Genomic DNA, 72,089 nt, shown 5'->3' on the forward strand with positions numbered 1-72,089 from the left:
CCCTCAGGAAGCCCGGGCCCGGGTAAACAGTACCCGCTCCCCCCCCTCTCAGCGCCCCTGCTTTCATGGTGTGTCTTGTGTTCATTTTAATATTTCTTTTCCAGGTGAACTAGAGGTACCATCGGGCCTTAATGCACTGCATGCTGGTACTTGTGGTTCTCCAAGTACCAGTATGCGGAGGAGGCTTGCTGGGACCTGTAGTTCTCCAGCAAAAGACAATATGAATACATCTATTTTTTACACAATCAACCCGGCACCCACCGGCCAGGGGTGTCAGGAATAGCCCAGGGCTATCAACCCAGGCCTGGGGTGCCCTATGGGGGGGAGCCCTTTATTGAGGAGCCCTCATCTCCCCAGGGATCCTCGGCCTTGGCTGACTAGCAGTCAGGTTTAGTGCTTTGGCCGGGGGACCGGCTCGCTGAGCCCAGTGCTGGTTGTGCAAAATACGGGGGACCCCTATGTCTTTTGTCCCCCCATATTTTCACAACCAGGACCGGCTCAGAAAAACCTGGTGTTGGTTGTGCTTTTAGGGTGGGACCCCACATTATTTTTTTTTTAACAACCTTTACAACCTTTTTACACACAGAAACATGCACAGATCTAAGTGATCTGTGCATGCATCTGTGTAATTCATACCTGCTCATGTTAAAATCTCCAGCATGAAACAGGTCTTTTACTTTGGGGATTTGAAGTTTGATTTGAAATTCGATTTGGTGTTCCTTTTCATATTGAATATTAGTAAATGTGGGATTTCTATGTTGGTCTATCTAAAAGTACCGATGTTTTGCTGATGATCGATTTTGAGTGGGATGTGAGTGGGTTTCGGTTTTATGTTAAATTTGACATTCAGTTTTGCCTTTAGTAAATCTCCAAAGGCAAAATCGAATGCAAATTGAATGTAAAATCACTCAAAAATCTAAATCAAACATTAGTATATATGCAACCATTGGTTAAATGTAATAAAATATTCACACAGTGGGCACTACAAATAAGAAAATATAATTTATTTCTTACAGTGAGTTGTAAATTTGCACAATCTGGTCTAGCTGCCCCCACAATGTGGATCTGGAATCTCCACTGAACATATATAACTTAGCAAACTTAGCAGAAATAAATGGGCACACTCAGACACAGCTGCTGGTTAAAAATCTATTTTTTACTTAAATTAAATCAATATTAAAATCACATAAGCAACATAGGTCCACAGGTGGAATGTAATCAATCATCAATTGTAAACTATAACAGTATTGCACATATGAATGTGCAATGAATATGACCTCTGCTCCTGCGGCTTCAATAATCCCCGTTGTAAACAAGGAGACCAGTGCATGCTGCTGTACATGTGCTTGTGACTTCCAGAGTCGGGACTTCCGGCTTCTGGAAAAAGCGTTCCAGGGGTAGCTGGTCCTGACGCGTTTCTCCACCCTAAAGTGCAGAGGTTTCACAGAGGGATGTTCCATAGCTATTGAAACCTCAATTTATACCCCACATAAGGGCCGCTAATTGGTTGATGATGTTAATAGTCAATTAACTCCTTCCAAGTCCCAAATACAGCTCCTTATGGTACATTATGGATTCAATATAGTTACATTAAAACAACTCCACTGAACAGAAAAATATATATAAAAAATATATATCTACAAAACTATATATATATATATATATATATATATATATATATATATAGGGAATGATGCTGCGGCACTCACGGGTCTTGTATAGAAAGAATAACTCCAACTCAGGGGACGTTCGTTCAACATTTCAGTCTATCGACTTTTATCAAGAAGTTCTTGATAAAAGTCGATAGACTGAAACGTTGAACGAACGTCCCCTAAGTTTGAGTTATTCTTTCTTTACAAGACCCGTGAGTGCCGCAGCATCATTCCCTATAACATAAGTATTCACTTACTTCTGATGGCACCTGGGCATTTTTGAGGTTTGTGTGGAGTGCTAGCCCTAATTGTTTTTTATATATATATATATATATATATATATATATATGTATTATCTTACATTGAGGTGCTTAATGTGGGCAAATAGATGTAGGGAATTACATATACATATAGGCCCATGGACTAAATCCAATAGAACTGATCCCACTAACCGATGATTTAGGAAAATATGTATTTCATCTAATAATCCATATTTGGAAATTTAGATATACATATAATCTAATATACATCTGATAAAGAGTAATATTAAGTCATACTCATACTAATCATGTTAATAACTGCTAATGTATAATTAAATACATATACTCCGTAATTGTCAAAAACAACTGTTGAAGTAATAAGAATTAGGGTGCGAGATTTTAGTGCGGGACAAACCTTCTTGCACATTTGAAAGGTGCGAGTTTGTCTAGAAACTCACAAATGTAATAGGGTGCGAGTTTCATTACAAGGTGCGAGCTACACAGAAGCCTTCTCAGATCAATGAGATCCATGAAGCTGTAAAAAATAAAATAAAATGACGTGCTCCCTCTAAAATCACAACCAGTACAGTTTTGAGCTGGCCCTAGTTTTGAAAATACGGTGGAAAAAAACATAGGGGTTCCTCGGATTTTCATCAGCCAGCACCAGGCTCAGTGAGCCAGTCCTGTTTGTGGAAATACGGGGGGACAAAATGAATAGGGGGTCACACTTATATTCCACAACCAGGATCATACTCTTTCTAGTGGGGGTGTAATGCCACAATCGTGGGACCCACTTCATAGGGTCCCCCAACCAAAGCATTATCATTCCATGCTGGTCAGCCCAGGTTGGGGATCCCTGGGGAGGTGAGGACTCCCTCAATAAAGGCATTCCCCCTCTCCAGGACACTCCAGGGCTGGGCTGATAGACCAGGGCTATCCCGGCCCCCTTGTCACTGGGTGCCGTGTTGATTGTGTAAAAAATAGATTAAACAATATTGTCTTTTACAGTAGAACTTGAGGTCCCAGCAATCGTCCGCTGCATGCTGGTACTTGGAGAACCACAAGTACCAGCATGCGGGGCATTAAGGGCCCATTAGTACTTCAAGTTCACCTGCAAATGAAATATTAAAATAAATACAGGGGACACACACCGTGAATATACAACTTTATTACACTCACACATACCCTCCTTGTCCCTAGTGTATTTCATGTCCCCTTGTCCAGAATAAACCATATTATTACCTGTAAAAAAAATCCATACCTACCCCTTGGTTTCGGTCCTCTTTGGTTCTTGAAGGCATCCACTGTCTTCTGAAAGCAACAAACCGAAAATACTCGGACCCACGGACAGTACTGTCCTCTAAGGATGGTACTTCACAAATGACAGCTCAGACGCAGCATTTCAAATAGAAATGCAAAGGCTGAACATCTCTCTCAGTCAATGAGTGGTTCCCACTATTGACTTTAATGGTGGGAACCGCTAAGTAACAACAGTAAAAAACTGCTAGGTATGAATGACATACACATGTGGACCTAAAAAAGGTGTTGTTTGCCACAAAGTGGGCACAGCTTCATTAGAAAGTATGTATAGTTGTGTTAGTTGGGATTGTGGTTTGGGTGGACAGGGGCGGTTCAGGGGGAAGGCTGGCAGGACTATTTCCTGGCGTGCTGCAGCCTATGGGTGCAGTAGCCACATTTACCATGCCAGCGCCGTGCCGTCACTCGTCTAGCATCATCTCTCTGCTAGCGCCCCCGCCGTCTTTGACTCCTGGCTGCCGATAGCCACTGGGCAATAAGACTCAGCAGCTCTCCACAGAGCGCATCTCCTGACATGTGCGGCTCACTGCCGCATCTCTCGTCCATGCTGCACTGCTGAGGAAGAGGAGCAGGCAGTTCATTCGAGAAGAAGATAATTTGAAGGAGCTAAGGAGGTGGTTGGTGTGACAGGTGGCAGGAGGCCTGAGTGACATGGGGTTAGGATCTTGAGAGATGGGCAGGAGACTGGAGTGACAGGGGGTAGGAGGTGAAGTAATGAGGGGCATGAGGATGGACTGTAGGAGGCTGGAGTGACAGGAGACTGGGGTAATGGGGCAGGAGTCTGGAGTGACTGGGAGCTGGAGAATGGAGTGATGGGACTGAAGTGATAGGGGGCAGGAGGCTCGAGTGATTGGGCAGAAGACTGGAGTGACAAGAGGCTGGAGTGACAAAAGGCAGGAGGCTGGAGGGGACACAGGACAGGAGGTGAAGTGGGGAATAAGTCTGGTTGAACCTCTGTTGTATGATGATAACATTGGTTGCACCAAATGACAAAGCCCACATCAAATAAGGAGCAACAAATCCCGGTTGTTGCTCCTTATTTGATGTAGCCTTTGTCCTGCGTAAGGCAAGATTATGGGCAAAACGTTGACTGCAATGTGATGTTTTACATCTTTTTAAGAATAAAGTCTGTTTATAAAAGTTTCTGGTGAATGCGCTCTATTACTTTCATTGGATTATGTTTGGGAGTATGCCAAAGTGTTGTGACTGTTACAACATATTTGTGAAAAATAATTCTGCAATAAATAGTATAGCATTGTTTCACTTTTACAGGCATGTGCTTTCCAAAGACAGACCAAAAGTTTGCACACTGCACTGCAAATAGCATAATGTTGGTCTGCCTCTGTACCCATGACAAACGAATAAGCATACTTTTCTATTGAAACTTCTACATTCAGTGTTTTCAATCATAACTAAATACTGTGCTCTTTTATTTGTAGTGCTGTGATAAGCATGAATGTCATGTAAAATGTAAAATTATTAGAGCAATTATTAGCACAGATCTGATTTATGTGAATTATAACAAGGAAATGTGTAATCGGTATGGTCAAAGACAAAATGTTGCATTTCCTAAAAAATGGGAGTTTGAGGCTGACTCCTCTGATTGGGACAATGCTTGATTGAAGATGACCCAGATTGCTGATTGCAATTTTATTTAGTGTTCTTCAGTCAATTATGGCAGAGAATCGGTTTCTCCAGTGCATGCATGCCAGGGTCTAATGAGGCTGTATCTAACTGCCCAGAACTGTCAATCAGTGACTGTCTGGCTGCTATATTGATGGGCAATTGAATAACTTACAAATATACAGTGTGTGTATATATGCATATTAACAGTGGGTTGCTAAAGTATTCAACACCCTAAAAGTAAAGTCACCTAATTTGTCAGTATTGCAATTGACATTTACACAGATTGTTTCATACACTAGTTTTATTTCTAACCAGTAGCCTCTTAAAATTCTAGATGCCTTTGAGCAGGGGCGGGCTGAGGGCATCTACATGGAGTCGGCGGCTGCTCGCTCAGCGCATAGGGAAGCCAGCAGAGATGCAGCCAGCGAAAGAGACTCCCTGGCTGCTCTGATTGTGACCTACACACAATAAGAGCAGCCAGGCAGCATTCTCTACCTACCTCCCAGCCTGCAGCCATCCACAGAGCTGGATTAAGGGGGAGCACAGAAGCACACCCCCTCTCTCTCAGTGGACCCTCATACTTTAATCACAGCTGCAGTGCAGAGCAGGATCTACACTGCAAGCTAGAGAAGAGAAGAGTCCGTAACCCTCGCTTTACATATTTTATTTAAACATTGATTTTGTTAAAAGTGCCAATAGATTTAAAGATTTATTTTATAGACTACTTACATTTTTTTTCCTGTGAATGGGTGGGTAGGGGCCCCAGTGCATTGCTTTGCCCAGGGCCTACAGTGCTCTTAAAATGCTCTGGCTAGAAAGAAGCCATTACTGAAGAAAAACCACATCAAATCCCTTCTGGCCAGAAAACATCAGTGACCCAGCTAAAATGTAGGAAAAGGTTTTGTGGCCAGATGAGACAAAAATAGAGCCTTTTGGCCCCAATTCAGCATGCTATGTGGGGTGCAAATCTAATGCTGGGTAGACACTGACAGATACATTGGTCGATCAATTGATTGGCCAATATATCTGCTGCCAGTCGGCCAGTGTGTATCCGCGATATGTTGGTGAACGTCGGCGTTCACCGACATATCGCATTGGCTGTGCTGCACAGCCGATGGACAGATATGTCTGCAGACATATCTGTCCATCGGCAAGTGTGTACAGGTGGTCTGCAGACCGCCCGTACACACACACCGGCAGCCGCGGGGAGGGGGGCGGGACATGCCCCTTGCCCGGGACATGCCCCCTGGCTGCCAGGACCCGCAGCCAGACACAGATGATGGCCGTTCAGTGTGTATGAACAACCATCATCTGCAGATATATCTGTATAATGTGTACCCACCTTAACACTGCCGAATTCTCAGCAAACACCATCCCAACAATGAAGTTTGGAAGCGGCAGGATCATGGTGTTGGGATTCTCTTCCTCAACAGGGAGTGGGAGTCTTGTTAAAATCAAAGCACAGATGGATGGCGCAAAATACTGCAAAATAACCTGATTCAGTGTGGAGAAAAATAGACAGGATAAGAGAGGGGGAGAAAGGAAAAGAGACAGAAGGAAAAGGGGGAGGCAGATGGCTGGGAAGGGTGAGATAGGGAAAAGACGGGACACAAAAGCTAGCGACACAACTAACAACAAACCCTCAATGTGCTAAATAGTATAACAATGGATGAATAATTGGGTGAAAGGTAGCTCGTCCTGTATGATCATTACCAGCAGTGGATCTAAGAATCAAACATAAAACAACAGGATAGGAAGGGGATCATAGTGTAGTAAATAAAATACCAATATCTGGCTATTATAGGTAAATATAAAGCATAATGGAAAGTATGTGAAAATAAACATACAGTTCTCCTATAGAACACATTTTGCACAATTTCTAATGGTCTCCTGGAGTGAAGTCCAGCACCAAACACATAAAAAGACCTCATACACTGCACACTATCTAAACTGCAGGTTGGGTACAGAATCCCAAAACCGGGATCCCAACAGGGTTATGATACCGACACCTGTTGGTAAATATCCTACCCCTATAACTAACCCTCCCTACCCACAGCTTAAACCTAACCTACCCATGCAGCTTAACCCTAACCCCCCCACAGCCTAACCCTCCCCCTAGTGACTAACCCTAACCATCCTCCTAGTGTCACCGAGGTCTGGTAACACCTGGTGCGCACTCCGTTACACCTTCGCACTGCTCCACCATGCACACCCAAAATGGCGGCGTGACCTAATAAAAATGAGACGCCACCTCACATGAAATTCCTCCGGGGGCCCCCGAGGACTAGTTCTTTTCTTTGATAGAAGCCGAGTGCTGCAGGAGAATGTCACACTGTAGTACCCGGCTCCTGTCACTGAGGAGGAGCCAGAATTTTGGTGTTACTGAGGGTGACACCTGGTGTGTCCTGCCAGGGGAGTAACTAGAACTTTGTGGGCCACATAGCAAAATGTTTAAGGGCCCCCCCACCGACTCTACACCTACACTAGTGTGGGTAAGGCTAGTGCTGGGTGCAACTGGCTATTGGAGGTGGAGAGGAGCTGCAGGCAGGAGGAAGTGAAGGGGTAGGCAGGGAAAATAAAAGGGGCTGGGTACCACCGGGTATTAGAGGTAGATGGGATGCAGGGATTAGAGACAGAAATTCCGAGATTGCTGAGGCCAGGCACGCTGCGGTACATTACTTCCTCATTCACATCAGGTGCTGAGACTGAATGGCCATGGCCGCGTTGTCCTCAGAAAGCAGACAGAGGAGAGGGGGGTGGGGCCTCACATCTGCACTGTCCTTCTGGCAGTGGACCAGCCAGCTGGGCATCTGTCACTCTGCTCCCAGCCCACAACACACTACACCAACCCCCAAATGCGGCGCTACCCACTTTACACTTGCCTGTCCCAGGGAGTGCAGCCTCACATGCAGTGTCTTGCCTTGTTCGCGGAGTTTTCTGTATACAGGGTGCCGGGTGCCATCTTCAACCTGGGTGCCGGGCTGCAGTCTTCATGCCGGGGCTGTCCACTCATGCTGAGTGAGCAGCTGCATCAAGGGGAGCTTAACGGCTGACTCCACCTCCTATTTGATGTCTTCCCTTCATCTGCAGCTGGGCCAAAGGAAACATCAATCATGTAACCGGGGATTGGATGGCAGGGGAGCGCATCCCTGGGGAACCACCCATTCTGAAAAAGTGAGTCCCCGGTCCTCATTTGTGGTCACTGTCTACCGCCCCCCAGTTTTAATAAACAGTGAGGGGGAGGCTCGCTGCACTGTTCAGTGGGTTGCTTGCTGGTCCAGAGGGCCCCCTAAGTTGCCAGGCCCCGTAGCAAGTGCACCCCTTGCACCCTCCATAGTTATGACACTGCGTCCCACACCCCTTACATCCCCACAGCAATGCCACTGCCCTACCCCTAACCCTAGACCTCCCCCTAACCCAATACTTATCATCGAGATGCCGGTGGTCGGGATGCTGGCGCCGGGATACTGACTGGTGTCGGCATCGGCATTCTGAGCGCTGGCATCCCGACAGCTGGGATATCAACTACATCTCTACACTGCTACTCATTTTATTGCATTTCTATTGCCGCCAATCCTTTAAGTTTACGATCAGGTGGTAGAGCTACTCCCAATGCCAGATGTACCATTCAATGCCCTTGTTCAGCAAAATAGCTCCCTGAATATAATAAATAATAACAACAACAATATATATATATATATATATATATATATACATACACACAGTATATGTATGTATATATATATGTATGTATATACCGTGTATATAAATATATATAATATATATATATATATATATATATATAGTTTTTCTATACTTCTCCTTTTAGTTTAATTCTAAAAAGTACAAAAATTTACATAACAGTTTTTGAGACAGATTTCTCGATATTACTTTAATACAACAATCCTGTTAACAATAATCTGACATATGATGCAGCTGCAGTACAGAGAGTACATTGGCATAAAACCCAGTGTCTTCATACAATCTTGAGCTAATGATGCAGTATAGTGAAATCCATACACTGTCAGTCTTTCAATATCTGCCTTTAAAGCCTCATTAAGAGAACGCTACCCATAAACTAGAGAACTGTTAGCGGATGTCACTTATTCATTGCTACTCTTTCAGATTCTGTATGTGGGTGGTTCCTGAATGTGTGGTATTCAATTATTTTGCCCATCTTTTATGCAAATCTCTCAAATGTAAACGTTACATAATGGCAGTTTTTATTTCTTTGCACAATTTAATTAAATTTGACGGGGAGAATTGATACTTACTCTTTAGAATTGCCAATTACTTATCCACATAATTTTAATGTATTTATATATTTGCTGAAATGTCACACAGCAGAACATGACAAACACTGTGATATCTGAATGTTTCCTTTGCTCCTGAATTCTACAGCATGGTATTAAGGCCTCAGATCTGGTTTAAAGATATGATGAAGTGACATGTGTTTTACGTGTACACTATATTAGACAGATATTGTCATTTTCAAGCATTATTAGCACTGGCAATAATGTAAATCAATTTAGACTTTTAAAATAGTTATTTTTTTCAATTAATTTTAATTATTTATTTGCCTCTAGCGCCTAAAAAACATGTTACCTGTGACAGGAGTGCATGCACAAGGCAGCTTAGCGGCTCCTGTATGGGCATGGGAACTGAGGGGGTCATTCAGACCCGGTCGTTAGCGCCGATGCGCTCGGACCGGGTCGATGGCCCCCCACAGAGCATGCGCACGACAGCGCCGGTCGTAGCGGGTCTCGATCCAAAAGGGTCGAGTTGTCGATGTTGATTGACAGCTCGCCCCATTTGGAAGGCGGGCCGGGGGGGGTGGCAGCCCAAATGGGGGCGTTCCCATTCCACTAGTGATGTCAGTGGAGAGCTTCCGGCTCAGACAGAGCCGAAAGCTCTCCGGGGCTTACGACAAGGGAGACCCTACCCTAGGGTCTCGTCGTAAGCCCCGATGGTCGCGATGGTCTTGACCCACAGCCTTACCACCGCAAAGGAGGACATCTTGAAAATTCAAGAGGTCCTCCCCTCATTCAGAACGACAGCATGCTCTGTGCGACCGGCTCTGAATGAGGTCCTGAATACTTGGTCCACTTTAAGCCTTTTGTGCATTAAAATAAATATGTTTCATTTTATAACTTGGTAGGTACAAGTGGAAAGTACTGTGGTGGTTGCAATGCGATTAGTGCCAAACTCCCTGCTTTGCCCACCTACTAAAGAGGGGAGGAGTCCAAGAGGGTGATATTCTCTACTAGGAGCCCCAGAGGACTCCTCAAATTCGGCAGCCTCCTGGACATGCATAAAGAGTGGGCAAGTTTGGTACTATGATTCCATCCTTAAATTAACTATCTTCTTCTTTGCTTTTCAGATTATGGGAAAGATGTATTAATGATCGCATTTATTATATGACCATTAGCAAACATCTTTGCATACTTACCTGCAGGATAATCCACTGGCATTTGTTATCTTCTTGCCGGGACAGCACTGTGATATATCATATACAGCTGTATCAGCGATGACTTGACTTTCAGGTTCCTTAAGGGACGTGTGATGGAAAATTATCATTTTGGATCCCTCTCTGTGGATTGTTGGGAAAACAAGCCCATATGATTCTATAACTAGTGCTATCTATTGATGCCTGTGGCTAGCGGGCACGACAAGTTACGCTTTCTAGAATAGATGCATATCTAGAATAGATGCATGTCGGTAAATTTTCAAAATGCCCATGTGCAAATTTAAACCCTTTCTCTGGAAATGTTCTTAACTTGTAGGAGAACTGTTGATTCAAAGATAAAGATCACCTTTGCTTAGATGTAATCCTGACAGAGGAAGAGGAGGTGTAATGGACCCATGATGGTACTGCAGACACTACCAGGAATGGTACTGCATAAGTCAGTATTATTGGATTCTTTTTAACTCTTAGGGGAGGGGACTGTGCTTTTGGGTAGATGAAACTATTGCCTGGATTATAGTTCAGTAGGGTATCTTTAGCAGTAACAACCAAATGTGGTATCTCCTGCTCAAGACGTTACTGGAGTTCCTTCAAGAGGTGCCTATAAAAAGCACTACTGGTTAGTAATTTGGAGCAAAGAGGCAGGACTTTGGTGAAAGGCCTACAATCTCCTTCTATGTACTTATGTCCCAAGTGTTTTACTTCTTAACTTCTGATATGTAAGAATAATTACTATAGCAAATTACCTTTTTGACTGAAAACACCTCCAGGAATGCTGCATAATGTGAAAGGAGACCTCTAACTTCCTGGAACGAAGTCATAGAATACCTTAGGTCACTTATGTGCAACAGTAAGTCCTGGAATACTTAGATCACTTATGTGCAACAGTAAGTCCTGGAATACCTTTGGTCACTTATGTGCAACAGTAAGTCCTAGAATGCCTAAGGGTCACTTATGTGCAACAGTAAGTCCCGGAATGCCTTAGATCACTTATGTGCAACAGTAAGTCCCGGAATGCCTTAGATCACTTATGTGCAACAGTAAGTCCTGGAATGCCTAAGGGTCACTTATGTGCAACAGTAAGTCCTGGAATGCCTTAGATCACTTATGTGCAACAGTAAGTCCTGGAATGCCTTAGGTCACTTATGTGCAACAGTAAGTCCTGAAATGCCTAAGGGTCACTTATGTGCAACAGTATGTCCTGGAATGCCTAAGGGTCATTTATGTGCAACAGTAAGTCCTGGAATGCCTTAGGTCACTTATGTGCAATAGTAAGTCCTGGAATGCCTAAGGGTCACTTATGTGCAACAGTATGTCCTGGAATGCCTAAGGGTCACTTATGTGCAACAGTAAGTCCTGGAACACCTTAGGTCACTTATGTGCAACAGTAAGTCCTGGAATGCCTAAGGGTCACTTATGTGCAACAGTAGAGTATAAAATTGATCGCTGTGTCCACTATTGAGGGAGACGATTGTTACCAGGAAACAGCACGCGGATGGGTAGGTTGTGTAGTGTGGGGAATCATACAGCCCACCAAGAATCTGTGCATTCTGGCTGGACCAAAATGCAATATATAGCACCTATCCTTATGTATCAATGCCTATTTCCCTATAGATTGTAAGCTTGCGAGCAGGGCCTTCCTACCTATTAATAACCTGTCTGTTATTACCCAGTTTTGTTCTATTAATGCTTACAATTGTAAAGCGCTACGGAATATGCTGTGCTATATAAGAAACTGTTAATAAAATAAATAAATAAATAAAAATCTGTTTTTGGAAATAATGATGACGATACATACATATTACTATGTGTTAATAATATAAACATTTCCAAACTTCAATTTTGGTTAGCAATAGAATTTTCTCCCTACATTATCTATACATTATTTTTCGTGCCCATGTCCATCCTACATTATGCATAGAATAAGATCTTATGGATCTGTGATCCATTATGAGTCTTCCCAGTGTCTCTCCTCCTTCTAGTGTACGGTATATAGGGTCTGATTCAGAGTTGTACGCTATGCCAATGTTTTCACAGGTGAGCGATTATCGGCCATCTGCGCATGAGTCGCACTGCGCGTGTGTCAAGGTACATAACCGTAGTCGTTCGCAGCGAGTATTTAGTCACAGTGTGATTGACAGTCATGGAGCGTTTCTGGGAGGTTACAGGGAGTGAGCAAGCGTGTCATGACCATTTTGGGAGCATGTCTACAAATGCGAGCTCATATGCAAGGAATATGGATCCGGCGTCTCAATTCCCATATTCATTCTGCTGGACCATAGACTCTGCAACAGATGTTGCAACATTTTACGCAAATGCTTGGCAGCTCAATTCATCTTCCGGTAGAGGTGACATTTGCATGTTCTCTCATTGCAGCTGCACGCACATATACAGCAGCGGTTGTGGCATTAGCATACAGCTCTGATACAGGTCTATGGCGGAGTAAGAGAGCCCTTGCACACAAAGGGGTATATTTCCCAGAGGACAAAAAGTTATATTACAGGGTGAAGTTTGGTATCTTTGCTGGCGATAGGGATTTTGTGTGCATATGTCAAAAGGTTAACCCTTGCCAATGGTAAGATTTGCCAAGATTGTGGCAATACTCTCAGAATGGTGATAATCACTTAATACATTTGTCAATGTTTAACATTTTTGAAATATTTTTATTTGTCAGATGTGGGGTTTTGGACCCACTGTACATATGGTTCTTCTCATGCATATGCTTATTCACAGAGACTGGCCTGGTTAAGTGGTCAGTAAACCCTTGGATCCAGGCACTTCAGTGTTGCTGTGCTACCTGGCAAGATTTTCTTGGTAAAATGCTCCAATGTTTTTTCACTGCCATGATAACCATAATCACTGTACTTTGTATTTTGATAAGTAGGACTCAAAGGCTCATATACAAAGATGATGCCCACAGAGGAAATGATGACTTGAGACACCACATGACTAGTTGGGATGTAGTTGGCATCCCAATGGTCAGGATACCAGTGGTCATAATCCCGACGCTGGAATCCCGATAGCAGTTAGAATCTTGGCTCCAAAATCTCGACCAATGACATCTCTATGGTGAGTATTAGGGTTAGGGTTAGGGGTTAAGGTTAGGCACTAGGGGGGGGTTAGGGTTAGGCTGCGGGAAATGAGGGTTAAGGTTAGGGGGAGGGTTAGGGTAAGGGTTACTTTCCAAATTCTGTTGGGATTCTGACTGATGGATCCCGTACCGTACCAGACTACTTTTGCTTAAATGCCTACATAAAATTGCAGAAGGTGTAATGTGTCACGATGGCTGTAGCTCTAGTGTTGAAAGTTTTGTTCCCATGAGTATAATTAGATACATGTAGGTCCTATAACAACATTTTTTAAAAGCCCCAAAGGGCCCAGGTAAAAAACAAAATACATATACCCATGGTGCTTTGACAGGAGAGATGGATCCTGCACCACCTAGAACGGGCAGATAGGGGCATTCCTTCTGAATGCAAAATGTGATTTTCCGAACAGTGATATTTTAATGGGTTTTAAAAGAAAGGAGATTGTGTCCCCGGCTCAGCCAATGGATGCAGAGACTTTTTTTCACCGCAAAATAATCTAACTGTTGGGAAAGTGCATTTTTCTCAAAGCAATCTCCAATGTAATAATAATACTCAAATGTACACTAATGATGCATAAAATGCAGATACTCCTGATGATTCCGAGCACTTAAATTGTTTTGATTAATTTAGTGAATGGCAATAAATCAATAGTAAGCATGTGTATGTGGGAGTTTATTTTATTTTCCACTATGTCCTTTCTAATCTAAGCCTGCAGTCCCATAAATATCTATGTGGAATAAAACAAAAGAGTAAAAGAGCGCTCTTTATGCATCTATGTATACTATAAACCAGTAGGAATAACATATGATAATTACACACATTACAGGCTGAATATTCTACTGTTGGTACATGAGTCTTTGATGTTTAAAATAAACAAATAACAAAGGGTCCACAAATCCAACCACTTTATTTGCTGATGTCATTTATTTCACTAAAATGTAAACTGATAATCAAGTCAAATGTAAATTTCTCTTATTTCAGCTATACCGGGAATTATTTTAAATAAAATATAGTAACCAACCTGCATCAAGAAGGAAAATATAGGCTATTGAAAAATTTTAATATATTAGATGAAACACAATTAATCCCTCAGGTTAGGCTTTATAGCAAGCAATATTCAATTGGGTGTTTAACACTCATTTATACATAAAGCTTAAGGTTATACTGGCATTAATGGAAGGATCATATTAAAAGTTAATGTACTAATAAATGTGACATCCAGAACTGCATTCAATGTCATTATTATAATATATGACATCACAGTCCTTTCCTAACAAACAATCATTCTCTGTGGTTCTGCAGAATTATGGAAACATTCTCAAATCTCCATAGTGAACTGAACAAGGAATAAGTCATTCTATACAGAAAACCATAAACACATAATTACATTTGCTGATATTGCTCAAAGATGGCGTATTGTGCACTTAGCTAATATAACCTAAAAAATCATCAGGACTTCAAAGGATCAGGGAAGAATTATTGTAAATAATGTAGCATAGAGACAAATGGTTTCATATTCTCATGGCACACAACACACAAGAGCAAGATCAGCTCTAGGAAAAGGTCTCCCATAAGAACACTTTCTACTGGTTGCTGAACTGCATCTTCTATGATGTCTGTCTAGTTCCTGAAATACATTAACAGCTGGAACTGTAGATCTTTTATTCCCCAGGGACATGTGTAGATTTTAGTGAGTTGATATGTTGCATTCTCTTGGAGATCATGGCTGCCTTCATTAGACTTTATTCACAAGGCACACTGGATAGACAGGGCAAAACATCTTGGTTTAGCAATGGTGCTCCTCCACGTCTACTCTGCGTATATTGGCATCATGTCTACCCTCTGCTCTCACAAACATCTAATGAGGAACACTGTGCAATAGTATTACATATCACACCAACAGCTTAACCTCCCATAACTTTAGAACCACTTATGTCATTAAATAATATATTTCTGTTTTTCTCCTGGCTTAAACTAATCAGAAGTGAGAGAGGACATCAGAACCGGCTTTATTACATGTTTCACATTTCCGTGTTTGAAGCTTCTGCCTTGAATGGAGCATTGGTAATAGCAAAAACTATGCCATTGAAAGTACAGGTTGAGAAACCATCTCCACCAGCTGAGAGTTGTTCCAAAGATGAAGTCCTGTTGCAGAGATTAAATGACCATGCACCCCTCTGCATAACAAGGACTTAAAAATCTCATGTGCACCACTCTGTATAACTAGGCACGTTGGTGCACCTATTCTGTACTTAGCACTAACATTAACTCCGCTGACCTCCTACTGGGCAGTGCAAACTTCTGTCCCTAAGCACAAACACTGCTACAGTATTTTGCTCTGTAAACCCATTGGTGCAAATCTTGGCACATATTAGGAGTCCACCACCATCCCTTATGACTGTGTGCTGTGCCTCAGCTATTTCTGACTGTCTCTTTGCCATTTCATCTTGGATGTCATCTCGCCACCTCAAACTTAATATATCCAAACCCAAATGAATTATATTTCCACCGGCCAATAGTAGTTACCAACCGGATATCTCTATCACTGTTGACAACTCGACAATCAACCCCACCCCACAAACTCGCTGCCTAAGTGTCATCCTAGGTGACATCTCCGCTCTGCACAAGATCTGCGTCTCTCATCCCCTTACTTGTTCCCATGCACGGTTACAGGACTTTTTTCGGGCTGCACCCACCCTGTGGAATGCCTTACCACGCACAATAAGACTTTCCACTAGTTTCCAAACATTCAAGCGTTCTCTGAAAACTCACCTCTTCAGACAAGCTTATCAGATTCCAGAACCGCCCACCTAACCTTTTATAGCTTCCCTATCTAACTCTCTTCTCATAGTAAACACCTATCACATCTTCTCTTTCTTCAATTTAACATCCTCCTAACCCCAGGCGAACTTACCAGTGTGATTGGATCATACAGCCTACCAAGAACATCTGCAATTGGGCTGGACCAATTTGTAATATGTAGCTCCTATCCTTGTGTATCAACACCTATTTCCCTATAGATTGTAAGCTTGCGAGCAGGGCCCTCTTACTCTTATGTATGTCTTTTATGTATGTCTTGTATGTATGTATGTATGTCTTTTACAACCCAGTAAAATGTTAATGTTGATTCAAATTGTAAAGCGCAACGGAATTTGCTGCGCTATATAAGAAACTGTTGATAAATAAATACATTTCTGGACGCACCACTTCACTCTACAAATGGAATGGGACTTGGCACCAGATTTCAGCTGGCGGAGATCGATTCTAACCATACAAACATCCTATACTTTGAATGATGTGCATTTTGTGCCTTCCAGTGGTACGTTGGCAGAGAAACACCCTCTGCCCAAAATAAAAATCATAAAACATACAAAAAAACAAACAAGTCTCTGCACTCTCATAATCTTAATTTACAGCTTGAGGCTAAACTGAGTAATATTTTAGGGAAAAAAAACAAAAAGTCTATTATATTAAATGGGTGACTGTAAGTGGTAGGAAGTTGGTTTTCTAATCATCATCTGAGATATTTCTGCCACCAGGCATACTCAGACACACCACCAAGAGCGTAAAGTAGACGTGCATTTTGCAGGGTGCATAAGTGTACTTCACAAAATGAGGTTTGGTTTTACACACACAAACACACACACACATGGCCAAGACCCAAACTAAACACTCATGCTTGATGTGACAAACTCAGATTGGAGTTAATGTATCCAATGTAATCTGTCCAATCCTGTTAAATAATGCGATTGCATTTTTAATGCACCAGGTGGTCCAGGCTCGTTATTATGAGATTCAGAGAGAAGTCAGCACTGTCTCTTTCATAGAACAATAATAATCTTCACGTAGTTAATTAGGTGCAGGGAGGCAGCAGAATATGATATTTAAGAGGAATGAAGTGACAAAGACCAGCACTGTGCCATCTCAGACCAGCATCATGTATTGTCATACCTTTGTGCACTGTAGTAGCATCGGCTTTTGCTAGATGTGTTAAATGCCTCATTATAATATACCTTTTTATTTGTCTAATGCTCATTGTCGGTTGTTTTTAATCTCATAATTGTTATTCTTATATCACCTCTTTGTATGAGATTCCAAAACCATAAAAAGTGGGATTTCTTTTATTACCGTTATCTCCAACCTGGCAACTCCTGGATCTCTCCATTCCCAACTGAATCCCAAGACCTAGAATGCACAGAGCTGATGGATATAAAACACAAGGTATAGACAGATGTCTTTGCGTGACTTGGAGCCAGTTTGGCAATACTGCATAGGACAGAGTGTTTTGTTCTCCATAGAATTTATTAGCAGAATGAGAGCTTTTTTTCCCCCACTGAGCTTCCAAACCATCCTGGTTATTGAGGCAGAGGAATATCCAGCAACTCGGCCAATGTCACAGGGAGCTGCCATTTGGGCTGTGTTGAATGGCACTTTTGTTTTTCTGAGCTTCTGTCCTTGTGATGTGGAGATATAATGGGAACTGGTTACTTTCCTTATCTACATTGGTGTAATTGCACAATATCACATGTTTTGTTTCACAAAAAGAACAAAAAGCAGCTGATGTTCTGCTAAACTCACTCATCTTCTGAAACATTGACTCGTTATCCCTAGGTAGTCAGCCACTCAAAGACCACTGTGTGTGTAATGCTACACTGAGCGCCATGGCAAGGAAGCCTAACAATATCAGTCTGTTGGACATGCCGTCTGGCCTGTCATGTTTAATTTGCGCATGACCTCTTGGCCAAAAAATGGGAGTGAAGTGGCAGAATGTGGGACTGAAAGCTCATATCATTGCTTTGACAGTTTCACTCATCTAGAAGTAATGCAAAATGCAATTTATATTTATACTCTCTGACCTTCGTACAGTGAGTGAAACTAGCTAATGATGCTGCAAGGTAGAAGAAGACGACACAGATCTCTATAGAGATGGGGGGAGGAAGTTATCTACATGTTTGATTTTCAAACATTCAATTAGAATAGAAGAGAAGCAGATGACAAGCGAAGAGTGAACAGGTTTGGAAGTGACAGAATTATTCTTCCAGTGACTGTTTTTTTGGCCCCTGCATTTTGGTTTAGTCTTTTGGAAGAAGCCTTGTTCCCCTAGATACGGATCACCTGCAGGTTACTTCTAGCAGGGTGTAGAGGGACAATAACCTCTCTCTTTGTAGGTGTGTCATTACATCCTTCAAGGAGGAAAAATAGACACCGCTGACTCAGTAGCATAGTCTCACTAAACACTTGGATTTTCTAAAGAGCGCCTGACACTTTAATCCTATTAGTGGTCATGAATAAGCGCAGGCCTAGTTGTAACCACTGCATTTCCCAGCTTAGCTAAAAAAAATGTCTGTCTGAATATATCACATTCTTTTTAGAGAACGCAATGTTTACTTCTTTGCAGCCAGGACTTTGGCTAAAACAGATTAAAGTTAACATAATATCCAAGAGATTATAAAGAAGAGGGAATTCTTAAAATAAACAGTGGTTCCTTTGAAAATCTTATAAAGGCAAGGATGAGATGATATTACAGTCACTGGATCATTCCACGGGAAGCAGACAACACAGTGAGCGGTTTACAGGGGTTTGATGGGTGTCAAATATGGGAAGGGGGAGCCACTGCAAAAATATGGCTCGTTAGACATAATTACAGTTATATATTAAGACTCCTATGTAATTAAGTTGTGATTTGTTCGAACTGTTGTACATGGAACACATGAGAGGAAATGAACGGTTGAACTTGTGAACTTGCAGAACTAAACACAAAGTGACATTTTTATATTTATCCTTGTCCCTGCGTAAGGCCTCATACAAATGAGTTTTAATGTTAATTGTTTAATGAACATTCTTTGATGCTTATAAGCAAATGGACCTGTACATGAACTTTCTAACAAGTGTTCGGCTTCACCTTGCTTTGCGTCAGTTTTAATGTTACCTTGGTAAAGAACAATGGAACTCTATGGGAAGGAATAATCTTTGATTGCATTGATAACTATGCTGTGAGGAAGGCTTGAGTCTCATTAATGGATGTGCTTCTATTGGTCTATTATAGTATGTACAAAGGTAAAAGTTTTAACCAGCATTGTTTTCCAACGCCCGGTTATGCGGGCCCTAAATGTAAGTGCTGGGGCGATGTATTAAGCCTTCTAAGAGGACAGGTGGAGGTGTTGCCCAATAGGATACTAGGGGTAAATTTACTAAGAATCGAGTTTGGGTGAGTTTGGGTGAGTTTGCAGTCATGCGGGTTTAGCCTGTTTTTCAAACTCGCAAATTTACTAAGAGCAAACAGGTGTGAGTTTGGAAGTGAGTTTTCTTTTCTTACTGTTAAAACTCATGTGAGTTTGCAAACTCGACTAAACTCACTATCGGCCAAATTAGGAAGTACTTTACATGAAAAAGTTGCAACTCACTGATAAATTGATGTTTCAAATAGACTACCTCCTGAGCTATGAGTTTGGTAGAAACATACACAGATCAATGTGATTTGTGTGTTTCTGCCTGAATACCTAATATAAAGTGTTTTATTATTTAGAAAAATGACGTAGGGTCCCAGAATGATTTTGAGGGAGGGGTTTGTGGTTTGATTGTTGCTGCAAGGATACTTTCCTTTTTATCTTCCTTTTACACTATCTTTTCTTATTTCCATTTCCTTTATTTCTTATTTCTTCTGGCTTGTCTGCTTACCATCTCATCAAATAACTTCATAATGTTATAATTTTTTTTATACTCCCATCTGAATTGTTAACGCGGTTACCATGGTAACCTGCGAACAGGCCAAATGTGTATTGTGAACTGGTCCTTTTGCTCCATTGAATACTAAAGACACAGAGCTATCCACCTCCATATTGGATTCTGCACCTATTCCCTCTATTGATATTTGTTTTTTGAATATACTACACTATAAGACTCTTTTCTGTTTTTTATGGTATGGTGGAGAGAACAACCTCGGAGAATCTATAAAGACTTGGACATTTTGGATCCCATTTGGAAGTAGGAGGGTAACCAATATACATCCTGTATTTATATCCCCCCAGTGGAGCGTGATTTCATTTTATATTATATTGCTTCATTTTGGCCAGTTTTTTATAACACTGGTTAGAATATCAGCTGCTCCTTTCTTGCGCTAAGGTTTTGACTATATTTTTAGCTTGTTATATAAAAAGTACTGTCCCAGAGACTGTAGGATTATGGGGACTTTTCCCGCACTCCCAAGAGAGTAGGTCAGTCTCCTTGTTGCCACTAACTTCCCCAGTGAATTAGTCAGTTTGGGAGCATGATGGTGCATTTAATAATGAATAGCAAAATCATGACCCCACCCTTGGGTGGGAGCTATGATGACATGACTCAAGGTACCCTACCCCTAGGTCCTCTACAGGATGTCTCAGACAGTACAATTTAAATGTAGGTAAGACACACGCATATGCGCATACACACACACGCACACATACATAATACATGCTCAATGCTAGTAACTGAATATAATATGTATATTTGTATATTTTCTTGGGATTCCTACTGATTTTATGCACCTTTCACCCCATATTCTTCTACCTCATGGGAAATCCCAGCCTTCATCAGCAAAAGATACAGAGATGCAGACAGATACAGAAAACATTCCCTGTCCTGGCAATGAGAACTTACATTGTGCAGTATATTTCCCTGGAAGAAAGTATAGAGCTGTACTTTAAACATGACATAAAAGACAGATATCTCATCGTGAGAAAGGCAGACATCAAATTACATTTTGATCTGGTGCCACTGAAAGGGGTCGGTAATTGAAATGGGATGCTAAAGTTGTTGAAATGTCATCTTTATCAGCATTATGGCACAGACTGTCCTGAATATCTGCTTTAAATGAGGGGAATGAGAAATGAGAAAGCAAAGGTACCCTGATGAAGTCATGGCGGCAGCCGCTGGAAGTTCTCCTCAGTAATTGAAGTGATAGAGGGCATTACATTTCTCATCCCCTGCTTTTCTCTCACTAAAGAGGCCAGACAGTTAAATGTTCTACAATGTGCTAAACACTCTGCTTGCCAAAGAGGCATCTACATGATGAATGAGTAATTACTCACACATTCATAACACAGTATAGTGTGTGCATGTGATTCTATCTATCTATCTATCTATCTATCTATCTATCTATCTATCTATCTATCTATCTATCTATCTATCTATCTATCTATCTATCTATCTGTCTGTCTGTCTGTCTGTCTGTCTGTCTGTCTGTCTAATTATCCATCCATCCATCCATCCATCCATCCATCCATCCATCCATCCATCCATCCATCCATCCAGGGGTGGCCAGATTCTATTACGACTTGTAAGCAGCTCACTGAGTACCCATCCTGGTGTTTCACTTGCTCATTGGTGTGCTGTTTACGAGGGGAAGAGGAGTCTGTGTGAAGGAAGAGCCCCAGCCCTGGAATCCTTCCTCTGAGTCATGTGTGCTGGGCTAGGACTGGGCTGCATCATACAGAGATTGTCTTGCTCCTGGCTGTGCCCTCTGCAGGCTGGCACCCTACACTCCAGTGTAAATGGAAGTGGATGGCGGGCCAGCACTGATGCTTTACTGCTGGTCATCTATGATTTTAAAACACGAAAAATGTCTGAGAATTAAGGGTAGAACAGTGATGTTTTACTGTATGTGCCAGATATGTGTATTATAACCATTTGATTGTAAAATGCTGGTACTCCAAGGATGGATCACTTAGGGTGCTCACCTTGAGAACTTTTGCTTCCACGCGGTGATCGTCCAGTGGGATGACACAAATCACTACAAGAGCCGAGACATTTCTCCTAGAAATAACAGAAAGGAGAGTATGTTTACTTCCATTGCTCTCTGTTCACGGAATCGGTATGAAACACCGCCGGCCGCAAGGCCGACGGTTTGATTCCCGGCAGCAGCAGCCAGACACTGGAACAGATCCCAGCAGCGGCAGCCCGACAGCACTGGAAATCCCGATCATCGTAAGGTAAGTAATGACTAACCTAACCCCCCTATCCCTAACCCTCCTTAGGGGTGCCTAACCCTAACCTTCCCCCCAAGTGTCTAAAGCTAATCCCCCCTGTAAGTGCCTAACCCTAACCCCCCCTTCCCCACTGCCTAAACCTAAGCCTCCCCGGGGGGGGTGCCTAACCCTAAGTCACCCCAGGGGGAGCCTAACCCTAACCCTCCCTCACCCTAGCCTAACCCTCCCGGGGGGTGGCTAACCCTATTTCCCCCCCGGGTGCGCTAAACCTAACCCTCCCCCCCGCGGCTGTCCGCTCGCGACACCCGGCATCCCTTCGATCGGAATGCCGGGCGCAGGTCTCCCGGCATCGGTGAAATGAGCAGCGTCTACATCTAGACGCCGGGCATTTCACCCTTGCCGGGATATGACAGTCGGGAAGCCGGCTGTCGGTATAATGTCAGCCGGCTTCCCGTTTGCATCCCCTGTTCACAGCTGGGCTCCATAGTGAGACAGCTCTTCTCGGGGTAGAATGGAAGATCATTCCTGGCGTCAGATCCCGAGTTTCACATATAATGATATGCACACTAGGTGATACTGCAACCCTACACCAAAATGTAAGGTCCACTGGCATCTGGAAGTTAGCAAGGAAATACTCTACATGGAACACATTCACCGCTTCTAGTCCTGTCACCCGTTTTATGCGCTCATGCCAATAGTTATAGGTTTCATTCTATGCTGAATATTTCCATTGCACCCCTGCATCAGTGGCGGTGTTGAGATTTGAAGTGCTAATTGTTACTTGTACACTGTATTGTACTGTACTGTTTTACCCTGTACTGTCTTATTGTTTTGCCCTCTGTACGGTGCTGCGGACCATGTGTGGTGCCCTATAAATAATGTTTATTAATAATAATAATAATAATAATAATAATAACCTTGAGTGACGTCTGTTGCAGTGACCTGCAAGAAAGGAGAGGACACACCTCCCTCACAAACTGTTTACATCTTACTGGTCCTAATGGAGTAAAATAGTTTTTTGTTAAAAACACTATGTTACCGTGTTAATAACATGGTGTATAAAAGTGTCTAGAATAATGGTAACTGGAAATAGAGATAACTAACAAGAAACAAATGACAATAAAACTAAAAATAAGACATATATAAATAAAAATAAATGGCAACAAAAACTGAAAGATGAAAAAAAAATTAAAATATATATAATTGAAATGAAGGTAAAATAGAATAAAGTAATAATAATAATAATAATAATAATAATAATAATAATAATAATAATAATAAAATAAAAGATAAATCAAACAAAGCTGTCAAAACATGGAAAACAGCCCTTTTGTTGAAAAAGTATAGGATTCACAGTGTAGAGAAAATCAGCAGGTATGGACATAAAGCTTTCCCTACCTTACCCTAATGCTGATGCTGGGGCTCCATGCCTCCGATGGTGTTAATTCTCAGGTGGTCCGGTCACTCTCCAGGGGTCTCTGTCCTAATGAAGTACTAACCCAACTAATATCTACGTCTACAACACCTAACTCAACTCGCATAGTGTAACAACAGACTAAAGCTAACTACAGGTGTGGTGTACTAAGTGGCCTTTCTCTATAAATAGGTATTAACCCCACTAACTATAAACAAAACACAACAAATGATCACAAGAAAATCACAGTGATGAAGAAGGTACAGTCCTTTCTTACAATTAACAGCACACAATGACACAATACTGAAAATTAGGACCACTAGCATAGTATACGCCAGGGAAGTTCCTTCTTATCTGTGCCAGCTGGCCTCTAGTTCCTAAGTGTGAAAGTTCAGGGCACATGGGAGCCAGTTAGCAGTACACACAAGAGAAATGGTATGAGATAAGTGAGAGCCGGGCAGTCGCTTTACACTCTGCAAACCCAGAAACGTTAGATTTACCTACAGACTTATCTATTATATGTGCCTAGTGTCCAAACTAATAAGGCCTTTAGATGGCACGGGTCTAATGCCCAAACTAAAGGGGGCCATTTGGTGATGCTGGTCTAACGCCCAAACTAGTGTGACCTTTAGATGGCAAAGGTCTAATTCCAGAGGGTTCCTTTTGCTGGTGCGGGCCTAATGCCTGATCTAATGGGAGCCTAGGGAGGCCTTACAAAAAAGGTAGTGATGGCCCAGAGCCGCCTACACAGATTGATGGGAGAGGCTGCAGTGGGGTGCTTTGTAAAGCTGATTTGCATTTGACTACTGCATTCCTCTCCGGTCCACAGCTTCGGCACTTACTCCAATCATCTGCCACTGGGCTAGCTTCTTTTGTTGCGCTCGGCATCTTCTGGTGTTTTCCCGTGTTGCTGGAACTCTCCTCTATCATTGCAGCCACCGGACAAACTGATTCCACTTAGCGGTGTCTAATATAAGGGTGGAGCTATGACACAGTGAGCCCAATTGACTTGCCACAGCCTACACCGATTGGTTGCTTGGCTCGTGAATGGTACCAAATTCAAAGTGTCTCAGCCCCTTTGGACGAGCCTGAATCTTTGCAGATTCAGGCTTGTCTGCATCAGCACCACACTGATGTTCTATAGCACTCCTTGGGAGGAAGATGGCTTTCCCCACAGGACCACCTGTTTACAGGGACAGGTGAGCGGACCCCATTTCTGTCCCCACCACTGGGCACTCACATTATTACATTGCTTCTCAGGGTACACATCTGACAGTGGGTCATAATGCATGTAAATCTCACTGCCAGAACAGGTGCAAGCATTTAGTCTGCTTGAGCTCTAATACACCTGTTCATATGGAGAGCACACTTGATCAACTCCCCCATTTAAACTACATTTACATTCTATTTAGCACCTTTGTATGATGACAGGCAAAATACTTCCACACTGCTGGTAACATCTACTAGCTTTATACATTACTGCAAATCTTTATTTCTGTTCATAAACACCTTTCAAATAAACCATATTGAACCACAAGCTACAGATGTCTTCAGGTGCATGTATTTTTCATGATAAATAAATAAAAGACAAATCATGTCTCTCTCTACCCACAGATCTTAAATACAATCCTAGATACAAAATCCCAACACCAGCACCCTGACAGAGTTAGGATACCGACACCTGTCATTAGGTATCCTAACCCTCCCCCCTCCCTACCCTAACCCTCCCTCACCGGTGCCTAAACCTAACCTGCCCCTCTAGTGCCTAAACCTAACCTCTTTCTAAGCACTGGCATCCCCTGCTCTGGGATACTAAACATATCCCGTCCGTAACGTAGTTGATGTTTAACCAATGTGTATGTTTATAAGTGATATTTAATTCTTTTATTTTTCAAGAGAACAAAATTAAAAATAAAAGTTTTGGATACATGGAACTATGTTGTCCAAAATGTTGGTAATAATTTCTAATACATTTTAAGGAGGGCCTCTTAGATCCCCTTTATTATAAATCCCCAACATCCTTTGATACAGGTGAGGTTTAGGCCGCTACTAACCTGCTTCCTTGGCTCCCTGTAAATGCATCATTGCCTGATGTCCTCTTAATGACACCAGCACCAGAAGAATTAATATTCACGAACCCTTGGTGCTTGCGTCATTTTCCCTATTATTATGTTCTGCATGTCCCTATCTCTTACAAGCAGAATATGAGAAGAGATACTGCTCCCAGGTGGGTCTGTTTTTGGCTGTTTTTAAAAACTTTTTATCAATTTAAAGAATTTTTTTAGAAGATTCCTGATCCAAAATCAAAACCAAAACATGTGAGGGTGGTTTGGCAAAACCAAAACACAAAGATGAATCCAAAACCAATTCACAGGGGTCAGTGCACATCTCTAATTTTACATGTTAAGTGTGTGGTTAATGTCTGTGGTGTATGCATGATGTCTATGTGCTGTTAGATTATTGTTGAGTTGATCACTGTATGTGATCTGTGTATTATATGTGTACGTGTATATTTTAGATGGGCAGTGATATTGGTTATAGTGATGGAGGTTTGCTGTGATCTGGGTGTTGTTAGAGGCCCCATGTCATGCCTGACTCCATGGAATCCCCTACTGAAAGCTGTGGTCCTGGGTTGAGGGAGAAATCGGAGGCGAGGGGCCTGGATGTACGTTCTCCTCATCCACAAGTATCGGACATTGACGAGACATGACCAAGGGTGCAGAGTCTAACCTGCTGGGAGGTGTTCACCAGTGACCCCTCCAAATGGGATATGGGTTTCAGCTACTCCGACAAGCAGGTCGCGGTCATTTGGTCAGGTATCCGATGCGAGTGGGAAATATGGTACTGGAAGTACGGTTTCTATACCCACAGGTACAGGATAGGCACAAAGGGAATTGTTTCCTGAAGTGGTACAATGGGAGACCAGAGGAAAGATCCACAAAGGAGTAGGACACTCTGCCGGCACTGGAGGAGGGTGGTGATTGAGCTGACCTGGAGAGCACTGGCTGCATGGAGTGCGGATACTGGAGCACCAATGGTACAGGAGGTGGACTCAGAGATATGTCTAGAATGGAGATGTAATGAGTACACGGTGTGCGAATTCAGATGCACTGGTGAGTGGTTCAGCAATTGTACACAATAGTGTGTACTGAGTACACAACATGCGAATCCAGATGCACCGGACAGTGTTTCAGCAATTGTACTCATTAGTGTGTACTGAGTAGACAACATGCAAATCCCGACGCACCGGAGAGTGTTTAAGTGGTTGTACTCGGTAGTGTGTATTGAGTACACAATGTGCGACTCCAGACGTACCGGGGAGTGGTTCAGTAATTGTACTCGATTATGTGTACTGAGTACACAGCGTGTGAATCTCAACGCACCGGAGAGTGGAACCGAGATGGCAATAGAAATCACTGGAGAGCAAGGAACAGGAACCTGGAACGGAACGACAACAAGCATACACTGGAAGTGACGACGTTGCATAGACAACTTCCTGGTGTCCCGAGCCTACTTATATACCCTAAGGTAGCAGTTCATAGGGGTTCGGTGTCAGCTGACTGAGACCACGTTATCGTTGGATGAAATAACAGTCAGGTGATGCAGATTATCATGATTGCGCCCATTACGGCAGTAACCAAGTCACAGCCGCACATAAAAATCCAAGGGTAACTAAGGCAAAATCCTCAGCGCGTCACCCGCAGCGGCACCTAACGTCTGACTGCACGAGAAGTCAGGGGAAGCTGGTGCTGGGGTGAGTATTGGCCGATCCTAGGCCAAAGCCTGACACCCCAACTCAGATTTTGGCATTTGCCCAGGATCCTGAAACTGTAGGATTTTTACCTGTATAAATTATTATTGTTGTTTCAAAGATAATAATCATTTAGGATTTTGCTATTATTCTGTGAAATAAATCAACAATAGAATTATGATGGACTATACTAAATATTGACTTATATACAGTCATTTATTTCTGCACTGGTTTAGCAGTGACACTTAGTGATGTGCTAAGTACTGAAGTGAACTAGTTAACAATGGTTGCAGGAGTTTAATCCACAAGTCTGTCCCCTGCCTGCCCTTATAATCTTCTGGCCTGTGCTGGTGACATCACAAGACACTAGTTCCAATTTGCCAGCGACTGCTATTTAAGTGCCGCAACCAAATGAAAAATGACTGGGAGACACTCTGGCTCCCTACAGTGACCTTGGGTATTATTAGAATGACCTTTCCTTGGCTGGACCAAGAAACAAATCTTTCTGATATCATCACACAGACTATGCAGCCTGATAAAACAGAAGGCAACGCACAGTGCAAACACAATACATACTCCTCCTGACTGCTCAGCAATGAGGAACTGCAGCACACAGAATTTACACAACATTATGTAATCACGTGTGATGTTGAATCTTTTTGTCATGGTTACATGCTAAGATAGTAAATAAGATATATTATAAGTAGACTGTAAATGTAAATATGTATAAAATAAATAGAACATTCGTTGTATGTGGATTATACTGATAGAGAGCAAGATGAACAAATGTAGAGTGTTTTAAGTACACACACTAATCTGAATGAATGGTCTCTGTGGAGTGCGGGCTATAGTCTGTATACACTGGCACCATCGTAACAATATCATTGCTGGGGGCACAGTCTCGGCCATGGAATCCTAGAAAGATTACCAGTAATGGCCACTGCATATTTGTTGTGCAGCCTGTGTATGCACACAAAGCTCAGTGTCCATGATACGCGCCATTACTGGGATTTATAGTAAAAACTAACTTCTGATTGGCTTAGTAATTTTTTAGAATATCATGCCTATTAAACTGTACTGTATGTAAGCATTACATGTACTATATACAAGATCTCTAACATAATCGTTGTGTAGTAAAAAGCTTTTATTATTATTATCTTATTTATATGGTGCTACAAGAGTTCCACAGCGCTTACTAAGTACATAAATAAGTGAACAAGAACCCAGTGACTTACAGTACAATTTAATGCAAGACAAGTAGACAAGGACATGGTTTATACACATTGCTGCATTAGCAATCATAACACTCAAATAAGCAACAGGGTGGAAGCAACCAAGCGTTAGGTGCCCTAGTGAGGAGTAAGGAATAGATGAAAGTATAAGTATGGAGAAGCACAAGAGGGTATAGGGCCCTGCTCATGAGAGCTTACATTCTCATGGGGGGAGGGGGGGTGGCAGACAAACAGGTGGACACAGATGGGGTAGACAGGGAGGAAGGAGCATGCAGCGGCGGGTTAGGATGAGAGCTGGAAGGCTTTGATGAAGTAGTGGGTCTAGACAACATGTTTGAAGATTTCTGGAGAGTCTGATGGGGAGAGGGAGAGAGTTCCAGAGGTAGGGAGCAGCACAGGCCACATGTTGGAGGCGAGAGTGGGAGAAAGTAATCAGTTGGCAAAAGAGACATCATGCATTTGTTGAGCAAAGAGGGCGGACAGGAGTGTGAAGAGAGATGAGGTCAGAGATGTAAATGGGAAAGAAATGGGGGAGGGCTTTGTAAGCGAGTGAAAGAACCTTGAATTTGGGTTCTGAAGGGGAAGGGGAGCCAGTGGAGGGCTTGTAGGAGAGGGGAGGCAGATGTAGAACATTTGGAGAGGAAGATTAGCCGAGCAGCAGCATTGAGGACAGATTGGAGTGGAGAGAGGTGGGAGCCAGGGAGACCAGATAGGAGGAGGTTACAGTCGTCCAATCTGGAGATGACCAGTGAGTGGATGAGGGTTTTAGTAGCATCCTGGGTGAAAAGGGTCTGATCTTGGACATATGTTTGATAACTAAGGAAAAGTATAAATAAATGTAAATAGATTTGTTAATATATAATATATAATGCATTATAGTGGGGTAGATGTCTAAATGATAGACTAGTGTTTAGTTAGCAATTAACGCGAAATAGTGATCTACGGGGCATGGAGGTCAAATAGAATGTGTGATACTTGAGCGGTATAGAACCTGATTACAGGAAGGAGTTGGGGGAGCAGCCAACAATGGGACCTTTCTGTGGTTGAATAAAGACACAAGACAAAGCTTTAATAAGACTAAAATATGTGGTAAATAATAATAAATACATACTGGAGGAGAGAAGCAGGTCAGAAGGCAAGAGGCATTCACTGCATGTGGCGAGTAAGATGCTGCATCACTTACCGGTAAGAACCACCAGCAGGACACCGCTGACAGAAGTTTAACATTTGATATCCTTTTTTCCATAACAAGCGTTAAGACAATGCATAGATACAGGGGCAGGCGGCCAGTATCATTTGCATAACCGGTTTCTACCCTATAATTATGCATTCATTCACACTGAATAGTGTGCTCGTGCAACTTTGTCATTACTATAAGATGATTCACCGTGGAGGAATTGCCTATTGTTACAATGTGCTTAAGAAAGCTATTGTTAAAAACTATGGGGTCTATTTATTAAGCAGTGTTAGGAGACAGAGTGAAAAGTGATAAGGTACCTGCCGATCAGCTCCTAACTGTCATCTCACAGGCTGTGTTTGAAAAATGACAGTTGGGAGCTGATTGTCTGGCACCTTATCACTTTTCACTCTGTCTTCTAACTCTGCTTAGTAAATAGACCCCTATGACTCTAAGGGGCCCATTTATCATTCTATATTGTGGCTATATCCCCAAAAACACCCATTTTCGGGGTTAGCTGCAAATATTAAGTTTCCCCCAGATGTATGAAGGAGAGACCACAGCAGGTATCTCCGATACCTGCTGCGATCCCTCCATTCTCGCTGGCGGCCGCATCCCCCATAGGTTTCTATGGGGGCTGTGATGCTGACAAATTTACCAGCATCCGAAATGCAATGCATTCCGGATATTGGCCCCACAGCTAATGCCATCTGAAAATGGCATTAGCCGCTGTAGCCTATGGACTACACTTCGCATAATTAGCCGGGAGAGGGTTCCCCCGGAACCCTCCCCCATCAATGGCGGCTGTACATATGCAGTCAGCGGGACTAACCCTCACCTCCCCCCAGGGTTGCCTAAACCTATCCTCCCCCTCCCCGCACCCTAAACCTAACCCTCCCGGGGGGTGCTTAAACCTAACCTTCCCCCCCGAGGGGTGCCTAACCCTAACACCCCCATTCCCTAGCCTAGCCCTAATCCTCCCGGGGGGGTGCCTAACCCTAAGTCCCCCCCAGGAACCCTTAACCTAACCCTCCCCCCCGCACAGCTGTCCGGTGCTGCCGCCCAGCTTACCTTCGTTTGGTATGCCGGGCATCGGTCTTGCACCGTAGGGCTAATGATAGGCGTCAGGATTTTGATGCCATTCATTAGTACCTTGCCAGGATATGACAGTCGCGAAGCCGGCGGTCGGCATTTCGACTGTCGGCTTCCTGGCTGCATACCATGTGATCATGTGCAGTACTGTCATGCCCAGATTGCATTGCAAGTACGATCATTAATAAATGGGGGCATTAACCACAAAATCAGTAGGATCACAGCACCAAGCATGAGCTGATGAGTCCTATTTAGAATATCAAGACTGCAACAATTTTGTTAAATTTATCTGCTTACAACTGCTACTGTTTATTTATTTACCTAAAACTGCTACTGTTTAACCATTTTAATTTATTAGAAAGGGTGATTCTGTATGTTTATTAACTAGATTTCTGCATTCTGTAGTACAGCACATTTTCTTTTTTTACGTTTATGAGTTTGCAGAGCAAATGAACACACCGTATATTATTATATTAATATAGATTTTTATACTAGCTCTTTTGAGGATATTAAAAAGCAGGTCCAGGCAAGTAAGCAATAGCGATGCAAAGTTCAAAGCAGACTATCTGTCCCTACCTGTGTCTTTAATCCTGAGCGCTGGCAACGTGTATTTTCCTCTTGCCAGTGCACCGCCGATAGGCGTGCAATGTATTGGAAGGATGGCGGCGGGTGTATGTAGCGGCACAAAGTGACGTCAGCAAGCCAGCGAGTCAGTCGGCAACAAGTTCTGCTCCTCTGCCTTCACTTAGATAGTGGGTCCAACGCGTTTCATACCTGCCATGGTACTTTTTCAAGGATGTATTCTGGTCATTCTTTACTTCCTTATATTGACAAAACTTTATTGAAAAATTTATAAAAAAACGGAAGTGGTCATCATTGAAATGGCCGAAATTGGCGGTAACCTTATGGTTCATAAAAAATATGAGGTTACCGCCAATTTCGGCCATTTCAATGATGACCAGTTCCGGTTTTTTATCAATTTTTCAATAAAGTTTTGTCAATATAAGGAAGTAAAGAATGACCAGAATACATCCTTGAAAAAGTACCATGGCAGGTATGAAACGCATTGGACCCACTATCTAAGTGAAGGCAGAGGAGCGGAACTTGTTGCCGACTGATTCACTGGCTTGCTGACGTCACTTTGTGCCGCTACATACACCCGCCGCCGTCCTTCCAATACACTTCACGCCTATCGGCGGTGCACTGGCAAGAGGAAAATACACGTTGCCAGCGCTCAGGATTAAAGACACAGGTAGGGACAGATAGTCTGCTTTGGACTTTGCATCACCATTGCTTACTTGCCTGGACCTGCTTTTTAATATCCTCAAAAGAGCTTAAACATCATTCATATGTTCAGTGGTGTGTATTGTGTGTTGGTGTTCATGTTTGTTTGTTTATTTGTTTGTCCATTCCATTTTTGACAACGCTCATTCTATATGTTAAAATCATTCTTCGTTTAGAATTGAGCTGCTTTCTGTTACATTATTACATACTAAGCGCAGTCCATTAAAACCATATAGATTTTTATACATTTTTATCTTATAACAATATGGAAGGTTGTATGATTTATCTGCTTTTTGATATTGTAAGTAGGGCTACTCATGGCGGCTGTAAGTTTCAGTAAAATGACTAGTCAAAATGAGAGATGAGCAGTTTGGTTTTTGAGAAAACTGAACAAACCTGAACTTAAGGGTTCCGGGTTGAATCAAGTCCCAGTTTAGAATCACTTCAGGGATCCAAGTAGAACCAAGTACTGACTCGGAACTCAGATTTAAAAAAACGTTTTGTATTGCGTTTAAATCCCTCCCTTGTGATTTCAGGGGCTGTGAGGTGTTCGAAATTGTCTGGAAATGACTGGAAATTAATATTATTGATGTTAATAATACTAAAGGAACAAACACAGCTCCAAATTACATGATTTTATCTGTTTTTATCATTTTGAAAGAAATCCAAAACCAAATCCGAACCAAAGCACTTGAGGGTGGTTTTGACAAAACCAAAACACAATGATGATTTAGACCCAAAACCAAAACATTGGGGTCTGCGCACATCACTAGTTAAAACACCAAAGAGGAAATATTATTTTAAGGTTTTGCACTACTTGAGTTTCCTTTATTACACATTATTCCAGGATACCTGGATGCAATCAACCTTGCAGCATACCTGCATGTTGTATATTAGGCAGAGAACAGTCCTTGTACAAAAACTAATGTAAACAGAAGGACTTGGTTGCTGGCTACAAAGAGTTAAGACTAGAACAGATATAGAAGAAAGCCAGAGACCTGCTCCTTGCCTCTCCCCTGTCAGATGGATATGGAGCGGGTGCCCTCTGGACTTTAACTCCCCACAAAAGGGCATTTATTACAGGTTATGACAAGTTGCAGAGAGACATGGAGAACTCAATAAGTAGAAACAGCAAGTGGAATCACAAATGCTCTGGATGTTTTGAAGACAGAACGAAGATGACTAGAGATGACTTGAAATGATAGGTGTTAGCAGAATTCTTGATATAATCAGTAATCTGAGGCAGGACTTGAAACATGGCATCTTTAGCACTGTATGGAAAGACACAGAGAAAGGGAGAGAGGCTGCAGTGCGAGGAAGATGTGTGCCCTTTCTAATCAGATCAGCCTCTCAGAGCTGCTTCACTATTAATGCTGCCTGCTCTTCATAAAGTAACCAGCAGTGATTAGAGGCAGCTCTGCAGATCATGACTTGCTACTCATCCTTCACAATGCTCTCTTCTGTCCCTCTCCCTTTATCAGCCTCAAATTAATAAACCATGAGAGCTAGCAAGGATTATATGGATGATAGATAGACAGACAGACAGACAGATAGATAGATAGATAGATAGATAGATAGATAGATAGATGATAGATAGATAGATAGATAGATAGATAGATAGATAGATAGATAGATATGAGATAGATAGATAGATAGATAAATGTACATATATAGTAGAGATAGATTATATAACATATATGATAGATAGATAGATAGATAGATAGATAGATAGATGATAGATAGATAGATAGATAGATAGATATGAGATAGATAGATAGATAGATAGATAGATAGATAGATAGATAGATAGATAAATGTACATATATAGTAGAGAGAGATTATATAAATTATATGTACATTTATGATAGATAGATAGATAGATAGATAGATAGATAGAGTAGATAGAGATAGATATATAGATAGATAGATAGATAGATAGATAGATAGACAGACAGATAGACAGACAGACAGACAGACAGACAGACAGATAGATAGATAGATAGATAGATAGATAGATAGATAGATAGATAGATGTATTTGAAGACATAAATTGTGTATTGGATGAAATGACTGTAAGTGTGGTTCCCTATAGTTCCCTATGGTCCTTGTTACATTCTGTTACACTAGGACTCATTTAGGAATGCTGTATAGGAGCACTAATATCATGCCTATCTCATGAGTATACAATGTTTAATGTGTGTGAATATAGAACACAGAGAATACAGTGTATTAAGCCATGAGCCGAGGGTGCTTAAAACCTTGAGAATAGGAGAAAATAACTGGAAAGAAAGCAAAAGAAAAAAGCATTGCTTCTACTCTAAAAAACCCAGGCCATTACATTGTAATGCATTGTCCATGTTAAAAAAATTAAAGGGTTGCCTCTTCCTCTTAGCTACCCCGCAAATTGGGGCTGTCCCACCATCCCTCCAATTTGCATTTTTGGCCACATATATGGTGAGTCGGGTCATGCCCGCCTGCCACTGGTATGAACACCAATGAAATGTTTTTGGTGATTGGGAGATTGAGATATGGCCCTTCCCCAACTTTACTTGAACATGCCCCTTTCACTGTACATGCCAATATTACAGTGCACTGTATAGCGTACTTCTAAACATAGTGGCCAGCTGTGTGGGTATTGGGATGGCTTATTAGTGCTGCCATTCCAATTAAACATGACTGTGCATGGCATTGCTCATGCACAGTCATGAGCAATGCTCATGACTGTGCATGGCATTGCTCAGTCATATAGGTAATGCAACTCACCTCCCCCCTTCTAATAATTTATGAAGATTGTCTGCTATGCATTTTGCATCAAAATCTATATTTTGATCCTAGGCAACAAAGAAGTATCAAGTCTTTAGTTTTAAATATGCATTCATCTTAAAGGAGAAATGACAGAGCTAGCAGGGGTAGGAGTTGCCGCAGGGCATATCAACTAAGAGAGTCTTGTGTAGCTGTCGCCCATGCTGTTTTGCAAACCCTGCTCATCTCTGCAGTGCCCAAGAAGATCAGGAAGAATCTTTATGAACTCCCTGTTGTGTGACCACCAACACCACAAGTAATTTAATTCTGGTGCTTCAAAACTTAATTCTGCTCAGATGGGAATTCTGCTGGTGTTCCCTTACTTTCTGAGCAAGGCGTAAATTGCAGAATGGTGGGCGGCGGAGGAAAAGGAGTAGGCCAGCAGCTCGTGTTACATAATGGAGGGGAGGGGAGTGAAGGGAGGGTATCCCTATCCCAAATTCTTGGGAGCCCTTTCCAAATGTTGTTTTGGGGGCCCCAAAGTTCTAGTTATTCCCCTGCTCTAAAATGTTTACATTAATGAACATGTATGTGGTGTGCTGCTGGGTTGAAGTTAATTATTAACAGTTAAATATGTCAATAATGTAAATAAACTATTTATCTAATTTGTGTGAGCTGGACGAATATTTGCATATTTAAAAACTAGCGACCCGTCCCGGCTTTGCACAAGACTAATTTTGAATATACGGCGATAGTCTTTTTTAGCCGAGGTCTTATAAGATTGCCTTGTAGACGACATTAGTTTCTTCATGACGTCAACACGAAAATATTTAGTATTGACGTGACATGCAAAAGGGACACGTAAAGTTGTCCACTTACGTCAACTCCAGCCAAGTTAAGTGTCTGTCCCTGTGCTTTATTTATTGTCATGACAAAGCAGACTGTTAGCGGGAAATGGACTCGTTTGAAATTAATCGATTTTCACATAATTGACATAGGAACGGTAAAAAAAGGGAAAAACTTACATTTTTTATCAGTAAACAGGGCTTACATCAATTTTTATGGAAAACTGGATAATACGTATCAATCTCTACATGGAATAAATAAAGTCCATTGTTGTGATATACAGTATCTTTAATGGTTTAGGTATCATAAGCCAAGAAAGCGCTCAGACATCTGTTTTTTTATTGACTTGAGATTGAACGGAACAAACAGACAGACGCCTACCAGGCAGTGGCGTCCCTCCCCGTGGTGTCACCGGGTGCGGGTAGGGATGCTGGGGACACGTTGCGCAGGTGAATGCTGCTGTAAAGGGGGCATGGTCCCTCGGGAAGGGTCGTGGCCATGTGGGAAGGGACGTGGCCTCACTGCCTGAACCCCAGTGCTTATTACTTGGGGGGGGAGGGGCGTGCAGGAGGTCCCTGTATGGAGTGCCGGATGGCTCCCTCAGTATCAGGAGTCGAGTGCTGAACTTAATACTACAGTGCAGCACCCGGCTCCTGTCACTGAGGGGGAGTCTGCACCTTTGTGTCACCCCTCGGCGGGTGACACCCAGGTGCAGACTGCACCCCCCTTGTGACGCCACTGCTACCAGGGACCTTTATTTCCTGATCTTGCTTCACTAAAATCATCACTGTTCAGCTCCCTTTTGTCATACATTAATGTTTCATACAAATGCTCTATAGAATATTGAAAACTGCATCAAAATCTGTCCAGTGTTTTATGAACAAACGGACAGACACCTACCAGGGACTATTATACTATGTGTAGATATATAATGAAGACATGAACAATAGCAAATAGTAATGAACATTATTAGCTGAATACAAGTGTGTACATACATAAGATACATAGGAATATAAATACATGAACATGCACCGATTACACATCACTGGCCTTGGACATGCATGTACACAGTACTCAACACTGTGAACTGATAATTCTACATAACCCAGTGCTCTGCTTTTGTGGATTAGCTGGTGAACCTTATATACTCTTGGATTGAAAAAGTATATGTGTATATAATTTATAATAACCTTCCCATTACCATCAATATTACATTTGAAAATAGTAATAATATGAATAAAGGTTGTAAAATGTGTGTATTGTATGCACATTACATGTAGTTGTGTCCCGTGTTCATATTATTAACATGTCTATAGCCAATGAGGATTTGCATGAAACATTATACAGTAACAAGAAATTAGTACAGAGGAAACAAAATTTGTATATATATATATATATATATATATATATATATATATACACATATACATACATACATACATACATACATACATACATACACATATAAACTTCTTGCTTGACTGGGCACAGAAAGAGAACATAGATTAGCCAAGCTTGGGTAAAAGTAATGCATTTAATAACTTGTTTAGTCTGACCCTAACTAAACACCCTGTACAACCATTTGGGCTTTTCCTTGAATACACTATAGAGAGGATGCTTTACTAAAGCAGTAAGATTGTTTCAAATGGGTGAGTCTGTATACAAAAAAAATTAAACAGCCATTTTGCCTAAGGAAAATTGTAAAAAAAAAAAGTTTTCATTTTTCATTATATTTTTCTAAACTAATTGGCAGATCTGTCAACTCGAGGGGGGAACATACACATTCAGTACATAATGTCCATAAGATCAGTACAAATATCTAATGAAGCATTTTGAGAGCCCATAACAAGCTAAAGATGTTGATTCAAGAGCAGTCAAATAGTTATTTTAATTAAAAATAGTTTGCATGTGTATAAGGTGACAGTAACAATATAATGAGGATGATTTACTTATAATTTAAACTTACTTTATAATTGAAGAAATTCTTAGATAAGTCATTATTTGTGGACCTATCCTCTTCTGATCACGATTTTGCTTTTCCAATAATGCAGATTTCAAAAGCTCCCAAATTAAAATAATAATAATAATAATAATAATAATAATAAGCTAATTTAAGGATAAAGACAGACCAAAGTTTGCAAAACAATAAAATGCAACAAGGTAATACCTACAGAGAATTTTGATTATATAAATAAATTGTAAAACGATGCAAAAAAAGAGTAAAATTAGCAGATTCAAAATACCAACATATTTGCAAATGTACCTATTAATCATGTATACCTATAGTACAGGAGGTGAGGCTTATCATAGTTTAAAAGGGTTGGTGGTTACTATAAGTAAAACATACACTTTAGACTATAAACTGCTACACTGAATGTGTGTTCCCTATTTACAGACATGTACTGCAATGGGCAGCCAAACATACTTGAGACACGGACTGCTTATGCTTAGAAATATATATATATATATATATATATATATATATATATATATATATCCCTCGGTATATGCAATCTATTTTACAACTCTAGCATCGGATAAAACGCACAATTGAGTAAAACTGTAAATAGCGCTTACATTATTTCCCCCAAAAATCATTTAAATGTTTATCAGCATTGATTGCCCATAATTACTCGCACACAGCGTTATCTCTAAGCTCATCAGCAGCATCGTGTTAGAAATACGAGTAAAATATAGGAACAGAGGATACGTCCAGTATTCTTGAATGAATATATGTTTATAAATGCCTGTAACGCCAAGGGAATCTACACCTATAAACATGTTCTAATAACATTTAAAAAAGACAAGGAGGGAATCGGTGAGAATATATAGTATTGGCAGATAAGATATGTTTATTTCATCCTGCAAATTTGGCAGAGGCAAAAATGATATCCACTATAAATTATTAAGGCAAAGGCAGTTGTCTCTTAACCATTACAGCTTCCTGCAGTCCTCAATTACCTAAGTGTTTATCTGCGAGAGATGCCACCAGGAGAATGAAGGGGGGAATCATTAACCCCAAGCAACATCCATTGTTCTCAGCTCAGCCTCCTAACAACTAGTTAACTCCTTAGTACCCCCCTTCAGCAACCACTGGCTGTGAAGTAGTTAAACAGCGTCTCAGTATCTCCCTATAGTATCCAACAGATAAATTATCTTTTCCTTGTAATCCAACTTTTTTCTAATGTTGATACTGCAATCAGATGAATCTTTAACGTGATTAACGATGGACAAATTGAATCACGGACGCCGATAGCCAAACCCACGCATTAGTAATTTAATATGGCTCTGTTGTAAAATAATGAACTTTAAATCTGTCAAATATGTTGATGTGTCCCCCCCCCATCTCCCCCCACCCTATATTTCGGCACTATTATTCTGGGAGATTAGAGACTTCTTACAAACAGTAGATTACATTTATTAGAAAAATAAAGATGATTTGATGGGGAATGCATTAAACCTTTTGCTAAATCTGGCTGCGTTGTTAGTACATATACATAAATAATACATTAGCCTATGCATGGGTTGGCATACACTGTAGCTCCTCTGTAATATAATGATGGGTTCACTCCAATATTCGTCTGATTGTCACAAATGGCTTTATGTGACACCCAAGTCATGAGACAAGTGATGGATACCATTGTCCAGAAATGACCCTCCATTAACACCAGCTCTCAGCATCTGTATCCTGTCACTAGCTTTCATCTCAGAGCCAAGAGAGGCTTCATTGTGAGAGTGCCATGCTGAGCCCAACCTTGGATCAACTAGATGGGTGCGGGGGTTGCCCTACAGCTTGATCCTCCTATCTGCTCGCTGCCTTACCCTCCATCTCTCATGCCACCGGTGTGCAGGTGCTGCCATCTGACGCTAAGCTCCGATGTGTCTTATCAGGGATTTAATAATAACACAATGGGGGGATATTATTAATATTAATTAACAAAATCCAAATGGAGAGGATTTTTGTGGAAGGGTAGAAAATGAAATCAGCTCATCCCTGGCCTGATTAGAAGAAGAGCTGGGCTGGGGGTATAGAGAGAGACAAGACAGAGCTGACCCGGTGGGTGACAGGCACAGGTTGGAAGGGTGACATTGTATTGTGAGGCTGGCTGTGAAAGGAAGAAAAGGGAAGGAGCAGCCAGAGTAGTGCGGGAGCAGGAGTGCAGCGGCGTTGCTAGGCGACGGAGATGCTGCGAAAGTTCTATCAGGAGCGTTACTCTGACCTTATGCAAATAGCAGCCCCCAACTCTTTGTGCTGAGGCTGGGATATCCTCCCACTGTGTCACCCATACCTGGCATACAGCCTTTTCTTCACATGTGCTCAAAACACACACAGAGCATGTGACAAAGCCTGACACGTTTAGGGCTGGAGGGAAAAATCCGAGGAGAAGGGGGGAAACAGTTCTTGTGTGGAAATGTCAGTGCTCAGTCCCTCATAGTGGGGATCTCTCCCAGGCCAGGCACATTGGAAGTGTCAGCACAGCTAATGCTTACATTAGCACAATTGGTATACTGACACTTATGTGCTTCAACAACAGCTGGAAAGCCACATGAAACCTACAAAAGGAGTATATAGCCTTCTAAATAAATATACTATATTTACAGCATATATCTCTGTGTGTTTGTGGGTAGATAGATAGGTAGATAGATAGATAGATAGACAGACAGACAGACAGACAGACAGACAGACAGACAGATAGATAGATAGATAGATAGATAGATAGATAGATAGATAGATAGATAGATAGATAGATAGATAGATAGATGTATACCCACACACACATAAGATCCTAATTCAAAATAGAAATTGAAACTAGGACGCAGCTATTTTGTTATCTCAGGGTCTCCGCATTAATTGGCCAGATTACGCAGTAGGTACAATTTTAAATGGGTTTTGAATGAAGTATAAAAGTGCCTAATCACCTTGATAAAGAGACACTGACACATGGCAGAGATGTGAGGCGGCTGGCCGCAGAGACTTATCTGCAGGGTATCATTTCTACATTAAGGCAAATAATCGTCAGGAAATCGATATGGTCAAATCTGAGTTAGAAAGTATTTCAAACACAGCTGTGATTTGTAGATAACATCAAACAGCAAAAGGGTTGATTGTGTCTACAGCTTTGGGACAAAGCGGAAAGACAGCAACCTTTATGTAGGGTATACACAAAGGCTACAACAAATCAATCCCTGCAATTGTACTCTTTAATGAAAATAAACTGATTATATCTATAGGCTGATAAAAGTAGATATGTGGAATATTGCTTGGTCTGTTGATTATCACATTTTGTATTATTATTATTATTATTATTATTATTATTATTATTATTATTATTTTTATTATTAGAAAGAAAGAAAGAAAGAAAGAAAGAAAGAAAGAAAGAAAGAAAGAAAGAATGAATAACAATAAATCATGCTGGTTGTTCAAGTGTCCAGTCTTTTACAAAGATTTGCTGATCTGGTGTAATTTAATTTAATTATAAACCACTGAATTCCCAATTTAATAGAGCCACTACCTTGCATGTCTCAACAATGAGGATGCGCCTGCACATAAATGACTCGGGGCCCAACGCGAGGAGAACGTGTTGTGGTTAATATGACACAGTAATGAATTGTCTGCTACAAACTGCTCCCTCCACCCCTCCCCTCTTGGTGGTAAGACGTTTTATAATGTTCACTATCCCATTAATGTTTCATAGGAGCTGTTCTTATGGTGAACTTTGTGATGGGGAACTCAATAGTCGCAGTAAATATTAATGGAATATAAAATGAAGTCACAGCTATGTTGCAATGACAGTAAAAGGGAGTAAGCATGTGTTGGCCCTGGGGCTGGACTGGCCTTTACTCTTGTCTACACTGTTCCATTACATTAAGCCAAGGCGTTGTACAGTGCTCAGCTCCCAGGCTGGGGGCTCCTGATGGGTCACTACAGACAAATGCCCCTGTGTCTCGCCATTACATCCACACAACAAGCCTCTGGAGAGCATTTAAGGGTGTCTATTACAGGTAAAGAGCCTTTTCAAGCAACTCCTGGATGGAGCCTGTTTTAAGTACCCTGGGAAGCCATTGAGAACAATTCTAGTGTGCTTTCCTCCTGGATGCAAACAATCATTTCATTTGTTCATGTAATAGGAAATATAAAATACTGCCACAGCCACCTCCAACAACGTATCAGTCAGGCTTGTGAGCACATTGAATGGCAAACGCCTTATGTGTTAGGTTCCATTTAGCAAATTGTTGATGAACTACAAAACTCAGCATGATTTGAGAGGTAGCAGGCAACAGCTGGAGAGCCAAAAGGTGCTTTAATCTCTCTCTAGACGATCAACAGCCACAAGACTTTAGCCTGCTATGATTTTGCAATCTAGTATTTTGGAAGAGACCCCTCATGTGTGTAGGGAGAATGCACAGTGCCAACACTTTACAGGAAAAGAAGGAGCGTTCTCTAACGCAGTCCCACAACGGCTCTCCTGCTGTTGTGGGACTGCGAGTAACATCATGTCCTTCTGTGACTTGTAGTTCCACTTCAATTACCTGTATGCAATATTGAATGTTACAACCCTACAAAATATATCACTTTTTTTGTCAATCGTCTTTATTTGTGCACCTCTAGTATGTCCCTTTCCTGATCAAAGTGCACAGATTGCCTGATCCCAGACAGTTGCTGAATTGCACAAGAAGAGAGACCTTCCTCAATTTGATACCACTTAAGTTCTTAACATGTCGCCTGATTTCCTGCAGCTCCAGCAAGGCTCGGTGTCCCTTTCCAGATGTACTTTTACAGTTTGTGGGACTTAATTTAAACCGTCTATTGCACCCAGCATCAAAGCACAGAAAGCCATTTCTTTCCTATCACTTGAAAGGCCATTTCTTTCAAAGAATTTTTTTTTGTCACTGGGAGAAATAAAAGGGATGCAGGTTTTATAAGTGTTAAATAACTTGCCCAGCGTGCATTAAAGCAAGATTGTATTTTATCAACAGCTGATTGAAGCAGCTATGTGATCCTCCCTGCTTGTCTATGGTATCATATTTATTTAACCTGCTGGGGGACCATGTCCTGGGTCAGTCTGCTCATGCTGCTTAGAGCACGCACATTACACACTACCCCAGGTATTCTGATTGATTGTCACCACCCAAAGCCTTTGGATCATAATTTAACGCAGCGGGTTCTACATCACAAGCTCAATTTCAAAAACTCCAGTAAAGGAGTTTTATTGGGAAAAAAAAAAAAAAAACAGCCTGCATAGCGGCGGTGGTGGTGGGGTTTACTGATAGAGGAGACATTAAAAAGTGATAGGAACTTCAGTGCTTTAAGGGCTTTTCCAGGAATTGCATATTAGAGTGGATGCTGTTTAGGGAAGGAAACTTCAGTAACAGGGTTTATTTGTTCAATAATGGAAGATGATGTGTTAGAGCAGATATTCTCTTTGCGCTGCACAAAATGGCCATGAACTGGAACTGTAGCCTTGGGCATTCCAGCTCTTGCTGTACTGTATTTCCTATGGTGATCTGCAACCCAAACCATTTGATGTCAGTATCACAGTTTACTGTCATAGGAAAGGGGCTTTCTACCTCCAGAATACTTATATATTGGTTTTACATACCCTCCTGCAATTTTGACTGTATATTGATCTCTTTTCAAGTCATGCCTTTATATTACCAGGCATAGTTGTTTATTTTACTATACATGGATTATACTTATTATCCAAGTAACACATGCAGTGTCATATGCATTTATTTTTATTATTATTATTATTATTATTATTATTATTATTATTATTTTGTTTTCATTTTTTGGGCAGGGTATACTAATGGGAAAATGCAGCCAAAACTCAGAAAACAGCAGTTTTCTAGTTTTTCTGTACCAAGCTCTGGAATGCATTGCTTTCCTTAGCTTGGGTTATGCCATCTATAGATGGCATTGCCCAATAGAAGTCTATGGGCTTCTTATCGCATTCCTCATCGAGAGGGATCCCCAACATCCCCCGCGGCATGTGCATCACACAATACATGCGCAGAGGGACATTTGGGTTATAAACCCAGAAGTTTCCTCTTTGCAAAGGACAGCTCATTTTGGAAGAGCTGTTCTTTGCTATTGTAATTGCAATTCTAGGTACATACCAGAGTTATTAATGCTGGTATGTACCTGATAAATGGCGGCATGTACTGCATCCATAGTGCAATGCGCAGTACATCCTGCCCATTGTAATGAAACATTTCTGCCCGATGAGCATAAAACATCACCAAATATGCCATTTAGAAAATAAAAAGTGTATTACTATTTACTAAAAGTTACAGCAGTGCATGCAATATCTAACAGCAATGTTACCTGAAGGTGGACTAGCCTATTATCTATCTTTAGAATGCAGAATGTGGGATTGGTTCTATATTCACTGTTGCATTTGTTTGTTGGGTCTTCTAATCTCATGGGCCTAATGTTGAGTTAGGAGCAAAGCTCCCAACTCAGAATCAGCTACTCTGCATGCAGGAAAAACATATCATGTATGAGCAATACATTAGCTCATCTGACAATGTAAAATTCCAGTGGAGCATGGAAAAATAAGTTCCGGCATTGCATGGGTTAAGCCACTAAACTGTAATGTGGAAAGACTGGGTGCTTTTAAAGAAAAATAAATACATCCAAAGGTCATTTTATATCATAAATACACTAATGGTTGGCAAAGCTAGTCTCCATAGAGGCACGTCCCCAGCACTGATAAGTCATTGTTGGACATTTGATTCAGTGGACTAGTTATTTGTACTGCAGCTAGTGTTGGATGACAGAAATGTTTGCAAGGCTCCATGGGGGCCATCTTTTTGCTAAGAAAACCTTTGTTATCAGAGTGAGTACACATAGGGTCCAAAGAGAAAGAGCAGCCTGGCATGGAAAATATTTACCTATGACTCAGCTGTGACTGGGGGTACAAAGTCGTACCAAGGTGAGCAACAGAGCATTGTAGGTGGCACTTAATAGATCTCCCACAATCATATGGGTCAAAGGAGTGTTGACAGATCACGTTAATCTGTAATGTTACCTATTGTTCTGCAGGGGCTAAAATGTTTAAGGATCATCATTATTCTCCAGTCTATGCAATCTCTCTTGTCTCACCCTTTCACCTTCACATGTGTTTTGTTGCAAGGTAAATACACTATGTGACAGGCAGGTGAGCACAGTGCTCAGTGTGTGAAATAGCTTGTGCTCCTTCTGTTTGTGTGACTTGTGTGCTGACACATTTTGCACAGTACACATGAACTCACAGGCTGGGTCGTGGCTTATCCCTGGAGAAGATTTATTATTGCTATAATTATTACTATTATTTACAAATGTATGTTTTTGGTGATGAAAATATTATTATATGTTCATTATGCTGTTATATAAGAAATAATTCAAAGTAAACTCAGTTTGGGCACTATGTCAAGTTCTTAGGAAGCTGAGTTGCTAAAAGTCCTACTTTACAGAGTATCTAATGGTTGGCTTAATGGTTGGGAGTCAGCTATTCTTTTCATGCATGCCTTATGTGACACACAAACCAGTGGGAAGTAGCAAACGGAAGCTTCAGAAAATTCACCAGCTAGGACCAGGGCCATCAAAGGCTGACATCATGTACTGGCTAATATGTGATGTCATGATGTAAGAAGGAGGGGGCGGGGTTCAAGGAGTAGCTAAGCAGCTGGAATGTTTTAGGGACGCTTCAAGCAGCTCGGCGGCTCTTGTTGCTGGGGACAAGCAGAAGTTGATCGCCGGGATCAACCTAAGGATACTCTATGCAATGGATTTATAGGCTGCAAAGTTCTGTTCCAGGCACCCTGCATGCCAAATACAGGTGTCACAGGGCAGCAATGGTGCCGCCCCCAATGTCTTGAGCCCTGAGTAGCAGCACCGCTCACCTACCTTTAGTTTGAGCCTTTGCTAGAACCAATAGGTAATTTCAAGACTTCAACATAGGCTTTAATATTTTATAACTTAAAGAACAATTAGTTTATTTTTTCAGTTACAGATAACAAACAACAGCCATCAATCTGAGCCCAATGATTTACCAATAAGCTCAATCAGTGTATTAATCTTGCTGAATGCCACCAACTCTTTGATCCCATCGCTCACGCTTCATCTACGTAATAGTTCTGTGGTTGAAATCATACTACATTAAATATATGCGTTATGTTTATTTGCTCGTCCCATTATCATCATTATTAATGAATGATCATATCTATCTATCTATCTATCTATCTATCTATCTATCTATCTATCTATCTATCTATCTATCTATCTATCTATTATAGTCGTGTAAGATGTAGAGATGTGTGGTTCGGTTCTCCAGAAATCCGAATTCGCCAGAATCCAGAAAGATCTGAGTCGCGGTTCTGATCTCCTTGGGAAATCCAGATAAATACGAGTAGCGGTTTTGATCTTTTCACGGTTCGGTATTTGGTTTTTGAAGTTTTTTGGATTGCATAAATATAAAATAAATGGTCTGGCTCTGGGAGGCTCCTTCTGTACAGCAGCACAGGAGGGCAGAGCAGCAAGTACTGTGCGGGGGCTGAATACTGTCAAGAGACAAGGACGGGGCAGAGAAGCAAGGTAAGGACATAGACAAAGAAGCAATAGAGCAGAAATGAAAGTTAAGGTCAGGCATAAAATGTAGGAGGATGTAGTCATAATACTGACCATGGGGATTCCGGTTCTCAGAATGCAGACAACGGATCCCGACACCTCTCATATTCATCCCAAAGGGAGATAATGGTTAGGGTTAGGGGTTAGGGTTATGCACTAAGGGGGAGGGTTAGGTTTAGGGTGCGGGTGGGGAGGTTATGTTTAGGCACTAGGGGGGAAGTTTGAGTTAGGTACTGGGGTGAGAGGTTAGAGTAGAGAGAGGGGTAGGATTAGGATACTGACCAACCAATGTTTGTATCCTAACCCTGTCGGGATGTCGGCAGTGGGATTCTGACTGCCGTGATCATGAATGCTGGCATCCGGTACCCAACCTAATGTAAGACCTGGGGATGGACGAGAGATTGAGGTGTGTGTCTTGAAGAAATTGAATAAGTTCTCCTGTGTGTATATAAATATACTGGACACTACCTCACTTTTTCAGCCCTATCAATGGCAGCTAGTCTTTGCACAACTTCACACAGAGTCTCAGTCCTGCTTACTTCTTGCAGGTAAGGTCCACTGGCCTCCTGGTCTGCTAGCCTGGCTGGGCTGCCACAGTCCCATCTGGGCTGTATCATCCGGGCACCAGATAGGTGTGGTCACACCACTTTATAAACTTGTTTGGGCGGATCCCACCATCACGGCACAGATTCAGTGGCTCACCAACACCGCCTAGCTTTCTTCTACCATATTATATATATATATATATATATATATATATATATATATAATGTAGAGAAGAAATGCAGCACTCCTGGCAACTTGATAATAAACAGACTCTCAGGCAGCATGCAAAAAGGCAACGTTTCAGAGCCGGTTATTGTGGCACTTTCGTATATATATATCACACCATAGTTAATCATCAATTGCTGTAAATTATTAATGTACATTTTTTTTCATTTGTCCTCGCCCCTAACAATAGTTTGACAAGACAAATGTTTTTATTTGTTAGGCCCTTCATGCCCCAGTCTGACACGGCCCACACCCTAATTACAGAAGAATTGCACATGCATTTGCTGTATTTACATGTCATCCAGTCAGTGCCGGATTAAGCGGGGAGCGACAGGAGTGGTCGTCCCTGGCCCCCACACATATAGGGGCCCCCACTCAGGGTCGGTGTGACCCTGCCGAGAACAGGTGTCCAGTGGCACCTATTCCTGGATTGAGGCTCACTTTTGCAGCTCTCAGTCAGTGCTGCTGCATACAGTGCAGAGCTGCTCCCGAGTCCTCTCATTGGCGTCACAAGACATATTACGTCCATGACGCTAATGAGGGGACTAGGGAGCAGATCTGCCGGGATGTCATGACATCACTCAGGTGAGTATACAGCGGTGGAGCAATAGGCTCCATGTGCTTTGCGGGTAGGTGGGCGGTAGGCTCTGTGTGGCTAGGGTGAAGGGGGGGGCAGTAGGCTCCTATGAGTAAGGGAGGGTGTGGCTATGTAGGCTCTGTGTGGCTAGGGGGAAGGGGTGGTGGTGGATTTGTAGGCTCCGTGTGGCTGGAAGGGGGCCCTCACAATTTAGTTGCCGTGGGGCCCCCACAAGCCTTAATACGGCCCTGCATCGAGTATATATCTATAGAGAAATATATATAGAGCGATTTTACACAAAACCATAAATTATGATGAGAAACAGAAACTATGAAGAAACCAATATTTTTAAATGATGGATCCCTGGGACAGGCTGCCCCTCATTCTAGACTGTCTGCCCTTTAGTTTAGTGAATCATATTATAATCTATGGAATCCCATCACTCGAGGCTGTCATGTTAAAGTGACAGTCTCCATCTGAAAGTATGGTAGTATTTATGTCCAGACATCTACAAATCAGAAGTATTGAAAGTATTTCTAATTTCCTCACAAAATGATGTAAATTTTCTACTTTTACATATTTAATCAAACATTGGGACTTAGTGTAGGGGTTACGTGCCCACATAGCACTGGCTGTGCCCACACAGCACTAGTCACAACTGCTCTGCTTCTAACAATAGACCCTTGTTTATAGTTTCAGCCCCAGGTACATGTCGTCCTTAATCCAGTTATTAAAACATGTACAAAGTTTCAGATGAAGCACAACGGAACTTGGCGTGACAAAAAAACGCGGACACTAAACACTTTGTACACAGATTCAGACTTAGTGGCACACAGATGTACAAATATCGCACATCAAATTGATTAGTGTCATCTAGAATTGTAGTTATATTGCACCCAGTTTATTTTTGTGAAAAAGATGCATATTTTGAGCGAGAAAAACACTTGGTGTGACTGCGTTGCTTGGGACCTGGCATGCCAAGGGTTTGCTATTTGCAACACTATAGGCCTGATTCAGAGCCGCTCGTAAGCGGCCGCTCATTCGCTCCGAGCGATGTTTGCCCAACTGCGCATGCGTACGGATCGTAATACGCATGCGCGAACCAGTCAATGCTGCCGAAAATCGTGTGCTAGCAAAATAGCGAATGCCTGCTATTTTGAGTGACAGAATGAGGCGTATGTGGGTGGTAACAGGGGAAGGTGCTTGAAAACGGGGAGTGGAGATCCGAACGCAGGCGTGCTTAAAGGTCAAAACGGGCGTTTTAAGGGTGTGCATAATTAATACAGCAGCGTCATTGACCACGTCACTGGGTTATTTTATAGCCAGAACTGCTCGCAAAATTGTGGTAGCAAAAACCAACCACAAGAATAGCGAGCAGTTCATACCCTGGTCGATGTACTCGCTTAATCTAATAAATAGTGGACATGACGTAGGATGCGAGCGGCCAGGGGGCGTATTTTTTAAAAAAATTACCGCAAGTTTCGCTCATTCAGACATAGAGGCGTAAACAGACCGCAAAGGGCGAACGGTTCATTTGAATAGCCACCCCTATTTTCTGAACGAGCGAGTGCAAATAGCGTCCGGCTCTGAATCAGCCCCTTATTGAGGATACATCTGTATGCAGATCACAGAGGTTACATACTCTTTAAGCAATGAGACCACTACATACTTATTTACTCAACTATTGTCATGTTCTGAGCCTGGCCACTTAGTACCGTATCTATAAATCACTCTAAACCAACTCACACAAACCAATTTAGGCTGCAGTCAAGGTGCCTGCAGTTACATTGGCACACCACTAGAGAAGAACGGGGCACAGCTCTGTGCCATATACTGTAACCCCATCTGCCATTTATATAATTTAACACTGTGGGGTCTATTTTACAGCAGTGGCCCTGATTAGTGTTAAAATCGTTTCCCCATACACTAGTGTAGGGAGAGCGATTCAGAGAAGAACAGAAAAGTCATGTTTCCATTTCACTTCTCCATTTCATATTACCATTTGGAGATGGTAAAATCAGCTGAAGCTTATCTCGGTAGGTGGAGAGAAGCAGTGAAGTTCACTGCTTCTCTTCAGTCTTCAGTCCTGTGTTGTGCGCTGAGGTAAATGGCTGGGGAGGCACTGGCTAGTATCAGATCCATATTTTCAGATACATATATGAATACCAGGGTTCATGTGGGCATTATACAAAGGTGCAGCAGTATATAGTGCTGGAAATTTAGTGTGTTTTGATCAGGGATGTGTAGAAAAGGAAGACAGGGGAGGCAGCGCCTCACCTACCATACACTTTTTACTCCAGAGTTTTGACTATAAAAATTATTAGAATAATACAAAGAAGATATTAAGAATATTTTCTTTAGATTTTTTCTTATCATTTTTTATAGTCAAAACTCTGGAGTATACCTAAGTATGACAGGAAAGGCTCTGCCTCACCTGCCTCACCTGCCTCACCTGACCTCACATCACTGCTTCAGTCGCTCCGCCACCATGTGTCTAGCATCAGCCCTGTGACGCTGGAGCACATGGCACAGCCAGCACATGAGTAGTGGGAAGAAGACTTATTGGAACTCTCGGATGGGACGTTTATCGAAGGAGGTCGCCAGACAGGTGTTACTGGTATTGATTCCTAATAGTCGCTAGTCGCTATTTAGCGCTGCAAGTCGCTTAGGAAAGAATTGCTTTCCAGTCCAATTGTGTTGTTCCAAAGCACAAAAAGTTATTTATGTAAAGAAAAAGTAACACGGTGAAAGATTTAACAATTAGAGTAAAAAGCAATCAATAATAGTACAAGCCGATACATACGCATGCACACTGGTCCCAGTATACAGTCATCAATCCAGAAGTCTGTGGTCTCTTTGTGTAGTTTCCCACTGAACAACTGGTTAGTATTAATTACAACACTGCATACTGATAATAACATTCTATGCAATAAATCCCTATCATCCATAACTAGCGAACGCAAGATGCGACGCCTTTGCCGATAGGAACGGGAGTCTGCAAATAAACAGGGATTTAGCCAAACATGACATGTCCACTATGTTCTAAACCTTAGATCTCATTTAAGTACATATTACCTCATAATTATTAACTAAAAATACCTTTAATAACTCTGGTTATTAACTATAATGTGTAGGAACCATCTTGCACATATGTGTCCGCATATGTGCGTCTGTGTGTGGAATTATCAACTATATACAAATGAGCGTCCATGTGTAAGTATGTGCATACGCATATGAGCGTCTGTGTATATAAGTATATATATATTTATATGTGTGTGTGTGTGAATGTGTGTTTGTGAATATGCAGTTTAGTGCATCGGATTGTGCGACACAAAGTAGCATCATGGTTTACTCAACATCAGACTATAGACGACCAGATCATCAGATAATAATTGTGAGCGATCATATTCAATTATTTGACTTCGACAGTCCACCCTTTGATAGCAAACATAAAACTATCACCTTCTAATCTTAAACTTTCTAGACATGCATAATAATTTATTATTCAATGTTCTAGACGGTGTGACACAATTTGGTCATGGAACCGTCACTAATGCATTTCAAGAGAGGGTAAAACAACCCTTATATGCACTCAATGGATCTATAGCGGACCATTGGTAAGATGTGGGACCTCATCGAACGTATAAAGGAAGTTTGGGGGAACTGAGACTGCATTATCTAGGATGTTTAATGGAACATTTACAATAATTATTATTGTACATGACAGGCTATTCACATATTATTATCTGATGGCACATTCAATTTCAGGATTGTAATGCAGTTCCTTATCAACCTTAGTACCTATACCATCACCTGTCACCACCATCATAATTTTATTTTCACGATTTACCTTGGTGTTACATTTTCCACTTTTTTACCACAGTAAGAACACATCTGACACATAAGCCAATTACTAAGATGACAACAAGTATATGAATAAGGAGCTTACCTACACTAGCTACCATTTCCTGTACCCACTCTCCCAAACCGGCAAACCATTTTACAGGGTTCAACCAAGAGAACCATTTCTCTACCTTTACCTCTGTCTTATACAGTGAAGTATTATGGTTCTTCCGACACTCCCACTTCAGATGTATAATTTCATCCATTTTCCGGTCTATCACCTCTTTGGGGTCATTAGTATTTTTGGTAATGTACGTGCAACACTTGACACCAAATTGGGTGGCCAAAGTCACACAATATCGACCAGTAACAGCTGTCAGGTAGTTTAACAGTAGCCTATGCTGTACCAGTTTCTGTTTGTAAGCCTGTAGCTCCTTACCAGTATACTTGAAAGTGTCATCATACATCTCGGTGATGTTGTCTATTAATTTAGCCAGGTCTTGGATATATCTAAAATGTAAAGTTCCCCGAGTGATCCTGGTGGGATCTAATGCTACCAAAATTTGGAAGCCAGTTATTTCAATAATCAACTGTGTGGCTATATGTTCTTCACCAGGTATCATATTTCTTTTGTCACGATGTTCATACTGTGTGTGTATGTATGGAGGTGGTGCAGTTTTATAGATCCCAATCATTTCATCATGTGTAAGGGTCATCATTTCTGGTACCTCCCTTCCAAGATAACATAAACCTTCAGAACTCGGAGAGAGCCACTTGTACACTTCCCTTCCACATATAAAATACACATAATCTGGGAGAATGTAAGGAATAGAATGCATCATTATCATAGAACACATTATTCTATCAAAGGATCCTGCCCCTATTTCTCTCATTTGACTGGTACACATTTCTGGCTGTATAACATTTGCACAGTATCCTAATGCTACTCTGCCAACCATTAATTTACTGTAACTATGCATGTACCGATACCGGAAGTATCTCCTACTTGCAATAATACTGCGTACAAGTTCAGAATCAATAGGCTCATTATCTGCTCGTTGTGAAAAGGTCATTGTCTGATTGTTCCCGGTCACCTCCCAATTTCCTGGTTTTCTGAAATTTGTGACATTTAAGCATACCAGGGATCTATCTACGTTGTACTGGTGGAGCTTAAGACTAGGGGGTCTATATATATAAAATTTCTTGTCCACCATTCTTCCCCCATGTAATTCAAGTACCTCTGCTAGCTTTAATGGGTATGGCACTAATCCTGAATTACTATGTCCTTGAGGTACTTGGGAACACACCCTACATTCAGTCTGGTTTAAGACCTTACCCACTAAGGAATGGTAATCCTCTAAAGGATGCACGCCCACATACAGGTTACTCTTGGACTGGCATCATTGGATGCATTTCTCATCAATTAGGGACCCACAGTACTTGCAAGTACAATATTCATCAGACAATAACCCATCACACTGTCTCCGAGTTACATTGCTAACAGATCTCTTAACAATTCCTGTACTGAATTTGACCATATACCGCCCTGATTGTTTTATCGCTCTCTCTCCCGACCCCACTCCATCGATATCACTATCGGCCTCCCTCTCCGTCATCTGTCCTCCATCACAGAAACAGGAAATCCTGAAACAAATAAAGATGAGGAGAACCCTGGAAGGAAGCAAAGACACAAAAACAGCCCGCCACTCCATTGCTGGAATAGTGGTCTGCACACGCCTCTAGCTCAGGTGTTTCACTGCAGCCTCTAGCTCTCCCGGAACAGGCTCGCAATCGACAGGTCCATGTTATCTGTCTCGACTCCACCTTGTATCTCCTCCTGGCGGTTGACCTTTCTGCAGTAAGTGGAATGGACCCAGGTATCTCTTTCCGCTACCTTCAACGATGTGGTACTTGTCATCAACACCTGATATGGACCTTCCCACCGGTCTGCCAAACAACCTGAGCGTAAGAAATTTTGGATCATAACATGTTCTCCAGGTTCAACATCATGACAGTTTGTTTCTGGCATATCAGGTGACAACATTTTCAATTTCTGTTGATACTGTTTCAGCTTTTTACTCATTTTTATAAGATATCTCACAGTAACTTCATTATTACTCTTCAAATCATCCTGTGGACTTTTAATCAAATGAGGTTGTCTCCCAAACAGTATCTCAAAAGGGGGACAGATTAAGAGGAGATCTAGGAGTGGTTCTGATGCTATGGAGGATGAGTGGTAAGGCTTCTGGCCTCCGTCATAGAAACAGAAAATCCCGAAACAAATAAGGATGAGGAGAACCCTGGAAGGAAGCAAAGACACAAAAACAGCCCGCCACTCCATTGCTGGAATAGTGGTCTGCACACGCCTCTAGCTCAGGTGTTTCACTGCAGCCTCTAGCTCTCCTGGAACAGGCTCGCAATCGACAGGTCCACATTATCTGTCTCGACTCCACCTTGTGTCTCCTCCGTGTGGTTGACCTTTCTGCAGTAAGTGGAATGGACCCAGGTATCTCTTTCCACTACCTTCAACGATGTGGTACTTGTCATCAACACCTGATATGGACCTTCCCACCGGTCTGCCAAACAACCTGAGCGTAAGAAATTTTGGATCATAACATATTCTCCAGGTTCAGCATCATGAAAGTTTGTTTTTGGCATATCAGGTGACAACATTTTCAATTTCTGTTGCTGCTGTTTCAGCTTTTTACTCATTTTTATAAGATATCTCATAGTAATGTCATTATTACTCTTCAAATCATCCTGTGGACTTATAATCAAATGAGGTTGTCTCCAAAACAGTATCTCAAAGGGGGACAGATTAAGAGGAGATCTAGGAGTGGTTCTGATGCTATGGAGGATGAGTGGTAAGGCTTCTGGCCATCCTAATCCAGTTTCAGCAATGATCTTACTCAGTTTATTCTTAATAGTACCATTCACTCTCTCCACCTTCGCACTGGCTTGCGGTCGGTAGGGGTTGTGAAGTCTACTATTGATACCCATAAGCTTACACATGTTCTGGAAAACATAACTACCCAATTAGAACCCAATTCTACCCAATTAGAAAATACATCAGTACAAACTAATACATACTTAAGATTCCTGCAAGGTGGTAATTGGATGAAGTCAATTTATATTACCTGAAAAGGACCATCTGTCAGAGGGATGTGGGATGGCTCGGTGGGGATTGTCTTCCCGACATTTTTCCTCAAACAAGTCAGACAGGGCATTGCTATGTTTCCAGCGTGAGAAGAAAAGCCTGGTGCAGACCAATATGCTCTGACCAACTTGCACATACCTTCTTTTCCCAGGTGAGACAGACCATGTGCTGCCTCAGCCAAGCTTGGGTAATATGCCTTGGGAGCAATGGGCCTACCTTGTCCATCTCTCCAGAGTCCGGAGGACTCCTGAACACATCCCTTTGATCTCCAGACTGCTTTTTCCTGTAGGGAACACAAATTTTGCATCTAAATTAATTTATGAGTGTCTATTGTCTGGAAGACTATCACTTTATCAGTTGTTAAGGTTATGCGTAACCCTGCTGCACATTTGGCAGCTTCATCTGCTCTATTATTGCCCATTGACATTGGATCTTCTTCACATGTGTGGGCTTTACATTTGAAGACAGCTACTGCCTTTGGCAGCTGGATCACTGTCAGGAGTCCTTTTATGTGGTGTGAGTGTGCGACTCGTGTGCCTGCTGCTGTCATAAAATTTCTAAGATGCCAAAGAGCCCCAAAATCATGCACTACCCCAAAGGAGTACCTGGAGTCAGTGTAGATATTAGCGGATTTACCTTCTGCCAGTTCACATGCTCTCCTTAATTCCACCAGTTCAGCCACATGTGCCTAATTCTCCTGTGTCAGTTTGTCTATGACAACTCCCATCTATGTAAAATGTCAAATCTACATTTTCTAATGGTGTATCACGTATGTATGGTCTTGCAGTAAAGGTCTGATTCAAATACTCCATACAACTATGTGTGTCAGTATACCTGCAAAACTCACCTTCAACCAGAGACTCACCTTCCTCCTCCCTTTGTGCATCTCGAGGCACATATGGTAAGTACATTGCTGGATTTAACGTATTGCACCATTTAATGGTGATATTTGCAGGTGCCATTAGAGCAATTCCCATTTTGTGAATCTAGCTGAAGAGACATGTCTGGTTTGGGCAGAATTCAACAAGGCAGATACTGCATGCGGTGTATAGACAGTTGTATCATGCCCTAATACTACATCCTCGCTCTTATTTATCAGAAGAGCAGTTGCAGCTGGACTTCATAAACACGTTGGGAGTGATCATGCTACAATGTCCAGTTGTGCACTGTAGAATACTACAGGTCTGCTATTGTCACCATGTTTTTGTGTGAGGACACCTGCTGCACAGCCATCAGCTTGCGTACAAAATAACTCAAAGGGTTTTTCATAACCTGGTATTCCCAGGGCAGGTGCTCTTGTCAGACTATACTTAAGGTTAAGGAAAGCCTGCTCTGTGTCCTCAGTGTGTATGACACAGTTGGGTTTTGAGGATCAAACTAATTCCTGCAATGGTAAAGCCAAAATAGAAAAACCTCGGATCCATGTCCTGCAGTATCCACACATGCCCAAGAAGGTATGGATTTGCTGCTGGTTTTGTGGCAGTGTCATGGTCTGTATGGCCTGTATTCTGTCAGTTGTCAAGTGTCGTAGCCCCTGGGTTAGACAGTGTCCCAAGTATTTAACCGTAGTCTGACATGGCTGTAATTTGTCCTTTGCAACCTTGTGCCCTGTTTGTGAGAGATGAAGTAACAACAGTTTAGTATAATTTAAACATGACATAAACGAATCAGAGCACAACAACAAATCATGTACATACTGGATGAGGCCAGACCCATTGCTTGGTTGAAAAGATTGCAAACCGTCATGTAAGGCCTGAGAGAAAATACTGGAGTTATCTATGAAACCCTGGGGAAATCGTGTCCATGTATATTGTACCCCTCTTTAGGAAAATGCAAACAGATATTGACAGTCAGGGTGAAGAGGAACAGAGAAAAATGCAGAACATAGATCAATGACAGTGAAGTGGGTTGCAGATGGTGGAATCTGCATGAGGATGACAGTTGGATTGGGCACTACGGGGAATTGGCTCTCAACAACTTTGTTAACACTCCTAAGGTCCTGTACTAATCTATAGCCCCTCCCACCAGCCTTGTCCACTAGAAAAATGGGACTATTGGCTGGACTAGCTGTACAAATTAAAATACCTTGTTGCAGCAACCTTTCTATTATGGGATAAACGCCTAGCTCCACCTCTGGCTTTAATGGGTACTGAGGGATTTTTGGAGCTTGTCTACCACTCTTCAAGTTTACCATTACAGGAGATACATTTGCCATCAATCCAGTGTCCTGTCCATCTTTGGTCCAGAGGGAACCTGGTATTTGTGATAACATTTCTTTTACCTGAAATGGACTTTGTTCTAGCATGGCAGAGTGTAACATTAACCTTTCTGGTGTATCCAAGATATCCTGTACCTCATGCGCAACCTTTTCCAGTATATCTAGGTATATACCATCAGGGGTACAGTATATAACACATCCCATTTTAAACAGCAAATCCCTTCCAAGCAGGTTATTAAGAGCTGCCGCTGCCAGGAGAAAGGAATGGTTGGTTTGCAGTGGCCCGATAGTAACATCTGCAGATCTGGTTAGAGGGTAATGCTATACCCTGCCCGTTACTCCCACTGCTGCTATGGTCTTGTTGGTAACCTGTAAATCAACTCGAGAAGTTATCATGGATCTGGTCACCCCTGTATCTACAAGAAAAGTATGTTTAGTACCAGATATATCAACTGTCATTGTAGGTTCTTCCCTAGTATTCTCAGTTAACCTGACTAGCTGTAGACTACAGGTATGACCTGACCCCTAGCACTGACTATCATCCTCCAGCAAAGCATTGGCTGTCACTATGTGAGCGGGTGACCGTTGGAAATTCCCTGAATATTGTGAGTGCCCTCTCTGAGTGTACCTGGGTGTTTCCTTCCTAGGTGGCCCCTGCTTTCTCAGTTGACAGTACCTTTGTATGTGTCTTACTTTATTACAATTAAAACACCTTTTTGTATTACTCCGTTGCTGATATGCGTTGTAAGACTGTGGCTGTGAATGTGATCCCTTTAGAGCCTTAATGCTCACTGCCATTAACTTCTCGCTCAGTTCCTCTTTCTTCCTGCCAATGTTCTTGTCATGTTCTATGGCTGACTCTCTAAGTGCATCTACCGAAATTCCTCTCCAGTTAGGTAGAGAGGTTTGCACTCTAGTTTTTAGATTGTCTTTGAGACCATCCATAAGTACCATAACAGCTACTTCCCTGTGGTGTACATCATCTTTAATATCTGCTATCCCAGTGTACTGGGTTATTGTTAGCAGTGCCCTGGTGAAATAATCTGTTGCAGATTCACTATCCTTTTGTTTAATAGTGAAAATTTTACTCCAGTTAACTACCACTGGGACATATATAGCCAATTTGGTTGTTATACGTTTTATATTTGCCTGGTTATCCTCATCTGTCAAGGGTTCATCCTCCTCCAATATACAATCCTTAATAAACTTCTGCACATCAGTATTGGAGGGGAAACAGGCCCTTAACACCACTCGCCAATCCTTATTAGTTGGCTCATGAGCATTACCTAAATCTTTAATAAATTTCTGGCATTTGGCTAACTCTTTCCTAGGGTCTGGAAAATCTGACATAATTGAATGTAATTCTGCTCTAGTCCATGGACAATGCATTTCTACATTCCTTATGGGAACTATGCCATCTTTGTCCGGTTTCCCATTCGGAACTGCAATTGTACGGACAGGATGTGCACCTACCACATCACATTGTTCAGGATTACCTCTCCTAGTGCGGTCTCCATTAGTCTCACCCATTTCAGCTGCTGGCCCTGCTGGTTGGATTGCTGCCTTTCCTCTCTGTGGAACATCTAATATATTAACAGCATGGCTGAAATTACAGTAGGTTCATCATCTTCTACCAAAACATGTTCCTTGAGGGGACTTAAATCAGGATACAAGTTAATTATTATGATTTTTTTATTAGTTTTAGTATCGGCTGTATTCTCACCTGTGGTCGCATATGGCGCCCAAGGTACGCTTGTGCTGTCTCCTTTATGCATGATGACGCTACCTTGCAGTGTGGGTACGCTACCGGGTGACGTCTTGATCTGTGGCATGAGTGTGCTGTTTTGCGGCATGCTACTATGCCATGTGTGTGTGCCATTTTGCGGCATGAACACGCTACTTTGCGGCGTGTGTACGCTGCCTAGCAGTGTGAGTACGCTGCTTTGCGACGCACATACACCACCATGCCACAGGTTCCCCTCATGGTTGCCACAACTTTAAACAATCATTATACTTTACTCTCTTTTTCAAAGATTTGACTAAACATATGTTAACATTACTCAGTACCTCCGAATCAAAATTGCCAACTTTAGGAAAGGGTTTCACACATCTTTTGGTCATCTTGACCCATATGTCGCAGTACGCAGTAGCATACGCACCATACTTCTCATTCATTATATACCTTGCCGATCCAATCGGCCAATTTATAAGCAGCTCTCCCTCGACCATCCCTAGTGACTGCTTAGCACCCATCTGGGACAATGCTTTCGCTTCTTTCACTAGAGATTTCAGCGTTGGATGAATTAAATAAGATGCGTCCACTCACTTCAACCCATTATGCACTGCCAACCACTAAGCATTTTTCCGTTAGCGTGCAACAGAACAGGGAACAGAAAATAGCCTATGCAATTATTCTACTTTCCGTACAACTTCAACTTACCAAGCTACAAAGCTTCCTACTTTGAGTTACTCTCCACTGGTAGAATTTAAGTACTCCAATAACACTTACACTTTCCAGGGATTTCCTCCCATAACCCCCAGTCACAATCACGGTTTACACTACCATGCGGTCCGATCACATTGCCCAGAGACACTACAACTTATCAATGGACTTTGCGATTACTATTGGGGGTTCGGCTGAGAAAAGCGCCTTTGTTTTCTCGCTCAGTATACCTGCTGTGTATACCTCCTTGGTAGTAGTTGTGCCTCGTAAGTCACCTACTGGGTCTCTCCTATCTTCTCCTGACAGTGAAGAAAAAAACTTCTTTTTCTCTTTTCACATCACAAGCATACGTTCACATTCATATACCTTTGTTTTACGCGCAGAAAAATGCTTTTCCTCCATGACAATATCTATTCAGAGATTTTAACAAGTGATACAAGACTATCTATCAAAACGATTGCTTAAACATGTGGCAGTATTGCAGGGAAGACGCATACACTATTTGTGAATCACCTATTGCAGCACAAAGTGACAATAAAAGAAACAGATTTTTCTCTCTTGTCCCTGGATTCTAATCAGCGCTCCTTAGATCACCCAAAGAACGGATATTCGATTTCACAACACTGAGTACAAAACAGGTTTAAAACACATTGCGTTTTTACTTTTTACCCATATGTGACACGTCTACCCTTTGTCGAGGAATCGAAATCTGGTCGTTGCTTTGAGTCATTTCCGATAGCGTGATCTCAAGGCCAAGCCCCCATCTATTGATTCCTAATACTCGCTAGTCGCTATTTAACGCTGCAAGTAGCTTAAGAAAGAATTGCTTTCCGGTCCAATCGTGTGGTTCCAAAGCACAAAAACTTATTTATGTAAAGAAAAAGTAACACTGTGAAAGATTTAACAATTAGAGTAAAAAGCAATCAATAATAGTACAAGCCGATACATACGCATGCGCACTGGTCCCAGTATACAGTCATCAATCCAGAAGTCTGTGATCATCAAAGAGGATTTCTGAACACTGGGATCGGGACGCAGTTTATATACCTTACAGAGTTCTACGTTAACAAAGGAACTAGTTTACAGGTTTCCATTGGTTCTTGCTTCCGGATAATCTGGTAATTGGTTGATTCATAAGTTGTGATCAGGGGCATGTCTCAGTTCTCCAATGGTCTCTTTGTTTAGTTTCCCGCCGAACCACTGGTTAATACTAGCTACAACACTGCATACTGATAATAACATTCTATTCAATAAATCCCTATCATCCATAACTAGCTGACGCAAGATGCGACTCCTTTGCCGATAGGAACAGGAGTCTGCAAATAAACAGGGATTTAGTATGATACCAAACATGACATGACCACTATGTTCTAAACCTTAGATCTCGCTTAAGTACATATTACCTCATAATTATTAGCTAAAAAAACCTTTAATAACACTGGTTATTAACTATAAAATGTAGGAACCATCTTGCACATATGCGTCCGCATATGTGCGTCTGTGTGTAGAATTATCAACTATATACAAATGAGCGTCCATGTGAAAGTATTGTGCGTACGCATATGAGTGTCCGTGTATATAAGTATATATACATTTATATGTGTGTGCGTTATGTGCATCAGTGTATGTGTGTTTGTGAATACGCAGTTTAGCGCATCGGATTGTGCGACACAAAGTAGCGTCGTGGTTTACTCGACATCAGACTATAGACGACCAGATCGTCAGGTAATAATTGTGAGCGATCATATTCAATTATTTGACTTCGACACTGGCTACAAAGTATTACTATGTATCACATCGAAATGATGCAATATACTGTATATTGATGTTTTCCGGTAACAATTTCAGTATGTACATGAATAGGGATCTGTATTGGACTATTACTCCATAACAAAATATATTGCTTGTATTTCATGTATGCTGAGCTGTAATTGTTAAAGGCTAATTCAGACAGAAACAGTCTTTAAAGTAAAAACTAAAATATGGTTTACTGTAGGATAGCTTGCCTATTGGATAATCCAGCTATGGGTTATGTTCAGAGAGCCTGAGGAATAAGCTGGGGATCCGTGTCTGTCATCAAAGTTACAACATGTCAGCTGACACCTAAGCAGACCAATAAAAAAGGCATCTACAGAAATTCTAGAAGAACGATAACAAAAGTAAATAATTACACAATTAAGTTGAACAATTATTTAAATCACCTTTATATAAAAATCTAGATTTTCAAAATGTAGAAGCTAGATGAGTACTGATTCCAATTTGCTGATTAGCCTCAAGCAGGTCTAAATGTAAACATTTGGCCCCGTTGTGCTTGTTCCACTGGGGCCACATAGTGCATATATGCCATTGCCACTGTTTAAAAGAAATAAATAAATTGTAGCTAAAAATAAAATAAATATGTTTAAAATATAAAAGAAGATTTCTTGTTTTTCGATCACAGTCTCCCTTTTATATTTCTCGGTAATGTCATTTGGTTGGTCTGGGGATAATGTCATCCCCACACTTTATAAAATCCCTTTGTTTATACTATTCCCCAAGTAATCCTCACTTAAAATTGCTCTTTCTCTTTTTGACTGTTACTTTCCCATAAGACTGTTATCAAAATAAGATAATGACTGAAGAGCCAGCAGTTAATCAGCATTCCAGCTTAGTGTTAAAATAAAGATGAGGTTTTATTTCTGTATACCAATAAGTAGTGTGTTACATAGATAAATGGAAATCTGGAACAGGGGCAGTTCTGATAAACAAGAACATTATATTATCCCCCCCCCAAAAAAAAATAATAATAAAAAGATGAATATGAAAGTAATATACATATATACAATGTGTGTATATAAAATCGAGTATACAATATGCATATAAAATTAGTGTATATAAAATTAATATACGTATATATATATATATATATATATATATATATCTATATCTATAGATATAGATATATATATATATATTATCCTTTATTTATATGGCGCCACAAGGGTTCCGCATGCGCCTTATAAAGTACATAAGCAAATGAGCAAACAAGAAAACAGCGACTTACAGTACAAAACAATGCAGTTCAAGGGCATAGTTTATGAACATTGCTGCAATGGTGATCATACCACTCAAATAAGCAGCAGGGTGTCAGCAACCACGTGTTAGGTGCCTTTGTGGGGAGTTAGGAGTAGGTGGTCATATGAGTAAGGGAGGGAGAAGCACATGAGGGAAGAGGGACCTGCTCATGAGAGCTTACATTCTAAAGGGGAGGGGCAGAGAGACAGGTGTGACACAGATGGGGTAGACAGTAAGGAAGGAGCATGGAGCAGCAGGTTAGGATGAGAGCTGGAAGGCTTTGATGAAGTACTGGGTCAATATATATTATTAGTTCTTATTACTTTCACATAAAGTATAACTTCTTTTAGGGTTATATAACAAGTATCAAGTTAATAACTGTTGTTGTTTTTGTTTTACAGAAATTTAAAATGGACAGGATGATCACTCAGTCATCCGCTATCTCGTCATAAAGGGTTTAACACTTACAGAGATCCATGAGGACATGGTTATGACACTAGGGGAGGCTGCTTCTTCTTACAGCATGGTTATAAAATGGGCAGCAGAATTCAAACAAGGAAGGGAGAGTCTTGAAGATGATTCCCGTCCCGGGAGGCCCATCACCATTACATCTACAAGGGATTATGTTGAAATATAACACAGTTAAATTGCCTACAAATAAATCATTGTACCATAGGCCACAAACTTTTAAATCACCCCTCGTAAACATACAAAGTAGGTAAAATAAGTGTAGTCATAAAACAAAGCTTAGGGAGGGCTCTGCTCATGAGGGAACTTGCATCTTGCATTCTAATTCTAAGAGTACACAACTGAGACAAGGAGAGTGAGGGGGACACTGCTACCATTTGGGCACCCAAACTACAGACTTTGCACCAGGGGCGCATCTATAATGAGTGCAGGGTGTGCGGGGCCCACACTGGGTGTATTAGCCCGGCACAAGTGATGGAAAATGGCTTCTGCCGCCATTTTCCCGACATTTTGCGCATGCATAGTGAGGAAAGATCCGGGAAAATGATGGCCACGCCATCTTCCCAGCGATCTGCGCATGCGCAGTAGACTCTGGGCACAGACTAGTGCCCAGAGTCTACTGATGCTGCAGCCACCGGCGGTCAGCCTTCAGTCTGCTGGCGGCCACCGAAGAGAGAGGAGAGGGCTCCGGATGGGGAATGCACACATACTCCCTCCTCTCATAATACGCCCCTGCTTCGCACACATTTTTTCTTGCACATCAGGAGGCTGTGAGAACTGTGTCTGCTGCAGCTTATAGGCATCTATTGGACAAACAATTAATTTGCTCTGTTAGAGCTGTAGGTAGTGTTGATAGCAGAGTGACTTTTGGTTACAGATAATATAATACAGAAAGGGAGAAGTTAGAGGAGCAGAGGTGGATTTGTGTGAGGTCAGTGTAGAAGTGGTACTGGATTTTGAAGGAGCCAATAAGTTCCTCAAGAGAAGAGGTATACAAATAGTAAAAGGAACATTGTATTTGGTCAAAGAAGGCACGCATATGTGTATGCATGGACAAATCTTATACAGTCAGGTGCATAAATATTGGGACATTGACAGAATTTTCATATTTTGGCCTCTATTCACGACCACAATGGCTTTGAAATGAAACAAACAAGATGTGCTTTAACTGCAGACTTTAGGTGCATATAAACACAACGATTTTTTGAACGATTATCGTTAAACGATATCGTTTAACGATAATCGTTTGAAAAAAATCGTTCACTTTCTGAGTCAAACGATGAACGATTATCGTTCACGTTTGTAGTTTGTAATTTGTAGTTCAGTCAGACTTGTCAACTGAACAATTTTCAGTAAGTTAATATGCAAAAATTGTTTGTAGTTCTAAAAAATCGTTCATTACATTTAGTAAATGAACAACTTTAGTAAACGATTTTAGTTAATTTTTTCAAGGGAAAAAAATCGGTTACTAAAATCGTTCATTAACTAAATCGTTGTGTGTGTATGCAGCTTTTCAGATTTAATTTGAGGTTAATTACATTCAAATCAGGTGAACGGTGTAGGAATTACAATGGTTACTATATGTGCCTCCCACTTTTTATGGGGCCAACAGTAATTGGACAAACTAAACAATCCTAAATCTAACTTTCACTTTTTAATACTTTGTTGGAAATCCTTTGCAGGCAATTACAGTCTGAAGTGTGGAATGCATAGACATCACCAGATGCTGGGTTTCATCCCTGCTGATGCTCTGCCAGGCCTCTACTGCAAATGTCTTCAGTTCCTGCTTGTTCTTGGGGCATTTTCTCTTCAGTTTTGTCTTCATCAAGTGAAATGCATGCTCAATTGGATTCAGGTCAGGGGACTGACTTGGTCATTGCATAACATTCCAGTTTTTAGCCTTAAAAAACTCTTTGGTTGCTTTTGCAGTATGCTTCGGGTCATTGTTCATCTGCACTGTGAAGTGCCGTCCAATGAGTTCTGAAGCATTTGACTGAATATGAGCATATAATATTGCCCAAAACACTTCAGAATTCATTCTGCTGCTTTTGTCAGCAGTCATATCATCAATAAATACAAGGGAACCAATTCCATTGGCAGCCATACATGCCCACGCCATGACACTACCACCACCATGTTTCAGTGATGAGGTGGTATGTTTTGGATCATGAGCAGTTCCTTTCCTTCTCCATACTCTTCTCTTCCCATCACTCTGGTACAAGTTGATCTTTGTCTCATCTGTCCATAGGATGTTGTTCCAGAACTGTAATGGCTTTTTTAGATGTTGTTTGGCAAACTCTAATCTGGTCTTACTATTTTTGTGGCTCACCAACGGTTTACATCTTGTGGTGAACCCTCTATATTCACTCTTGTGAAGTCTTCTCTTGATTGTTGACTTTGACACATATACACCTACCTCCTGGAGAGTGTTCTTGATTTGGCCAACTGTTGTGAAGGGGTTTTTCTTCTCCAGGGAAATAATTCTTCTGTCATCCACCATAGTTGTTTTCCGTGGTCTACTGGGTCTTTTGGTGTTGCTGAGCTCTCCGGTGCATTCTTTCTTTTTAAGAATGTTCCAAACAGTTGATTTGGCCACACCTAATGTTTTTGCTATCTCTCTTATGGGTTTGTTTTGATTTTTCAGCCTAATGATGGCTTGCTTCACTGATAGTGACAGCTCTTTGGATCTCATATTGAGAGTCGACAGCAACTGATTCCAAATGCAAATGTCACACCTAGAATCAACTCCAAACCTTTTACCTGCTTAATTGATAATGAAATAATGAGAGAATAGCCCACACCCGTCCATGAAATAGCTTTTGAGTTGATAGTCCCATTACTTTTGGCCCCTTAAAAAGTGGGAGGCACATATAGAAACCGTTGTAATTCATACAGTGTTCACCTGATTTGTAATTACCCTCAAATTAAATCTGAAAGTCTGCAGTTAAAGCACATCTTGCTTGTTTCATTTCAAAGCCATTGTGGTGGTCAATAGAGGTCAGAATATGAAAATTCTGTCAATGTCCCAATATTTATGCACCTGACTGTATATAAAATTAATTGGTCTATTTGTTTGTCCGTCGGGTTATGCATTCGGACACACCTGCACCGATTGGGATGAAACCAATGAGAGATGATCCAGCTGGATCTTCATAAGGTTTTAGGGGGGTTACAGTCCCAGTCGCACCTCCTGTTGGTGTACGCTGGGTAGAACTTTGACCCATGAAGCCTGTCCTGAGCCTTCCTCTGGATGGATTTGGATGAGAGCTTCACAGAGTGGTAACATTGGATCCCAGAAGACATACTATAGGGTTGAGGTCCTGGTTGGATCTCCTGTTGGTGTACACTGGCCAGAACTATGACCCGGGGATGCTGGGCATAACTTTGACCCGGGAAACCTGTTCTGGGCCTTCCACTGGATGGATTTGGATGACATCGTGTAATTTGGATGAAAACTTCCCAGAGCGGTAACATTGGATCCCAGAATACATACTAGGGGGTTGAGGTCCTGTGTACACTGGGCAGAACTTTTTCCCAGGGAGTCTATTCAGGGCCTTCCACTGGATGGATTTGGATGAAAACTTCACAGTGGGGAGGCAATTGGTCTGGGATGCCTAATGGTGTGGTTGGGGTCCTGGTCAGACCTCACAGCTGAGTGCGCCAGGCAGAACTTTGACCCAGGTAACCTGTGCTGGGCCTTCAACTGAATGGATTTGGATGACATCACATAATAAAACTTAATAACTTGAAGATTTAAGCCCGGGAAATGCCAGGTTCTTCAACTAGTATATGATATATACCTGAAAAAAGTGCTAATATATCAAAGCACTGAAACAATGACATTAACCAGTGAGCAAAGAGAACTTTTGTGCTTGGAGTACAGCACCATGTTGAATGATATTGCTACCTGTCCTGTGAAGGCACCCAAGTAAGTATACATGATAAAGGAGTGATTTTATATATATATATATTTCATAGATAGATAGATAGATAGATAGATAGATTATATAAATGCACTAATCCACACAGTCACTTCCTAAATAACACCCACAAACAATTATTGGACGTTTATGATTATAAATTCACCTCAGTATTGTTATATGTCAGTGGTCCTCAACTCCAGTCTCCCATCAAATCATGTTTTGTTGATTTATTTTATCATACAAAGGTGAGTTAATCTATTGGTCAGTAATTATCAAACCTGCTCCCAAGACAGAAATCCTAAAAACATGACCTGTTGTGGGAGCTTGGAGGGTTGGAGTTGAGAACCTCTGTTATATACTGTATTAGCAGACTACTCAGGATGCTGTAAGTTCTTATTGGTATTTATAATTTATTGCTGTTTGCTCTAAGATTCCTGTAAACCCACAAAACATATCTACCAATAAAAAGTCAAAAGATGTAATCCCTCTACTGTACCCATTCTCTATTGTCACAATAACCTAATATACTGCACTTTTACAGGAGCTGGAATTAAATATACCCAATTATAACACATTTCTAACCAACCTGGTATTACCTTGTTTGCAGTTTTTCTGACTTTGCAAATAAGAACCATATCTACCACTGGAATTTTTTGTCATACCATAACATTGTGGTTGTTTTTAAAAAGTTACCATTATTTCATGCAAGAAACACATTGGAAAATGGGAGATTCTTCCTCCCTTCGAGCTCCTTGGTTAGGACAGTGTATTGCTGCATCTTATTGGACCACGTCCAGGGGCATTGCCATTGTATTTCGCAGGTCTCTTCCTTTCCTCATACTAAATCAGGTCATTGACCCAGGTGGGAGATATATAATATTAGATGTGACCATATGTGATACCCTGTAAAGACCCCCATATTTGTGGACATTTGTATGTTGCCTTGAGCTGGAGAATGTTCTGGAACTGAAGTGAGGAGGTGCACTAGGACCCAGGAAATCTGGCAGAGTGTGCTTCACTAGTGAGCTCAGACTAAAAGCTGGAACAAAAAGGGGAGGAGTGAGAAGGTCCCTGAAACTGGCTGAGAAAGCACATGTCTGGTGTGTGAGGGGACTGAAAAGTAGGCTGTGAGGAGTGCAGCACCTGGGATTGTTTGCAGGACTGTGACCAGAAGCCAAGCCATGGAGTGAAGAAGCTGTACTGCCAGGTCAGAGGACGCAGTGGGCAGCAAGTAGCCGGCAATATGAAGTAAGAGACTCCCAGTGAGACAGAGAAAGAAGGAGCAGGTGCAGTGATCGCAGGCACAGTGATATCCTAAAGTGTACTGTGCCTCCCATTATCTATTATGAAAGACTCAGAAAGGCACAGTGAGTAACAACCCTTACAGCACTATAAACTGAACTTTATCCAAGATTTATTTTCCCTCCCTTTGCTACCAATCGATATTTACCTTAAGAAAGCAAAGCAACCAGCTACCAGTCTATAGTAACCAGTGGTGTGCATTGTATGTGACTTGGGATTCATGCTGTTTAATGAACTGGTCAGAATAACAGCCTGCATAGTACACAGTTAACCTAACTGAAATACTTTACCTCTTTGAACGCAGGACCTGATTCAGAGCCGGACGCTCTGACCAGAGCACTCGCTCTGAATCAGGGCCCTCCTACCTAAAAATATAGCGGCCTCTTGGACGCTCGCATAGCTGTGGGTTACTGTGTATTTATATTCAAGTAACATTACAGTGATCTACCATTCAGGCAAAATAAAACATTTTGTCACTGTCCACACGTGTAGTGACTTGTCAGAGGTTTTTGGGGGGTTCTCATCTCTCTGCCTAACCACTACAGAATCCAAGAGCAGCAGCAGGTCAAAGACTATTTGAAAGGCCGGGATTGACGACTTCTGCAGGGACGACTCACCTACCAACACCCCACCACTAGTGACTTATTACACATACATGGCACTAATTATACCCTGGTTAATATATATGAACCTAGGGGGTATATTTAATAAAGTGAGAGTTTTTAGAAATGGAGAAGTTGCCCATAGCAACCAATCAGATTCTTCTTAACATTTAACTAGCACCTTCTAGAAGATAATAGCTAGAATCTGATTGGCTACTAAGGGCAACATCTCCACTTCTAATAACTCACTTTAGTAAATATTCTCCCTAATGTGGAAACTTCATCCTTCTTTAAGATATTGCTCTAAAATTTAAAAGAACGTAACAATTTCTCATTAATAGTTGGGGGGGATTTTAATACAGTAGCGGATCCCCTTATAGACAAATCTCCTCCGGCGCTCTGAATACACTCACCTTTGTGGGACATTTTTCCAGCTTTTACTTTAGCCCTTCAGATATCAGACCACTTGAGATTACTTAATCAATCTGACAAATCTAATACTTTCTATTCGGGAGTTCATCGCTCCTTCTCGAGGTTAGATTATTTACTAATTTCCGATACATTTGTCGACAATCTCGTCAAAGTTAAGTTGCACGATATTATTATATCAGACCATGATCTGGTCTCTATGGTGCTCGGGTTCCCCCATGCCCCCCTGCGTATCGTCTTTGGAGATTCACGTCTTCTGAAGATTTCAAATTATTTCTTATTGCACTTTGGTCAGAATTTGTTGACGGCAACATTGAACATTGGGACTCTCCCCTGTTGTTCTGGGATTCTTCGAAGGCGTTCATGAAGGGCCATGTCATCGGCTATGTTGCCAAAAAGAAAAGAGATTCCGGACCCACATATTGATCACTTAGGGAGGAAGTTACTATAACTTTTGCAGCATATTCCTCTTCTCCGGGGGATTTCACACTACCATCTTACAAGCAGGCACTGCACCTTTTAGAGAATTTTCTTGTGACGCAAGTCAAAAACTCCCTAGAGATGCCAAAACATAAATACTATAGGTGGGGGAACAAGGCCGGAAGATTATTGGCATCTATGTCTCGTCCATGGAAGATAGGACTCATATTACGGCCATTAGACATCCTTTTACTTGGAATTTGGTAACTGATTCAAAACGCATACTGGATCTTTTCCAGGATTTTTTTGCAAATTTATATGCAGGTCAACCAGTAGATCCAGACATCCAAAACAGTATATTGCAGGAGGCCCATCTTCCACAGTTATCCTAAGATCAGAGAGCCCAATTGAATGGTGAGGTTACTTTGGAATAAATTTCCCAGGTAATTAAAGGACTTTCCCCTTGAAAAGCACCAGGCCCTGATTGTTTGTCTGACGATTATTACAAAATACTACAGGATAGTATCTTTCTGGCTTTGTAAGAACTCTATGTAGCAATATATAGAGATTTCCTCCAATATCCTACTTTCAATGAATCGCATACTATTCTGTTACCTAAGCCAGGAAAAGATCCCCAACTCTTAGGGTCATATAAGCCAATCACAATACTAAATGTGGAATAATATCTAAATTTATGGCCAATTGACTATAAACTATTTTTCCAGGTCTGCTTATGGATCACCAGTTGGGATTTGTAACCGGGAGACACTTAAGGCCTGATTCAGACCCGCTCGTAAGCGTCCGCACGCTCACTCTGAGCGATGGTTGCACAACTGCGCATGCGTATGGTTCGCAATGCGCATGCGCAAACCAGTCATTGCGGTCGGAAATCGTGACCTCATAATACACAGAGCGGCTGCTATTTTGAGTGACAGAATGTGCCGTTTGTGGGTGGTAACGGGGGAAGGTGCTTGAAAACGGGGTAGTGATTTTGCGAATGCAGGCATGCCCAACGGTCAAAAGGGCGTTTAATGGGAGTGCATAATTAGCAAAGGAGCGTCATCGATCACGTCACCTGGTTGTCTTTTAGCCTGAACTGCTCGCAGTGATTACGGGAAGTAATTCCTACCTCAAGCGCTTTGAGCAGTTCAGATGCCATTCGATGTACCAGATTAATCTAATAAAAACAGGAGACGACGTGATTTGCGAACAGCAAAGGGACGTCTTGAAAAAATAGCGAGCGCATTTAGTGGATGCTCGCACAGACATAGAGGCGTCCTCACACTGCAAAGAGCGAGCGCTCAATTTAAATATCCGGCCCCTTTTTGAGAGCGAGCAGCCGCAAATAGCGTCCGGGTCTGAATCAGGCCCTTAGTTCGGTCTATTCGATTGGCAATTGCAGTGATGGTATCTTCAATGCAACCCTCACATTCAGATAACATATTGTTAAGTCTGGATGCGCACAAAGCGTTCGACGCGGTACTCTTGCCCCATTTTTTTTCCATTCTGGAACATAGAGCGTTTAACTCTGACTTTATCAGGCTAATAACTTTTTTTTTTATATTGTTCCCCAACCACTTCGCTATTAATCAATGGTTTAAGGGGTGGTAAATTGGCTATATATAGAGGGACACATCAGGGTTGTCCACTCTCTCCGTTACTCTTTAATTTGTCATTGGACCCATTATTAAGAGTTCTCCAAACCTGGCCTAGGTTTCACGGGATTCAAATTGGCTTACATGAAGTAAAAATCTCAGCTTTTGCTGATGACTTACTGCTTCAGGGCCGGATTGAGGTTTGTGGGGGCCCAGGGCAACAACAAACTTGTGGTGGCCCCCAGTGTGGTGAGTTTGGCTGGGGGTCTGTGTGCAGGAGAGCTGCGGCAGGCACTGCCCTGACATGTCAGTATACTTACTGGTTAGTGGGTGGAGCACTGCAGAGGATCTCCATCTCCTCTTCTTCATCAGTCCAGCGAATCCGTTTCCTCCGCCGGACACGGCACCTGACCACTGAAGTAGAGCGGCAGCAGTGGGGGAAGCACTTCAGAGCCTAGGGGCACTTCTGCACTTCTGTCATCAGCCCCGAGCGGCAAGAGCTGCGGCCATCCCAAAGTGCGGAGTCTGTGAAGGGGTGTGTGCTGCTGTGGCCTTTTTGACGATATGCTCTCTGGCCGCTGCAGCTGAAGATGGGGACAGGGACCAGTGCACCAAACTGCTGAGCCACGGAGGTGAACTGGAGCACAGGCAGCGAAATGCTGTTCTGCCCTCCATTAATGTACTTTTTGGGATCACTATATCGGGACCCTCTATGTGTGGGGGCCCAGGGACGACAGCCCCTGTCGCCCCCCCTATAATCCGTCCCTGC

The 72,089-nt window shown here is 41.8% G+C and overlaps 1 pseudogene; it reads right to left on the reverse strand.

Moving 5' to 3' along the window:
- Positions 1-20,923: 20,923 nt before the first annotated feature.
- Positions 20,924-53,247, reverse strand: LOC148481901 (uncharacterized; annotated as a pseudogene).
- Between the last annotated feature and the right edge of the window lie 18,842 nt (positions 53,248-72,089).

This window comes from Taudactylus pleione, unplaced genomic scaffold (assembly GCF_031769625.1).
Source record: "Taudactylus pleione unplaced genomic scaffold, aTauple2 ptg000556l, whole genome shotgun sequence".
Classification (NCBI taxonomy): domain Eukaryota; kingdom Metazoa; phylum Chordata; class Amphibia; order Anura; family Myobatrachidae; genus Taudactylus; species Taudactylus pleione.